The sequence below is a fragment of the Ursus arctos genome, unplaced genomic scaffold, assembly GCF_023065955.2.
Source record: "Ursus arctos isolate Adak ecotype North America unplaced genomic scaffold, UrsArc2.0 scaffold_17, whole genome shotgun sequence".
Taxonomy (NCBI): Eukaryota; Metazoa; Chordata; class Mammalia; order Carnivora; family Ursidae; genus Ursus; species Ursus arctos.
The window spans coordinates 35,873,348-35,934,295 of NW_026622841.1; the positions used below are offsets into that span (position 1 = coordinate 35,873,348).

At 41.5% G+C, this 60,948-nt stretch overlaps 4 protein-coding genes and 1 pseudogene across 21 annotated transcripts in view; 2 read left to right on the forward strand and 3 right to left on the reverse strand.

Moving 5' to 3' along the window:
• The window catches only part of ZNF24 (zinc finger protein 24), a 10,738-nt gene extending 7,207 nt beyond the window's left edge, over nt 1-3,531 (forward strand). For both annotated transcript variants that reach the window (XM_048218614.2, XM_048218613.2), the window contains exon 4: nt 1-3,531. This exon is cut by the window's left edge and continues 1,962 nt beyond it. The gene's annotated coding sequence lies outside the window, so the exon portion shown is untranslated.
• A 5,358-nt stretch (nt 3,532-8,889) lies between these two features.
• Nucleotides 8,890-11,645, reverse strand: LOC113253336 (40S ribosomal protein SA-like; annotated as a pseudogene).
• Nucleotides 11,646-15,292: 3,647 nt separating this feature from the next.
• On the reverse strand, nt 15,293-37,543 carry LOC113253334 (zinc finger protein 271). 4 transcript variants are annotated; one of them, XM_057313131.1, is made up of 3 exons: nt 37,141-37,543; nt 27,442-27,673; nt 15,293-18,278 (listed from the first exon to the last, which is right to left on the reverse strand). In XM_057313131.1, the coding sequence occupies exons 2-3, from the start codon at nt 27,539-27,541 to the stop codon at nt 16,267-16,269; spliced, it is 2,112 nt and encodes a 703-aa protein (XP_057169114.1). In that variant the 5' UTR covers nt 27,542-27,673; nt 37,141-37,543; the 3' UTR covers nt 15,293-16,266. The 4 variants fall into 4 exon arrangements, with proteins under 4 accessions (XP_057169114.1, XP_026351961.1, XP_026351964.1 ...); XM_026496176.4 differs by lacking the exon at nt 37,141-37,543 and adding an exon at nt 28,325-28,448; XM_026496179.4 differs by lacking the exon at nt 37,141-37,543 and adding an exon at nt 27,974-28,442.
• Nucleotides 28,481-49,241, forward strand: LOC113253335 (zinc finger and SCAN domain-containing protein 30). Of its 10 annotated transcripts, none has more exons than XM_057313137.1 (6): nt 28,481-28,643; nt 30,508-30,668; nt 41,922-42,083; nt 42,820-43,345; nt 43,627-43,765; nt 46,511-49,241. In XM_057313137.1, exons 4-6 carry the CDS (start codon nt 42,938-42,940, stop codon nt 47,440-47,442), a joined length of 1,479 nt encoding a protein of 492 aa, XP_057169120.1. In that variant the 5' UTR covers nt 28,481-28,643; nt 30,508-30,668; nt 41,922-42,083; nt 42,820-42,937; the 3' UTR covers nt 47,443-49,241. The 10 variants fall into 10 exon arrangements, with proteins under 10 accessions (XP_057169120.1, XP_048074568.1, XP_048074565.1 ...); XM_048218611.2 differs by having other exon boundaries at nt 42,835-43,345; XM_048218608.2 differs by having other exon boundaries at nt 41,922-43,345.
• Nucleotides 49,242-50,519: 1,278 nt separating this feature from the next.
• Nucleotides 50,520-59,642, reverse strand: LOC123000113 (zinc finger protein 397). 5 transcript variants are annotated; one of them, XM_057313134.1, is made up of 6 exons: nt 59,223-59,304; nt 58,187-58,331; nt 57,993-58,090; nt 57,266-57,758; nt 56,875-56,998; nt 50,520-54,142 (listed from the first exon to the last, which is right to left on the reverse strand). In XM_057313134.1, exons 4-6 carry the CDS (start codon nt 57,680-57,682, stop codon nt 53,094-53,096), a joined length of 1,590 nt encoding a protein of 529 aa, XP_057169117.1. In that variant the 5' UTR covers nt 57,683-57,758; nt 57,993-58,090; nt 58,187-58,331; nt 59,223-59,304; the 3' UTR covers nt 50,520-53,093. The 5 variants fall into 5 exon arrangements, with proteins under 5 accessions (XP_057169117.1, XP_057169115.1, XP_057169116.1 ...); XM_057313132.1 differs by lacking the exon at nt 57,993-58,090 and having other exon boundaries at nt 59,223-59,329; XM_057313133.1 differs by having other exon boundaries at nt 57,993-58,331.
• Between the last annotated feature and the right edge of the window lie 1,306 nt (nt 59,643-60,948).

Consider the following 60,948-nt stretch of genomic DNA (forward strand, 5'->3'; position numbering starts at 1 on the left):
GTTATTAACAACTAGTTTATTAACTGTCAGAATTGATTGAACTATTTTTTTTTTAAATTTTAAGTCTTAACACATTTTTTAAAATGTATAAAAGTAATACATTGTAGTAGTAGGATTATATACTCCTTGGCTGAGAATCCCAAGTACTGTGGTTTTACTGTTTAGTGGAAAACTCTGGAAGTTAAAATAAAGAATACGAGAAAAGGCTTTTTTATAGTGGGCATTAATTGTGTGGAAAATGACCCATGTGAATAAAAAGATTTCATAGTTCCAGAGATTTTGGTTACATCTGGTGCTTGGATCAAATTTAAAAATGGAAGGTGAGATTTGCATGAGCCTGTTAAAAAGCATAGTAATAAATGCAAGGCCAGCTGGTGGAAAAGTGAGGCAGGATGGAGCTTGTTTATAGATTTTCTGATAACAATTAATTATAAGAAATGTGCTTTATAGATTAAGATTTATTGAAGTATAAATATGTAGTAATGATATAATGTATTTTAAGTTATACAAGAAAATGTAGGGACTTTTGTTTGGGTCTTTTTCTCTTTGTGGCTGAGAGGAAACAAGTCAATGTCCAATAAAGCTGTAAACTCCTCCGCTCTAAGATAAAACGATCTTGAGTTGATTTATTTATTTATAACTGGCTTCTTTCCAAGTAGGTGTTGAGGTGGCATATTGTTAATACTTCTGCTGAGATGACAGAATTCTTGTATCAGAGTAGGTAAGAAGGGAGCAACCTCTCAGTAGCTAGAATTTCACCCTTTTTTTAGATCTTACATCTTTCCTGTATACAAAGAAGCTTCCCTGTGGTACATTTGTCATAAATGCCAAAGATGTTTGGTATAATGTCCGAGCTTAGAAAAAGCGTTAGACTTGGCAAATACGAATTTGTCTTGTCAGCTCTGATACCTGTGCGTCGTTTAGGAAGGATTCTGAGGCTAAGGCAAGGCTCTGTGGGGAAAATGGGCTGGACCCAAAAAGACTGGATTAGGGTATATGGGAAGAGAAATGGTAGTCTGTGTACTGACCATCTCCAGTTAGGCTAAGTCCCCACTAGACAAATTGATTAAGATAACTCTTCAGTGAGTTATTATTTATCCAGACATTAATTTATACCCACACAGATAATCATGGCAGTTCTGGGGGCTGCCCAACCTCCGATGAAGTGGTGATCTGTCAGTTGCCAAGCAGTGCCATCTGTTTGGTTAGTAAAAGAACAGTCATTGTTAATGGCATGCAGACCACTGATAACTGCCCAAAAGCTTCTGAGCATTTGCTCATTACTGCTAAATTTTCTGGTTTTCTTGGAGGTTAAACTCTCAAAATTTAATTTAGCAATATGTGTATCACATTTATGTAAATTGAAGGGAGGGGTGTATGTATTGAAATTATCTGCACGCCAGGCATTGGGTTAGTCACTGTTCCTATCTCACTTAGATTTGTAGACAAGGAAAGAAAGATTCAGAGATCGTGTGACTTGCATGTGGCCAATTAGAGCTAAAACTCAAATCTAGTTCTATGAACTTAACAGGGATATCTGTTTTTTCAGAGTGCAGTGAGTTATGGCTGTTAAACCTTGATTGATAGATTTTATGCTTTTTGTGGTTAACCAATTTAAAAGCTTATTAAACCCGTTCATTTGAATTTTCTACAGTACAGAAATGTTAAATGGAAAAAGGACATTCTTTTTCACACTCTTACTCAGAAGTAATAATTACTTGGTTTGCTATTCTTCCAGACTTAGGCATATACGTATTTAAGCAAAATGTGTTACTAGTTGACACTGTGGTTGCTGCACACGGGCACTGTTGGAAGCGCTTTACCACGGATTAACTCTTAATCCTCACAGCAACCATATGAGGTAGGTACATATCCCCATTTTCCATGTAGCACACTGAAACTTGCCCCCCCCTTGATTTAGACGTTCTTTATGGCTGCGTACTACTCCATTGCATGAATATACTGTAATTTATTTAACCCCTTATCGATGGAAAAGAAGTTCTTTCCAATTTTTTATTCTAGATAAAGGTATAGTTACCATTCTTACCCCTCTATTTTGCTGCCTGTGTGGATATTTCTTGTAGGATAAATAGCAAGAAATAGATTTATTGGGTCAGAGAATGTGCACATTTAACATTTTGAGAACTGTCCCCAAAAAGGTGGTATGAATTTACAACTCCATCAGTAGAGTGCCTGTTTGCCTCCACTCCCACCAGCCCTGAATCCTGACATATCTTTACCACTCTGGTAGACAAAATCTTTCTTTCTTTTTATTAATAAGGAGGAACATCTTTTTATGTTTATTGGCCATTTGCATTTCCTATTGTGAGCTGTTTGCCTGTTTTTTTTTTTAGTTGTGAAAGTATAAATGACTACCATCTCTTTATAGAAAACTTAAATAATACACCAGTATAAGAGCAAAGAGAGACCCTTTTCTCCAGTACTTCCAGTCACATTCCACTGTCCATAGTTTGACATACATCCATCTCGTTGCCTTTCCATACATTTCCATATGAATATACTTACACTTAATAAATGCTATTTTTACATAAATAAAATAGATATGTATTATTCAGCTTGCTTATTTTTTTTCCCTTTAGTCTCAAAAATCCTGAGGTCTTTAGATTTCTTTAATGGTTGATTAGGATGCAATACTATGAAAATCCCATTCAACTATTCCCTTATTTTTTCTCTTGCTATTACACTGCCAAAGTAAACATCTTTTTCATATATTTCTGTGCACATGTGTGAATTTCTTTAGGATGGAGTTGTAGGAGGTGGATGATTGGGTCCAAGGATGTGCTTTCCGATTGACCCATCGTAGCCTTTCCAAAGGTCTTCATAACTTTCTGTTTTTACCCTATGTATGGAAAGTGCTCATTGCCCCACATAGCCTTACCTGCACTTGATGATTTTTATCTAATGGGCAAAAAAGAAAAAAAAAAATCATCTTGTATTTTCCCTGATAAATGGTGAGGTTGAGGTTATTTTCATATGTTTATTGGCCACTTTTATCATGGATTGTTTGTTCATGTCCTTTACCTATAATAGCTTTTCTGTTGGGTTTCGTGTGGATCTATGTTGTTGGGTTTTTTTGTTTGTTTTTGTTCAGCATCTCTTTCCCCATCCTCTGGTAACAGAATCCTTATTTATTGTGGGGAACCCATTCCCTGTGGCTTAGATGAGTAGATGACCAGGTCTGGCCTTCCTGAGTCCTGCAGCTTCTTAGCCACAGTGATTAGAGAATGGGCATGTAACTCAAGCCAGGCTAAAGAGAGCTCTCAACAGAACTTCTGCTGCAACTATTGGAAAGAAGGCTCTACAGAGATCCCACGAACTAAGGACTGTGTAAGCCTGAATTTACACCATGTGGAGAGAGTCTGAGGAGAAACTCAGAGGCTAGCAGAAAGGAATGAGAACTCAGTTCTGATGTCATTTTTTGGAGGCCCTGGATCCAGCTGTGCCTAAAGCCTGCCCTACCTCTGAACTTTAAAGTTTTGTGAGCCAATAAAGTCCCTTTCTTGTTTAAAATAACTGAATTGGGTTTCTGTCCTGATTAACATAGGTTCTTTGTATTTTCTTATTTGTAGAAAAGCTTTGTAATTCTAAACTCTAGAATTAACACTTTATGCACTATATAGGTTAATAAAATTAGCATGGCCTTCCGTGACTTGGCCTCTGTCAACTTCTGCCATGTGTTACTCCATTCTGTCTGCACCACACACATAACATTTTAGATTCAAACAATAACTGTCATTGGTGTTGGGAACGTCTGTGGATAAGAAGCTTTTCACACAATTGAGTCTTTGGCATTTCTCTTCCATCCTTCATACAGATTCATTAACCTGGGACTCAAGACGGGCTTAAACTGCCAAGTGTATGGTGTACCCCCATCCAACCGTTGCTCTTGGAGCACTCCCCTCAAGCACCCCCTGTATGTGACCCTCGAAGCCCCTCCCCATGACCATCATCTTAACCCTTCTCCTCAAAACCAGTTTTCTGAGGGCCTAATTTTATTACAAGACCTGTGGATTTGAAGTTGCTAACGTCCCAAACTTTGTTGTTAGGGTTTACATCTATTGCTTCTGTGTGTGGAAACTACACGGCAATAGGAAAAGGAAAAGCATATTGTATGTCCTATGATGAGTGGTAAGGAGAAAATAAATGGGAAAAAAGTGAAATTTGAGGAAAGCTAGGACTAAGTATAAGAAAGCAAACCATGAGACTCTGGAGGAAAGATGTTCCATGCGCGGGAACAGCAAGTGCAAAAGAACTTGATGTGGGCGCAATGCCTGATTTGTTCAAGAAACAGCAAGGAGGCAGAGCCACTGAAGCAGAATAAACATGAGGTAAAGTAGTGGGTGAAGCCAGGGAATACATGGGGTAAGGGTGGAGGGGGGGCCAGATCATGGAAGACCTGGTTAGCCGGTGGTATGACTAGGACTTTTACTTTGAATGAGATGGGAGACCATTTTTGGGCCAAGAAGTAGCATGACTAGGTGCTGAGAATAGAACAAAGTGTCCAGCTCCCTATGTAAATTCTTAAAAATGTTTCTTTGCATATTTTCTTTGTGAAGGTAATAATAGAGTTTAGAAATAAAAATCACCCAAAAAGTGACCCATGAGTCCACAATCCTTGTAACACCCCATTAACGTTTTAATTTTCTCTATACACTTAAGTGTTCTCTCATACTTATCCCCATCTATACCTATTATACTGATATTTACAACAGGGGAAAAAAAGACAAGAGTAAAGTGTCCATATCTTGGTTTGTTAATGCCTTCTTTCCTCTTTGGATCATCTGTGCTTCTGCCTGAATCCTCCACTGGCTCTAAGCTGTCCTCTCCCACTTACTCAAAGGCATGTTCCCAACACTCTCCAGCTTGCATTATCGATTTTCATCTCCTGGATTTTTCTGATTATTATGCAAATTTGTTTTGTTTTTAAATCATGAACACTACAAAATTCTTTGGGCCAAGATGACCAGATCTGACCTGCCTAAACAAAGGGGATCCCTGAGAGATGGGAAACAAGTGAAGCAAATTTGGGTGGTCTCAGTTTACTACCTGGAGAGTTTCTAGGCCACAGCACAGGAAAGGAAGCAGAGCCTGGCAGGCTCCCTAAGTTAAGATGGAGCAGGGGGTCCTGGGAGGCCACAGTGGCTAGCTTTTGCAGGGCAATGTACCAGATAGGAGAGAACTAGACAGAGAACACTGGAGATCTGCAGAGGGCCCCCCTCCAGTGGAGTACTGAAGAGCACATGTGTATAGGGAAACTACCTGAGGTGGGGAAAGAACCATCCAAAAGGATTAGAGAGAAAAATCACTGGAGCTCACCAAGGGTACCTGAGTAGAAAACCTCATAATTCACAGGGCTTCAAGAACATTGGTTCTCAAGTGCAATTTTGCCTGCCACTACCACTGCCCCCCACGGACATTTGGCAACATCTGGAGACTTTTTTGGTTGTTAAAACCAGAGAAGATGGGTTCTACTGGCATCTAGTGGGTAGAGGCCAGAGAAGCTTCTAAATGTCCTCCAGTGCATAACAAATTATCCAGCCCTAAATATCAACGGTGCTGAGGCTGAGAAACCCTGGGTTTGAATAGTAGGAAGGGTCCTGCCTTGTTATGTCAGGAATGAGAGATAACGCCATTACCATATGCTATACAAATTCTTATCCACAAAGAGTTGTAGTAAAGTTTGCTCCCTTCCATATTGCTGATTGCAACACTCATTTATTAGACGTCTATTGCTTGAACCATCAGCAGTATTCTACATGCCTGACATATTTACATTTGGCTTCCAGAGCAACATCCTTGGTTTTTCTCTACCTCAAGGGGCATTTCTCCTCAGTCTGGACACTGCTATCTCTTCATCTCTCTGGACTTCTGTATGCTGCGGTCCCTGAGGGCTCAGAGTTCAAATCTCTTTCCTTCTCTACCTATATTCTCTTCCTGGGTGATCTCATCCGGTCTCATCTCCTTAAATACTATCATGACCGCAAAATCTGTATCTCAGCCTGGATCTCTTCTCGGAACCACAGGCTCATATATCCCAGCCATAGCCGCTCTGAGGCTTGCTTTAGTCTGAGTTCCTAAGGAAACGGAGCCTAAGATTAAAAAACAACCTTACTGCTAATACTTTCTTGGGGTGATGCAATCCCAGAAAAGGTTGAGGAAGGTAAATGGGGGGTGAAGAAGGAAGGAGAGCGCATCCAAGCGCTTCCTAGTAGCTGTCCGCTCAGTCTGACTGTGTTCAGAGCACAGGGGCTGCGGGACTACTTCAGCTCAGCCCACCCTGGCTGCGGGGGAGGGAGAGACGTTTCTGCAGACTCTCCCTCCCTCCGGTCCGTGTCTCCCACGGAGCAGGAATTCCTCCACACTTCCAGGTGGCACCATTCAGCCTCACACAGGTGGAGCGGCCGGCCAGAGGTCAAGCGGGAGTCAGTCGCTCCCTGGACTCGCGGTCTCGCGGGCCTGCGACCTCAGGGGTGGATGGATGATGCAGGCAGTCGTCCTAGGGGGTTATGGGTATGCGAGCGGAACACCCGCCCTGCAAATAGGAAGTGGCCTGTAAACTGGGTTTGGAACGACGGCTAATTAGGCATCTTAAACTTAGCGTGCCCCAACGTCAAACCTTTAATTTCTCCCCACACCTGTTCTTCTTATAGTCCCCTTTATCTTCGAAAGCGGCTGTTTTGTCCTTCTAGCTGCTCAGGCCAATAGCCTCCCTGCTTGCTGAACTTCACTCAGTTCTCGACGTAACAGCCAGATCACAGAGGTCAGACCACGGCACTTGGGCTTAAAATCCTCTTCCTTTTTGCGCCATTTAAATGTCAAAGGGGCACTGCGTCTGCACTTACTCTTAAACTATTTAGAAAAAACCCTACAGGGGCGCCTGGGTGGCACAGCGGTTAAGCGTCTGCCTTCGGCTCAGGGCTCGATCCCGGCGTTATGGGATCGAGCCCCACATCAGGCTCCTCTGCTATGAGCCTGCTTCTTCCTCTCCCACTCCCCCTGCTTGTGTTCCCTCTCTCGCTGTCTGTCTCTATCTCTGTCAAATGAATAAATAAAATCTTAAAAAAAAAAAAGAAAAAACCCTCCATATAGGTAGATAAATAGATAGATGGATACAGATCTATCTGGTTAAACAAAGCAGGTAGATAGAGAATCATAAAGAAATTGTAATAAAATGCCAACGTTTGGGGAATCTGGGTGAAGGGTGTATGGGAATTCTTTGTACTATTTTTGCAATTCTCTGTATGTTTGAAATTACGTCAAAGTCAAATTTAAAGAAAGCTTAATGGCCTAGTAAGGGTGAATTACTAAAGGAAAATCAGGGTAGGTGCTACTATTGAGAAAGCTTGGGGTGGGGGTGGGGGTGGGGTGGGGGGAATACTGAGAAAAGCAAGTATAAATTATAAATATCCACTACAGCCATAATTTAATGTGATGATGTAGAGCTGTGCTTATGACATGTAAAATGTTAATAACAATGGGGAAAATTTAGTTTACCATTATCACTATTGTCTTTGAAAAAAATAGTACATATATATGTATGTAGAATGGCACACACCAAAATTCTACGTTCACAAAATAAGCTTCTGGAGAAGGTGACTTTTATCTTCATTCTCTTACATATTACCATTTTTTTCTTTTTACGATAAGCTAGCAGCACATTCAATTTTTCTTAAAGATTTTATTCATTTGAGAGAGAGAGAGAGGGAAAGCACAGAGGGAAAGTAAGAGGGAGAAGCAGACTCCCTGCTGAGCAGAGAGCCTCACATGGGGCTCCATCCCAGGACCCTGAGATCACAACCTGAGCCGAAGGCAGATGCTTAACCAACTAGCCACCCACACACCCCTAGCAGCACATTTATAATCAGGAAAAAAAAAAAAATGTTAAAAAGAAAGAAAATTCTCATTTAGGTCAGGGGTCAGCAAATTCTTTCTGTAAAGGGCCAGATAATAAATATTTCAGCTTTGCAGGCCCTACGGTTTCTGTTGCAACTCTGCAACTCTGCCGTTGTAGCAGAAAGCAGCCATAGATAACACACGAACAAATAGGGATGGCTGGGTTCCATTTCAATGTTTACAAAAACAGGCAGCCAGGCTGGCCTTCTTGTGGTACTTTGCTGATACCTAATTTAGATGGTTACTTTCTTCCCTAAGGCAAGAAATGTTTCCTTTCCTGTAGAACTTCGTATGGGCCCCCCTGGACCAACTGATGGCCTGAGAATTCATTCCACTGGCTCTGTTCAATTAGCTATATCATTGACTAAGCAGGCTAAATGAAATTCAATGAAAATATCTAACCCAAACCATGTTTATAAACAAATGACAAACGCTTTGTCTAGAGAAGTGTAGTGTTGTAAATATGCATTGTATGATACTGTAGATGGATTTAGTCTGTCAGAGAACTGGATCCCAAATGTCCGAAAAAAGATTCCTTTTAATATGCCCTGGAGGCTCAGCTGCAGCTCACTGACAGCTGGAGTGATCAAAGGTTTGAAGGGTACCCCAGGGAGATGTGGAGAGACGGATGTGCCAAAACCCTGGAGAAAGCTGGGCTCCTCCTCTTGTTGTTCCAGGAGTTAAATCTTCCTCTGTAAGGATCATACTCTACAGCTTCCATAAAATGATTTGGGTAATGTACCATCTTTTCCTTACCTTGAAGAGATTGTGTAAGATTGGTTTATTTCTTCCTTTAACATCTGGACGTATTCCCCACCGTGATATCTGGCCTGGAATATTCCTTATAGGAAAAATTTTAAACTACAGATAACTTCCTTAATAGACCCCAAATTATTTAGATTTTATATTTCTTCTTGTGTTAATGTGGGATAAAATTTCAAAACGTTTGATAAAATTATTAATCGTATCCTTTACATTATATCTGTAATGATTGTAGATCTGCAGTAATGGCCACTTTTGCACTCCTTACACTGACAGATGGTACTTCTCTCCTTTTTTGTTCTTGATTAGTTTTGCTGGGGCATTATCAGTTTTATTCTTTTCAAAAGCTGAGCTGAAATGTTTGTTTCCTGTTTCATTAATTGATGCTCTACAATTTTTTTCCTTTCGTTCTTTTTCCTTTCATTTTTGTAAAGAAGCCGTTTATTTTCTGTTGACCATATTTCCATTTTCTGTTTAAGAGTCTGTGGCAGAACAGCTCACAAGCATTCAGTAGTCATTCCTATCCATTCAGGGGCCTGAGTTGTGGGAACTGCAGACCAGCCTTCAGGGGCGATCTGCTGTCTAGGTCCAGAGGACACACCTGCACACCTTTAGAGCAGTCTGGGACCTCAGGTTGAGTAGCGGTAAATTCAGGAGCGGGAGCAGTCCGTTCACCCTGAAATTCCTACTTTGTCACAGCCATTTCAGCAGTGGCCTGCTCTTCCCCTCCAATCTCTTCAGAATCTCTGTAGAAGCAGAGATCAGGCATGACCTCCTCTAGCCGTTCATGAGATATGGTGCCACGCATGGGCAGACCTCCTTGGGCCGGCATCCAGCACATCAGACCCAGTAAGTGAGCTCCCTTGCTGCACGGCATGGCGATGTCCACATACAGCAGATGAGTTGCTCTACCGTTGCTGTGGTAGGCAGGTCAACATGACATACCTCTGTGACAGGCTGGTAGTCAGCCCTGGGGTCAGTAACCACCAGAAGTCTTGGCTCCTGGAAGGCTGCCTGGATCTGGTTAGTGAGGGCTCCAGGAGAGCAGTGGACAGCAACAGGGGTGGCTCCAGTGACAGCAGCAAACTTCCGCACAACTCGCTGGCCAGTATTCCTGAGGGTCGTGATACTGACATCGGTTGGGTGTCAATGGCAACAATGGCATGAGCTACCAACAGAAGCTTCTCCTAGGTTCTCTCCAAATTTGTGATAAAGATGCCATCACTTTTCCTTTTGTAGGTGTACTGTTCCATTTAGAAGTCAAGTTGGTACCACCTAAGTGGGTACCTGTTGTAAGGAATTTGAGAACACCCTCTTCCTTCATTTGCAGGACATCAACTATTCTGGAGATCGTGAAAATTTCCCTTTAAGCCACAACGGGAACACGGAACAGCACTGTATGAACCTCTCTACATTCTTTCTTTAGATTTACTTACTATTCTTTTTTAACTTCTTGCAGTGGATATTTAAATCAGTGAATTGTAGCCCTTTCTTTCCTAATATATGCACTGAATGCTATAAATTTCTCTTTAATCAGGGCTTTAGTTCTTTCCCATGATTTTCACTGTTACCCAGACAAAAATACCTTTCAAATTTCCACTATGCTTGCTTCTTTTACCTATAAGTGATTTTTTTTTTTTTTAGTGTGTGTGTTACTGATTTCTAGCTAATTTTATTGTTGTCTGAAAACATATGCTAAGTCTTGCTGTCCAGTGTGGTAGCCACTAACCAGATGTGGCTCTTTAAATTAATTAGAATTAAATAAAATGTTGTTCGGCAGTCACATTAGCCACATTTTAAGGGTTCAGCAGCCACATGTGGCTAGTGACCACTGTATTAGCTATGTGATTACTGTATTGAACAATACTGACAAGAACAGACTAAGTTTTGTTGGACAGCACTATGCTGAATTATTTCATTCTGATGAAATTTGTTGAGGCTTGCTTTACAAACCAGCACACGGTCAGCTTTGGTAAATGCTCTCTGTATACCCAGAAGGAGTTTTCTGCCAGTGTTGGTTGCACTGTTATCTATATGTCAATTAGGTCATTTTATTAACATATCCTGTATGTCCACATGTACTATATTCTTAAACATTTTTTCTGCTTATTTACTGAGAGCCGTGTGGAAGTCTTCCACTAGGATTGTAGATTTATCTTTCTCATTTTAGTTTTGTCAATTTCAGCTTTATACACTTCGAAGCAAAATTATTAAATGTATACACTTCAGAATATTGTATTTTCTTGGTAAGTTGACTCTTTTATTAATAGAAATGTCCTCTTTTATCTCTAGTAAGCCTTTGGCTTTAAGGTCTACTTCTTGTTTAATATTGGTACAGCTATTAACAGCTTTCTTTTGGTTAGTGTTTTAATGGAGTATCTTTTTCCATACTTTAATTTTAAATTCCCTGGATCCTTGCCATTAGTGTGTCTTGCTTGAGTAAGTACCATATAAGCCTTAAGAAATGCAAGAATTTTTGTCTTATATTTCATTTACATATAATTACTGATGTAATATAATTACTGATCTACCATGTTCCTATTTGTTATCTATTTATCTTGCCTATTCCATGTTCTTTTTCTCTTGCCTTCTTTTAATCAGTTTTTATTACTCTATTTTACTTTCTGTGGACTTGTTAGTTGTACTCCTCTTTTACTCTAGAGATTACAGCATGCAGCCTTACTTTATTAGAATCCGTTATAAATTAGTACTTTTACCACTTCCTCGATAATGTACTTGGGTCCTGATTTTAGGCATTATTATCTTTTCTTACAATTAGTATTCGTTAAATTTGCCTTCGGATTTGTACTTTCCATGGTTCTTCATTTCTTCCTAAACTTGTTTTTCGGTCTGGAATCATTTCCCTTATGCCTGAAGAACTCCTTTTAGTATTTGCTTGAGTCAATGGGCAGTGAATTCTCTTGTTTTTATCTGGAAATGTATTTATATTGCCTTTAAAATTGATTTTATTAATTTTTTTATTTTTACTTATTTAATTTTATTTATTATTTAATTATTTAATTTTATTTATTTTTAAAGGATTTATTTATTTATTTTAGAGAAAGAGAGCAAGTGGGGGAGGGGCGGGGGGAGGGGCAGAGGGCAAGAGAGAATCCTGAAGCAGACTCCCCACGTAACGCAGAGCCCAACACGGGGCTCAAACCCAAGACCCTGAGATCACGACCTGAGCCAAAATCAAGAGTCAGATGTTTAACCAACTGAGCCACCTAGGTGCCCCTAAACTTTTTATTACTTTTATTATTGTATTTTTTGAGTATAACTGACACACAATGTTACATTAATTTTAGATGTACAACATAGTGATTCAACATCTCTACATGTTCTACTACGCTCACCATAAGTGTAGCCACCACCTGTCACCATGTATATTGCCCTTCCTTTTGGAAGTTATACTTCTGAGATATTACATCATCTTCTGACATTCTGTTGAGAAGTTAAACCTCAGTCTTATTTGTTGCTTATTTGAATATGATGTTTTTCTCTATTTTTAAGATTTTTTCTTTTTCTTTGGTTTTGTTAGGTAATGTCAAGTGTATTTTTCTTTGTATTTATTCTGCTTGGTGTTTGTGGTACTCCTTTAATTTATGACCTGATATTCATGAGTGTTGGAAAATTCTTGACCACTCTTTCTTTAAAGAGACTTTCCCCATCATCTCTTATCTCGTTTCAGACTCAAATTATTTGTATGTTAGAACTTCTTACGATATTAGATACGATTGCTACACTGTCCTCTGCATTTTCTATGCTTTTTTCCCCTCCATGCTTCAGTCTTGGTGTTTTCTTTTTTTTTTTTTTAAAGATTTTATTTATTTATGTGACAGAGAGAGACAGCCAGCGAGAGAGGGAACACAGCAGGGGAGTGGGAGAGGAAGAAGCAGGCTCTCAGCGGAGGAGCCCGATGTGGGACTCAATCCCGGAACGCTGGGATCACGCCCTGAGCCGAAGGCAGATGCTTAACGACTGCGCCACCCAGGCGCCCCAGTCTTGGTGTTTTCTTATATCTTTCAGTTCACCAAACCCCATTTCAATGTATCCAATCTGCTGGTAATCCTGTCTATTGAGTTCTTAATTACAGTTGTTATTCTTTATCACTTGTAGAACTTCCATTTAAATACTTTTCATACAAAACAGAGGATCATAGGGGAAGGGAGGAAAAAATAAAACGAGACGAAATCAGAGAGGGAGACAAACCATGAGACTCTTAATCATAGGAAACAAACTGAGGGTTGCTGGAGGGGAGAGGGTGGGGGGTGGGTAACTAGGTGATGGGCATTAAGGAGGTCACGTGATGTAATGAGCGCTGGGTTATATAAGACTGACGAATCAGGGGCGCCTGGGTGGCTCAATTGTTAAGTGTCTGCCTTCGGCCCAGGGCGTGGTCCCAGGGTCCTGGGACTGAGCCCCCAGCCCCTGCTGGGAACCTGCTTCTTCCTCTCCTGCTCCCCCTGCTTGTGTTCCCTCTCTCGCTGGCTGTGTCACTCTGTCAAAAAAATAAATAAAATCTTAAAAAAAAAAAAAAGACTGATGAATCAATGAACCCTACCTCTGAAACTAATAATACACTATATGTTAATTAACTGAATTTAAATTTAAAAACATTTTCATAGATTATAGTAAATTCTGATAACATTTATTCATACTAGTCATCTATTTTGTTAAGCATATTAATTATAGTCTGTTTAAAAATTTGTTTAAAGATGTTATTTATTTCAGAGAGAGAGAGAGAGAGCAAGCACAAACATGAGCAGGGGGAGGGTCAGAGGGAGAAGCAGACTCCCCGCTGAGCAGGGAGCCCCATGTAGGACTTGATCCCGGGACCCTAGGATCATGACCTGAGCCAAAGGCAGATGCTTAACCGACTGAGCCACCCAGATGCCCCTAATTATAGTCATTTTAAAGTCCATGTCTGATAACTCCAATATTGGTATCATTTGTGATTATATTTCTAAACATACGTTCTTTCTCTTGGTCGTGGTACCTTTTTTGCAGATTAATTTTTTATTGACATATAATCCACCTGCCATATAATTCACTATTTTAAAGGGTTGAATTCAGTGGTTTTTAGTAAATTCTAAAATATGCAGCCATCACCACTAATTCCAGAACATTTCCAGCACTCCAAAAAGATATCCTATACCCATCAGCAATCAAACAGCCAAACTTTCAAGTGGTTGCACCAATTTTACATCCCCACCAGCAATGCATGAAGGTTTCCATATCCTTCTCAACACTTGTTATTGTCAGACTTTTAGAAATTGTATTTATATTAGTGTTACTTCTGTAACTCATTTCTAAAACCTAATGAGCAAGTGGATTTAGAAAACTGGGGAAAGTGGAGAGTGCAGGACGGCTACCAGTGATTTCTGCATGGCAAGGTGTTTTGCTGTGCAATTCACTGGGATAGGGAATTCAGGAGGAAGATATCATCGTGTGTGTGTGTGTGTGTGTGTGTGTTAAGTTCATGACACTAGGTAGAAATGTGTAGTAAGCAGTTGGCTCTTAAAATTGATTCTCAGGAGAGAGGGGTAAACTTCAGATATAATTTCATCAGCCTATTTCTTCACTTTTTAAACTCCCCAAAGAACAGATGCTAACTGTACTTCCCCTACTCCCTTCTCAATTACTGTCATGTCAATGCCTTTTAGCTTTTACTTGTGACCCTCATGCTTTTATTTCCAGACTTCCAAAGTAGTTTTTCTTTCTGCTCCTTCCCCTTATAATTCTACTCTTCTGAAGGCAGTAAGATGATCATGCCATTCTTTGGTTCAAAGACCTCAATGGCTTTCCATTACCTTGAGAACAAAATGCAGAAATATGAAAATTAATCCCATCATAACTAGTACTTTTCTATCTCACATGATACTAAATGCCAGAAAGTTGAAGTGCCTGCTTGTTTAGCGTCATAGTCCTTAACAGTCTTTTCTCCTACTTCATTTTTATTTCTACCTTATTCTTACTCTTTTAAGTACATGTTTTAGTTATTATTTTCAAGAACACTTGAGTGTAAGGGCAGGTACCCTTTCTCTCCCCTGGAGCAGAACTCAGTACTGCCCGACACTGAATGTGTACTGAATGAATGAATGACCAAGCACATCCTCCACATTTCTTACACTTCCTTGCTTCTGTGCCTTTGTTGACTACTCCTTTCCTGCCCTTATGCCTCTAATCCCATCCTTCGAAACTCAAATCCTTCAACTTTTTCTTTCTAAACAGAATTGAACCCTACTTCCTCTGAGCTCTTATAAGCATCTTGTCTACCTTTATGATTGTTCTGAGCCATGTGTTTTCTGTATACATCAGGCTTTATCACATACACTTTGTATATTTTTTTTGTGTATTCTACAAAACCTAAAAAAAAAAATGCCTTGCACATAGTAAATAACAATAACTGTGTTGAAGTGATGTATTAACTGGATGATTATGAGGAATATTCAAAGTAAAAGATAGTAGTGGAATGTTAACAAATGGTTAATATTAGAAAAACAATGTGAAAATTTTATTTTAAAAAAAGTTTCTATTTTTTAGTTGAAAACTTTGCATATATGTAGCCTATTATCAATATATCAGAAATCAACAATCCAAAGTCTGATAAATGTTGCCACTTGAAAAAAATCAGTAAGTCTTTTTATTTTTTGACAGAATATGCTATACAAATTAGTCACGTGGCCATGACCTTAGCTCTCATTTTTGTTCTATCTATAGATGACACGATAAACATAGTGGTAGAGAAATCTTCACACTCTGACATATGGAATTTAAAAAAAAAAATTCTGTTTCTGTTTAAAAAAATTCATATTTAGGAACTGTGATTAATGGTAAGATTGAAGAAATGATTTCAAACCAGTCTATGGGCTGCATTACTGAAAGCAAAATAGTCCATATTCACCATGACTGTTGCAGGAACCCGAAAACTCATGCTCATTAGGAAAACCAAAACCAGGCCAAAGAAAAAGATTTTTTTTTCCTGAGAAAACGGGGCACTGGAGTTATGTAGTTAATGTTAATACCAGAATAGCATAGCATGTTCACACACAGGGAAGTTAACAACAGATTAACTAATGTGAGCATAACATAGGACCCTCCCGTTGTCAGGAGGCCAGTGGCATGCCGATTATGAGTGAATGCCAATTACGATATGGAAGGGATATACGTTTTCCCTACATTTTCTAAAGCAACTTCTCTGCTATACACTAGAAAATTAGGGCTAAAAGTTTGAGATAATAACACTAACACATTTCCTTCTGAGCTGATTGCACACCCCATCACACTGATCTTTACAATATCTCATAAGGTTCTGCATTAATATTATTAATTTCTTATAATGATAAAACTCTCCCCTGTGGTTTATATTTGAATAAAGGACCAGAGGCTTGCTTTGTTTTCCATTATAGCAGACAGAAATTTCTTTCCATTGTTGCTGACATTCAGTAATATTTTTATTTCTATTGAAGGTTTTCCCAATTACTCACAGGACTCCTCAGAATTTTTCTCAAGTTTAGTAGTGTCTGAACTCTCAGTTAAACTTTCATTGTAGAACTTAATGTTTTCTGTCCAGCATGTGGTTTTATTTTAATGTAGCACAAGAGTTGAGCACTGATTAAAACCTTTTTCATAATCATCAATAGCATTCCTAAGATTTTTTTCTGGTATAGTGTCTCTGGTACAGAACAAAGTCGGTGTATACTCTAAAGGTTCTCCCACATTCATCACACCTAGCCTGTCTTCCCCAGAATGGACAGTCTCACGATTAATAAGATCAGAGAGCTGGCTAAAACTTCTGCTGCCCTGAACACACATGTGGGGTTTCTCCGCAGTGTGGACTCCCCAGTGTTCGGTAAGTTCAGTGCATATGCTGAAGGCTTTCCCACATGCATCACATCTATGTGGCTTTTCACCAGCATGGATTCTTTGATGGTTAATGAGGTCAGAGCGCCGACTAAAGCTTTTGCCACACTGATCACACGAATATGGTTTTTCCCCAGTGTGGATCCTCTGATGTAGGATAAGAGCTGAGCACTGACTAAAGGCCTTTCCACACTCAGGACATTGATATGGTTTTTCCCCAGTGTGGATTCTCTGGTGTTTGATAAGGTCTGAGTTCTGGCTGAAACTTTTGCTGCACTGTGTGCATGGGTATGGTTTTTCTCCAGTGTGAATTCTCTGATGAAGAATAAGGTCAGAACTCTGACTAAAGGCTTTCTCACAATGATCACAATGATAGGGCTTTTCCCCAGAGTGCACTCTCTGATGTTTAGTGAGGTCTGAGCTTTGACTAAAACTTTTATTGCACTGGTTACATGTGTACGGCTTCTCCCCAGTGTGGATTCTTTGATGTTTAACAAGGTCTGAACGACGACTAAAACTTTTAGTACAATCACTACATGGATAGGGTTTCTCTCCAGTGTGGATTCTCTGATGTAGAATAAGATTTGAGCTCTGACTAAAGGTTTTCCCACACTCCTCACATTCATAGGGCTTCTCACCTGTATGAATTCTATGATGTTTAACAAGGTCTGATCTTCGACTGAACATTTTACTGCACTGGCTACATGGGTAAGGTTTCTCTCCAGTGTGAATTCTCTGATGATTCATGAGATCTGAAAGTCTACTGAAGGTTTTGCTACATTGATTACATGGATAGGGTTTCTCTCCAGTGTGAATTCTCTGATGCAGAATAAGGACTGAGCTCTGATTAAAAGCTTTACCACATTCATTACATTTATAGGGTTTCTCTCCAGTGTGGATCCTTCGATGTTTAATAAGGTCTGAGTTCTGACTGAAACTTTTGCTACACTGATTACATGGATATGGTTTCTCCCCAGTGTGAATTCTCTGATGCAGAATAAGATCTGAGCTCTGACTGAAGGCTTTTCCACACACATCACATTTATATGGTTTCTCCCCAGTGTGGATTCTTTGATGTTTTATAACATCAGAACTTTGACTAAAATGTTTGTTACACTGGTTACATGTATAAGGCTTCTCTCCAGTATGGATTCTCTGATGCTTAACCAGGTCTGAGCGCTGGCTAAAGCTTTTACTACAATGACTGCACTGATAGGGTTTTTCTCCTGTATGGATTCTCTGATGGATAATAAGATCAGAACTCTGACTGAAGGCTTTCCCACATTCATCACATTTATAAGGTTTTTCGCCAGTGTGGACTCTTTGATGTTTAATAAGGTCTGAGCTCCGACTGAAACTTTTAATGCACCAAGTACAAGGATAGGGTTTCTCCCCAGTATGAATTCTCTGATGCATAACCAGAGCTGAGCTCACACTAAAGGTCTTTCCACACTTATCACATTCATAGGGTTTCTCCCAATGGGTTCTTCGATGCCTAATAAGGCCTGTACTCCAAGCAAAGCTTTGCCCACATTCATCACAATTATGCTGTCTTCTTTTAAAGAGGTTTTGATCCTTTTCATTTAATTTATCCCCAAATTCACAGATTCCTCTGCATTCAGAATCCTGGAGAACATCATCTCTGGGGTTGCCAGACTCTTCAGGCAATGGTTCAATTTTTGTTGTAATTTCCTCCTCTGAAGTCACCTCTCCAATCTTGGTCTTAGTCTCACCATCTAGAATAATAAAAAATCCAAGTGGAATGTATTCTCCATACCGTAAGAAAGTTTGAGGTGAAACAGATCAGTATTTACCTATAAAATACTGTCGCAATAGGAGAGTGCGCCAAAACACTGAAAATTATCCTTTGAAAGAGCAATTAGGAAGAATCAATAAGTAATGGATCATAATAACCATTTATCAAAGCAGTTTACCAGATACATTCTGTCTATGTTTGTCACAGGAGATCTGGGAACACTGAAACCTAGTCACAGTAATTATGAAAGTTTGACTAAATTAAAGCTAATATACAAGCAATTTATTAACATAAGTAAGGTAAGCAATGTGAAAGAGTACTTGAGGGAGGGGGGAGAAGGAGGGAGAGGAGGAAGAGGCAGTGGCAGCCTGGTTGTCAATGGGAGGACCACCAACCAGGCTGATGAGAGGCTACTATTTGGGGAAAGAAAGAAATATCAATGTCCAGGAATGGTGAGGACAGAATCCTGAATTTTCAAAAATAGGTCTATTTAATCTCCCACCACTTTTGTCCTGATTATTACAAGAAATGGTTAAGAAAATACGATCCCATTTTAGGAAGAGCCATATTCAGTAACCAGACTTCCTTAGTAAAGTGTGTGAACCGGGAAAAGGTTATGGAGGTGGGATCAGAAATCTCTTCTGAGTTGAGTTTTGAGGAAGCCATTCCAGTGCTTAACAATACCAGATGCCTGTGATGGTAGGGAACATGGGAGCTCCGCTGAAATTCTTGACTATTAGCCCACTGTTAAATGGTGTTTACTACAAAAGGCATACTATAGTCACACTGCAAATGGTCTAGACAGCTGAATTAATTTCAAGGACAAAAGGAAAAAATCTCATGCCTCCAAGTGGAGGCTTCTTCCCTTTGCCAGAGGCAAGGGCATTGGAAAAAGTAAAGTGTATGGGTAAATCTACATGTGTACTGACTGACTTAAGCAATATGAATGTCTTATGGAGTTTACAATATAAAGAGAATAAAATACATGGCAAAGATAGCACGAGAGGAGGTAGGTAAATAGAACCAAAACATTGTAAGATCTTTGAATTGTCCTAGAAATAATGCATTAAGATAAACTGTAATGAATCAAATGTATATGTTGTAATTTCTTAGGGAGCCTTCTTCAACCAGGGCTCCATAAGGGAATAAAACAAAATCATCTGAATGACCATTTTCTTAATTCTCCCCAAAGATGGTACACAGCTAGTACCACAATAGATGTACAGGAGAAAAATTAATACATTAATTACAATGAATGCCTTAGAACACTGGAGCTTAATTTCTCACAGAATCACATCTGGAAAAGGCTGCTATAAGGTAATGATTAAATAATAAAAAGGTGTATAAAAAATAAGCTAATAGAGACAAAAATGGAAAAACAAAAGAAACTGATAATTTAAATTAGGGATTAAAGGAGAAAGAAGAAACAAAGATGGGATTAATAAAAACAAATACGAAGATAGTACATTTAAATCCAAGTATCAACCATGTTATATGTAAATTTTTTAAAAAGACTTTATTTATTTATTTGTCAGAGAGAGAGAGAGAGAGGGCACATGGGGGAGTGGCAGGCAGAGGCAGAAGTAGGCTCGCCACTGAACAAGGAGCCCAATGTGGGATTTGATCCCAGGGCCCTGGGATCATGACCTGAGCTGAAGGCAGATACTTAATTGACTGAGCCACCCAGGCGTCTCTGTTATATGTAAATTAACTATTCCTATAAAAAGCAAAAGCTAACATCATACTTAAGGGTTAAACACTGAATGCTTTTCTCCTAGGAACAAGGGAGCAAAACAAGGATGCCCTCTCTTACCACTTCTATTCAACACTATACAACCTCTATTCAGTATTACTAACCAATGCAACAAGACATGAAAAATAAGAGATACAAATAAGAAAAAAGTCAAATTGTCTTCACTTATACACTACACAATCATGTATACAGAAAATTCTAAAGTATCTCAAAGAAGTTACTAGATCTTATACATGAGTTTATTAGAACAATATACAAAACCCAACTGTATTTCAGTATATTAGCCATGAAAAATTAGAGCCTAAAATTAAAAACATTTCTTAATTACACCAAAAATGAAATATTTAAAAACAAATTCAACAAAATATGTGTAATATGTTAATAATGAAAACTACAAAACACTGCTATGAGAAGTTAAAGAAGACCTAATAAACAGAAATATATGCCATCACTTATGGAGAAGAGGATTTAATATTGTTAAGATGGAATTCTTCCCAAACTTCTCTATAGGTTCAATGCAACCCCAATCAAAACCTCAGCAGGCTTTTTCATAGAAATTGACAAACTGATACTAAACTTTATATAGAAAGGCACAGAAGAGTCTAACCAATTTTGGAAAAGAAGAACAAAATTGGAGAAGTTCACTACCAGATTTTAAGCTTTATTATAAGGCCACAGTAATCAAAGCAGTGTGGGATTGCATAAGGACAGGTGCATCTATTAATGGAATAAGACCAAGTCCATAAATAAATCCAAACCTATATGTAAAACTGATTGCTAACAAAGTTGCCAGGACAATCAATGGTGAAAGGACAGTCTTTTTTCAACAAAGTGTTAGAACTCAATATAACAATAACACAAATTAACCCTCTTTCCTTATGCTATACACAAAAATTAACTAGAAATGTAATGTAAACCTAAACATAAAAACAAAACTATAAAACTTCTAGAAGAAAGCAAAACACAGATGACAAAAGCTAATGCACAGAACTGTGAGGAAATAAATTGTTTAAGCCACCCAATCTGTGATACTTTGTTACGGCAGCCCTAGCACACAAATGGAGCATGTTTTTGAACTGTATACATTTATGGAATCATATCACATGTATTCTATGATTTGCTTTTTTTTTGCTCAACATCATGTTTGGAAAATTCATCCATATTCATGTGTATAACTGCAGTCTATTCATGTTCACCACTATAGTGTGACATATACCGCAATTTATTTACCCATTCTCCTTCAATGGACAATAACATTTTGTTATTTCAAACAATACTGATATGAACCTGTTGGTACATTTATCTTTATGCATATATCCAAGTGCTTCTTCAGGTTACATAAACTTAGGACCAGAACTGTTGGGTCTTATTGTTGAGTGTAGGAGTTCACACTGCTCTATATGCTAACCAATATTAAGTCTATTCTCTTTTTAACTCACTGCAATCAGGCTTTTATCTCCTTAACTCCATCAAAACTGCACTTATCAGAATCCTTAATAAGCTCTATCTTGACAAATCCAATGGTCAATTCTCAATCTTATTCTGTATTTATCTGATATAGTTGATTACTCTCTTCTTAAAACATTTGTTTTCTTCTGGCTAACTTATCTTTCTCCTATTCTCCGTAAAGCAAAGTGAACTTTTTAAAAAAATATTTTATGTATTCATTTGTGAGAGAGAGAGAGAAAGGAAGGCAGGCAGAGGGAGAAGCAGGCTCCCTGTTGAACAAGGAGCCTGGTGCAGGACTTGATCCCAGGACCCTGGAATCATGACCTGGGCCAAAGGCAGAAGCTTAACTGACTGAGCCACCCAGGGATCCCCAGAGTGATCTTTATATGTTATTATCATGCATAAAATGCTTCAGTGGTTTCCTATTACACTGGGAATGAATTCCATGTCCTTACTATGGCTCAGAAGGTTCCATCCAGTCCTTTCTCTTTCTGCTCTCATTTCATTCCACCACAATGGCTATTTCCTGTCTATCCCAGACTGACTCTGTTCCTGCTACATTAAAGGGCCTCTGGCATTTGCTATTCCCTCTGCCTAAAACACTCTTCTCTCAGATAGTTGTATGGCTTATTTTCTCAATTCTCTTATATCTCTAACCAACAGTTACGACCTGAGAAAAGCACAATACTTGGTAAGCCCTGCATTTTTGAGACAACAGATACCACAGTCGAATGTGCTAAAAAGACCTATATTAGTAACTTGTAAGGTTGTTATTTTTGAGTGACACTCAAAATTGAAAAAAAGGCTTTGCAGAGGTCCAGGTTGTAATGCAGGCTGTCCTGTCACATGACTTTATTAACCAGGATAACCAATGGTAAGAAGTGTCTGCAGCAGTCAGGGATGCTGTATTAAGACTCTTGCAAGCCTCCAGAAGAGAACTACAGTAGAGTAAGGCCATGCTCTCTTCTGCCAACAATTTTCTAAGTGAAAAACAGACCCTGGCTTGCTCTTGGGCACTAACAGAGACTTAATGCTTGACCACAGAGCACCAAAAGACTATTATAAGCTGACCATTGTGAGCCAGCTATTTGATCCATCAAATCATAAAACTGGACATACAAACCAGCATTCCACTATAAAAGCAAGTATGGAAAACAAATAAACTCCATGTGCTAGTGATGTGGGTTGCCACTAATACCTTTTCCTATTGCTCCACTAATCCCCTCCCCATTAGCCGACGTTCACGGCCTAATGGCAATTTCCTCTTACCAATTAACAGAGGAGAAAAAAGTACAGAATTGATTATAGGTGGGTCTGCTCAGTGTGTGGACACTAGCAGAAAACCAATCTTTTACTTATACCCTGACTCTGAGGTGACCTGAAACATACTGGTAAAGGCAAATCCTCCCAGGAAGCAGAATTTCAGGTATACACCTGGCTGTCCACTGCCATGGAAGGCAACAGAGCCTAAGATACACATCTATATTGATTCATGGATCATGATTAATGGGTTACCTGATTAGTTAGGTACCTCAAAGAACAAGCTTGGAAGACTAGAAATAAGGATTCTAGAAGAAAATGATGAGGACAGACCTCCTAGAATGGGCAAAGAATGAATATATTTATGTCCTGTGTGAATACTCACCAAAGGGAATTCACTGTAAAGAAGCCTCTCAATCAGATGGACATTGTGATACATCTTATGAATGTCAATCAGCCTTTTTACTAATGCTTGCCCAATGGATTCATGTACAAAGTGGTCATGGCAACAGGAATGGAGGAGATGCATGAGCTCAACAATATGTGTGTCTGCTTATCAAGGCTGATATGCCTATCATTACAGCTATGTACCCATATAGCCAACTGCTGGGACCAACACTGAGCCCCTAATACGGTACCATTCTTTGGAGAGGAACTATCCTGCAACTACGGGGCAGACTCATTATACTTGGCCCCTTCTATCATAAAGAGGGCAACCATTTGTTTTTAAAGGACTAAATATATAGTCCAAATACAAATGTGCATTGACCTAAGACAATGCTGTATTTATTACCATGGTAATTCTATACAATAATGCCTCCAAAGGAGTAGTTTTACAGTGAAGAAGTATAGCAATAAGCTCATACACATGTAATTCATGGGTCTTAACACATATCCCATCACCCAGAAGTAAGTGGATTTCAATAATAGTGGAATGATTTACTGAAGGTCCAGTTACAGTACCAGCCAGGAAACAATACCCTAAGTTTGGGGTGCTGTCCTACAAGATGCAACAAATGCCTTAAACCAGAGGACAATAAACAGTGCTATCTTCTCTATGGTCAGAATACATGGTTATAGAAGCCAAAAGTAGAGGAGTAGTAATAATGTCTCTTTTTACTATATAACGAATAATCCACTTATATTATGGATTGTATTATAATTATATTCTTAAAGATTTATTTGAGAGAAAGAAAGAGAGACAGTGTGTGCACACATGTGGGCAGAGGGAGAGGGAAAGAATCTCTAGCAGATTCCCCACTGAGCAGGGAGCCTGATGCAGGGCTCGACCCCACGACCCTGAGATCACAACCAGAGCTGATCAAGAGTCGGATGCTTAACTGACTGAGCCACCCAGGTGCCCCTATATTATTTTTAATTCCTATCCCCATAATTTTGGGCTTGGTGGGTTTGGGGTTCTGATTCTCAAAGAAGAAATACTTCTACGATGGAACAAAGTCACGATTTGGTTAAATCTGAAGCTGAGACTGTCTTCTGGACATTTTGGGTTCCTCACGCTGCTGAACCAGCAGGCAGAGAAAAGGTTGCTCTAGTGGCTAGGATGACCGATACCAATTGCTACTGGGGAACTGGCTGCTGCATAAGGGCAAGGAACAACGGGTGTAGAACTCAGACGATTCAATGCGGGTGCTTCCTAGTTCTCTCATGTCTAAAGGCCCAGTCAATGGTACACTGAAATAACATGGAAGAGACAAGATCATCAAGGACTCAGATTGTCCAGGAAAAATGGTTTATGTTACTAAACTAGGTAAAGAATTCTACCACTGAGATTCTGGCAGAGGGTAGAGGCAATATGGAATGGGTGATGGAAGAAGATAGTTATGATCATCAGTTTTGGCTTTTGAATAGCCAAACTGTAGGAGTGATTTTAAGTTAATTATACCTTTTCGGCCTTTATCTCACTACCTTATATGAGGAGCACCAGTAGCAGTGAGGTTTTATGTTTCAGGTGGCAGTATAATTTAATTACAAGTCAATCCGCAAAGATATGGTAGCTTAAGATATTGTTTTTCTGCTACACTGGGAACATGATAAACCAAACAAAGGACAAAAGTAAATATTATAGGTTAAAAGGGGTGGACAGTAATGGGATATTCTCCTTTTGCCCCTCTAGCTCTACTGTTCACACTGCTCTGTGCTCCAAGAGGTTGATACTAGCTTATGGACTACAGCACTTGGGATTCTGTGTCCTCTGGCTTGCAATTAGATTTGGCCCAAAGCAGGAAGAGAACTGTGGAGTGACCAACTATCCTGGTTTGTCCAAAACAGATGGGGTTCTTGGGATATAGGACTTTCAGGGCTAAATCCCAGGGAAACCGGGATGAGTTCTTCACTCTACATCCTGACTTCTTGCTGGGCCAGGAGTTGGAAGTAATTGTGTTTCTTTTAGCAAAGGCCAGGGCTCCTACTGGGCAGCTTTACCCTGCAGCTATACTCTCCAGGATCTGGTAGTCAGTCTCTCCCTTTGTAACACTAGGTCTAAAGGTAATAACTGCTTCTTATAATTTTTTTTGGTCCCAAAGCTGTACTCTAGCCCTTATTAATTTCTGTAATCCTGCCCATCTTCTTCATGAAATTCTGAATTACCCAATTTGAATGAACCATCTGCTTCCTGCTAGAATCCTGACTGATGTATCCTGGTTTATTTTCTTCATAACGATTAACACTATCTGATACTCTACCATATATTTACTTATTTCCTGTTTCCTGCACCAGAATGTAAGCTCCTTGAGGGCAAAGGCTTATCTGTTCAGTTCACTGCTAAATGCCCAACATTTAATACAGTGCCCAGCACAGAGTAACCCCTCAATAACTAACCATATTATATGGTCAGCAATAATTAATAAGCTATAATCTGATTAATAAACATTAATCAACAATAAGTATTTGTTGAATAGTTGATTATATTATTTGAAGGACACACTAATGTTAGTAGTGACTATCTCTAGATGGTGGAGTTGTAGGTTATTTAAATTCCATGTTTTGTGTCTTTCTATAATTTATAAATGTACTTCAGTATAATTAGATTACTCTATAGTAAAAAAATGTTCTTTCACACACTCTAAGAGACACAAACACATGCAATATGTATATTAATTTATATAAAGCTGCAAGAAGGAGGCCCAGTTCTGCAGTAATTCTCAAGAAAAATGAGAGCTAGATGCCTTAGAATAAATTCTTAAGGAAAGACAAGTTCTAAATACAGAAGAGAGAAACAAAATAAAATAAAGATACTTCAAAACTATAAAAAGGTAGAAGATCTAGAGTAAAAGAAAATGACAATATTTGCCTTCAGAGGCAAAATAGCAGCAATGGGAGGACCAAAATCAGAAAACAGAAAAATATGATGTGGAAATGAGACCCTGAAGAACACCTGAACAAGGGTAGGATTAAAATTATCTTACTAAGAGTAACAGTGGCTACCATTTATAAAGAATTTACTAACAGCCTGGTCTGTGTGCAGAGCTTAGGTACTGCAATATCATTAGTGCTTGTGGTGTTTGTTATAGTAGTAACGGACCCCACCGAATCCTATCTCCAAATACCTACATCCTTGTGTGACTCTGGAACTGGTCATGTGATTTATTTTGGTCAATATAACACAAACATAGGTTAGAAAAGTGCTTATGCAACCCAAGGCCTGCCCGCTCTCTGTATGGGAAACTGGCTGCCCTGGGCAAAAGTCTGGGCTAGCCTGCTGCAGGTGGGTGACCCAAGCCATAACCACACTAACAGCCAGACATATATGACTGATACTCAGACCCTGGCCCTAGTTGAGCCCCTAGATGACTGCATGAGTGATCCCAGACAAAACCAGGAGAAAAAACTGCCAGCAGAACCCAGCCCAAGTTGAGGACTTACAGAACCGTAAGAAAATAACATGGTTTAAAAATGTCTGACGTTGGGGCACCTGGGTGGCTCAGTTGGTTAAGTGTCTGCCTTTGGCTCAGGTCATGATTCCGGGGTCCTGGGATCCAGTCCCACAATGGGCTCCTTGCTTGGCAGGGAGCCTGCTTCTCCCTCTCCTCCCCGCTCATGCTCTCTCTTGCTACCTCTGTCTCTCTCTCTCTCAAATAAATAAATAAAATCTTTAAAAAAAATGTCTGATGTTTTAGGTCACTAAATTTTGAGGTCCTTTATTATGGAGTAATAGTGACAATCCTCAAAATAACCCCCAAGGTATTAGTTATTATATATTTATAAAATGAAGAAACAGAATCATTAAAAAAAAAGAAACACCAAAAAAACCCCACAAGTAATTTATTTGAAGCTAGTACATGACAAAGGTAGTATTTGAAATCAGGGTGTCAGACTCCAAAACTTTTAACTACGCCCCTACAATACTTGAAAAGAGATGACTTGAAAAGATGTTGAAGGTAAAATATCAAACACTGACCGACTGGTGATAAGGTGATGATAATGGGAAAAATGGATAACTGGGGACTTAAGGAGAGGAGGGAACTCCATGAGAATTTGATTGCCAGAATTCACAATAAAGCTATGTGACTGTGCTTGCAGCGTTCAAGCGATGGTACTGCCTAACATAGTGAGGGTAGGCAACGAAGAATACCAATAGCACTGAAGACACTAACATAGTACCAGTAACAACACTCCCCACCACCTGAACCCCCTAAGAAAGATATAATACACTGTTTCTCACCTGACAGAAGGTGGTGTTCTTGAGATTCATAACTGAAGTGGGTCTCCATGGGCTGTAACTGGACACTTGGCACCTCGGGGAGCAACTGGAGAATTACCATTTCCTTAGTAAGCTTTTCTTGTCCACATAGGAGTCAGAAACCTGGAGGCAACGAGGCACCACTGGGCTTGGAAAGGAATCATTGTGGAGACTGGAGACTGAATTTCTGAGACTAGACCACCAGAAACATCCTCTAGATATAAAAGAAGTGAAGGAGAAAACAAAATCTCATTTAATTTCCAAGTGGTTTTCTTCCAGGATTTATTAAGCTTCCTCCCTCGTGATGAGGATCACAGATAAACCCTTTTGGACATATATTCTCCATTTCAAGGCCAGAGACCTTCAAACATAATTGGGGGTGAATGCTACTGAAATAAGGACGTAACTGGAAAGATACGGCACGAGAGGGCATTATAAAATTTTGTTTCAGCGGTTAACGCTGTATTCGCTGCCTTTACTGTACCAAACCGACACTACCGGTCACCATCATTACCTTTCTTTCCCTCCTTCCCTTCTTCCAGCACTCGCACATTCAGGCTGCTCTTTCCCGGCACGCTCTGCTGATCTGCGTGGATGCATCCCCCTTCCTGATTCCACATGCCCCCAAAGTTTTTGGTGTTCATTCAGTTGAACCCAAGGCCGCGCAGGCTCTGACCGGGTACCCAAAGCACACGAGGCCAAGGACCCACCGTGCCCAGGCGCAGCGCCTGGGGGCGACCCGGGCGGCCGGGACTCTCCGTGGACTCAAGAAACCCCACGGAGTTACCTGGCGGCGCCGCAAGGCAGCTCAGGAGGCGAGATCACCCGAGTACCCGGGGCTCCCGTGACCTGACATCACCCATACCTCGACGTGTCCTCTAGGTCGCTGTCAAGCCTCACACGCTGCGAAACCGCCATCGCCGCGTCCGCTCTAGCCAGCTGGGAGGATTGCTCAGCTCTATGGCGCGGGGGGCGCCCGCACGGGCGCAGGCGCAGGCGCGAGGGGGCGGTGGCGGAGGGTTGGGGGAGGGTTGCGGAGATTCAACCCCTGAACCTCCGCGTAGCTGACGCAGCCCAGCTGGAGCGAGCGACCTGGTCAGCCAGCGACAGGTCCCTTGCTGCCCTACCTGCCGGTTCTTGACATGAATGTCGAAGCATCTTTCGGGAAAGCTCTCTGGGGCAGGGTAGGTTTTCTGACTACATAATGAGTTCTTCCTTATTATCTCTCTCTTTTTAAATCCCCCCTCCACCTCCTCCTCTTATTCGCTGGTGTGGTTCCATTCTAACTTTCTTCCTGTCCTCTCTGGTTTTTTCACCCAGAATAGTGGTGTGCCTCCAAATCACCTGGACGCCTTGTTAAAATACTTTTTACCGGGCCCCACCCCTAGAGTTTACCGCGCAGTGGGTCTGGGGCGGGAGCTCAGGTTCACAGGTACTGCTGCTGTTGGTTCTGGGACCACACTTTTGAGAACCACTGCCCTACAAATAAGTAATGCTCAGCAATTAATTCCTGAGTTGCCCGGAAGCTGGATTTTGATGTACTTTGCCATCAAGGAAGGCCAGAGGGGTCCGTTTCTAAACAGCTTGCTTAAGAGGAAATTTTAAAAAATATATGTGGAGACAAATGAAAATGAAAACACAACAGCCCAAACATCTTTGGGATGCAGCAAAAGCTGTTCTAAGAGGGAGGTTTATAGCAATACCAGGATACTTCAAGAAGCAAGAAAAATCTCAAACCAACCAAAACTTAACCTAAAGGAGCTAAAAAAGAAGAACAAACAAAACTCAAAACCAGTAGAAGGAAGGAGATTAATAAAGACAAGATCAGAAATAAAAAAAATAGAAACTAAACAATTTGCTTGCCAGTACAATCCTCATTGTAGCTAAAGGATCAGGGTGAGAAGAAGGACCTGAAATCTGGGGGAGCAGGGCGCACATTGGGGTAGGAAAAGATATTGTTGTGTCCTTGGAAATATCTTGGCAAGTATGGGGGGAGTTAGGAGAAGGATTGAGACATATGAGATGCTGGGAAGAGGTTACAGGTTTGAAAAAGTGGTGGCTGGCTGAAATGATGGTTGAGGTAGAAGCAGAGGGCTTTCTGTCCCAGCCCAAGACCCTCTATAGAATCTTAGGAATGTATGAATAAGACTCTGATATCCCTGTAAATAACTTTTTTGGGTCCAGCCTCCCCAGGATGGAGTGGAGATACTTTAGAACAAAAACAAAAACAAAACAGCTTCACTGTGATATAACAGACATACAATAATCAGCAAATATTTAGAGTATATAATTTGATAAGTTTCATCATGTGTATACAGTTGTGAAACCATCACCAGAATCAAAATAATGAACACATCCAGCCAGCTCAGAAGTTTTCTTCTACCCTTTGTATCTCCTCCCTCTCTTCCCACAGCTCCCAACCACTATTCTGCTTTGTGTTACTATAGATTAGTTTGCATGCTTTAGAGATTTATTTAAGTCGAATCATACAGAATGCATTCTTTTTTTTTGGTCAGACTTCTTTCACTGAGCATTATTATTTTGAGATTTATCTATATCACTGTTGTGTATCAGTAGTCCATTGCTTTTTCTGCCAAATAATATTCCATTAGCTATATATGTGTCACAATTTGTTTATCCACTCACAAATTGAGGGGAATTTGGGTTATTTCCAGTTTTTTACTAGTACAAATAAAGCTGCTATGAACATGACTGTCCAAGACTTTATATGGACATGTACTTTTTTCTCTTTCGTGGTAGTTGTAGGTCTAACATTTTGAGAAACTGCTGGCTGCACTGTTTGTCAGAGTGGCTGAACCATTTTGCATTCCCAGCAGCAGTATATGAGAACACCATCGTTGATGTACTACTTTAAACAGGTGTTCAGTAAAAGAGAAGAAGAAATTTAACCAAAGATCAATTCTTAAGTACAAAGGTGAGGGTTTTGTTAACTTTTTACCTGGAAGTGATGATGTGAATATAGTTTTCTGAGTGTTTAACCGAGGAAACCAAATTGTTGTTTTTTTTTTGTTTTTTTTTTTTTTTCAGATTGTGCCAGATTTGTTGCTTTGTGGAGTCTTACCAAAGATGTTACATTCTGAGGCTGAGAAGCCAGCTTGGGATCTAACGGGTTGATCAATCGCTTGAAACAACCCCAGACCCAACTGTGGCCCACACCAGCTGACACTAAAGAAGTTCCTCTCAGTAAGGTAAAAGGAGTTCAAAGGTTTCCAGAGAGATCAGGAGTGGTAATACAGGCCTGGGAAAGTATATGAGAGTCTCAAGAATGAAACTGATAGGTCACCCACCAATATTCTACCTGATTTCCATTTCCTATTCCATTTCCTCTTGGGGGAAATTAGGCCAAACTAACATATGTCTGATTTAGGCATAGATTCTAGAGCAGTGGTTCTTTCTTTTTTTTTTTTTTTTTCCCTTAAATATTTTATTTATTTACTCGAGAGAGAGAGAGCACAAGCAGGGAGAGTGGCAGGCAGAGGGAGAAGCAGGCTCCCCACTGAGCAGGGAGCCCCATGTGGGGCTTGATCCCAGGACCCCAGGATCATGACCTGAGCCGAAGGCAGACTCTTAACCAACTGAGCCACCCAGGTGCCCCTAGAGCAGTGGTTCTTTATCTTTTTTTGGATAATATAACTATTTTGAGAATATGATACAAACTACAGTCCTCTTCCTCAGAAAGTTGGATATAAAGACTTTCATGTGAACGTTTGCTTATCATATATTATATTGTATTCAAAATTAATTTCCTTTCATAGTTAGACTATATAATCAGTCTTGACAAAGAATGAATTTCAATCTAAAGATCAGTCCCCAGGTCCAGGTGAAAAAGGGAAATAAATCCAAACTGTGAAGCTAGATGTAAAATTTAACATTCCTTTGGATAAAATAAATATTAACAAGTAGGCTGCTGCTGTTTGATTTTTGAATGGTACATCTAAATTACAGACGATCCAGCATCTTTGAAATATTAATATGCATGTCCACTTGACTGTGACTTTTTAAAAACAGAATAGGTGCTGGGGCGCCTGGGTGGCTCAGTTCATTAAGCTGCTGCCTTTGGCTCAGGTCATGATCCTGGAGTCCTGGGATCTGCCCTTACCACCGCTTCTGTTTTTTTTCTCTCTCAAATAAATAAATAAAATCTTAAAAAAAAAAAAAAAGAACAAGTGCTGAAAACTGAGATTCAGAAAGCAAAATAATGGCCAATATTATCAGTTTCTAAGGTTCACTTTGACAGAGATGAAGAGGCTTGTATTCAAAGCACCCAAATTCCCGAAGACCTCTAGAGTTGAATTCAAATCAGATCATTTCTTTTATTTTCAATTAGTGAGGTCATTGGCATCAGTTTGAAAAGTCTTCAACTTCAAAACCAAGTCACAGCAGTTTAAACAACTCTTAGTCTGTACTTAACACATTGTTGTGGGTTGAATTGTGTTCCTCCCAAAAGATATGTTCAAGTCCTAACCTGTGGTACCTGTAAGTGTGACTTTATTTGGAAATAGGATCTTTGCAGATGTAATCATGTTAAGATGAGATTATACCAGATTAAGGTGGGCCCTAACCCAACAACTGGTGTCTTTATAAGAAGAGGTAAATTCAGACACAAAGGAGACTCAAAGAGAGGAGAGGACACCATGTGAATGTGGAGGTAGTCATTAAAGTGATACATTTAGAAGGCAAAGAACACCAAGGATTGCCAGCAGTTACCGGAAGTTAGGAGACAGGCATGAACCTCAGGGCCTTCAGAAAGAGCATAGTTCTGCCAGCACCTTGATTTTGGATTTGTAACCTCCAAACTGTGAGAGAATACATGTCTGTTGTATTAAGCCACTCTGTGGTACCAGAAGTAAGGTGCTGTTTTAACAAATACCTAAAATTGCTGATGTGGCTTTGGAGTTGAGTAATGAGTAGAATTTGGAAGGGTTTTGAGGTTCATGATAGAAAATACCTAGGTTGCCTTGAACAGGTTGTTGGTAGAAATATGGATGTTAAAGGTGACTCTGGCAAGGGCTTGGAAGAAAGTGAAATGGATAGTAGAGAATTTTTCTGTCATCTTAAAGAATACATATATTATCATGAACAGAATTTTGCTAGAATTTTGCATTAAATATACCGGTGTGGTATCAGACAGAAATGAAGAAAACATTATTGGAAGCTGGAGAAAAGGTGATACTTGTTGTAAAGTAGCAAAAAGTTGGCTGAATCATGTTCTGCTGTTGGGTGGAAAATAGAATTTGTAAGTGGTGAACTTGGATATTTAGCTGAGGAGCTTTCCAAGCAAAGTTTGAAAAATGTGGTCTGGTTTTTCCTTGCTGATTATAGTAGAATGTGAGAGGAAAGAGATAAATTGAGGAAGGAATGATGAAGCAAAAAGGAATCAGTACTTGATGATTTGGAAAATTTCTTAGGCTATCCTTGCACTGCAGACAAGGCCATGAATGTAGATGGACAACCTTTTGGTGAAGAGATTGGGTGTGTGATTCATTCATCCAACCAACTATCTCAACAGAAACCAGAAATAGAAATGGGGTGGTCCCCTGCATATAATTGTGTGTATCCCCTTGAGAGCCACAGACAACCAACATGGTTCTTGAGAATGTTGTATCACCAGAAACACTGCCAGCATGGACTGAATTGGACAGATACAGGACAAAATGAAGGAAGCTTGCTAGATTTCTGGGAATCTGCATGCAGGAAATGGGGTGCCCAGTAGGCAGGTCCACTTCTGAGGGCTGAGAGACCAGGGCCACCTTAGCTGAGAGGGGCTGATGGAGCTTCCGTTGGCCCAAGGGACATATTGAGCCATAGAGTAATTTGGGAATTCCACAAATATTTGGAAGTTAAACAGCCTATATCTGAATAACCTATGGTTCAAAGAAGAAATCACAAAGGAAATTAAAATATATTTTAAACTGAATGAAAATGAAATGCAACATATACAATTTTATGGGATGCAACCAAAGCAGTGCTTAGAGGAAAATTTATAGCTTTAAAAATGCCTATATTAGAAAAGAAAATCTTTTATCAATAACCTAAGTTTCCACCTTAAGAAGCCTGAAAATGGGCAGCAAACTTAAAAACAAAAAAGCAGAAGGAAAGGAGTAATAATGATTAGAGTAGTAATTAATGAAATAGAAAACAGAAAAACAAATAAATATCACTGAAATGAAAATTTTGTTCTTTGAAAATATGAACAAAAATCGACAAACCTTTAATAGACTGACCAAGAAAAAAAGAGATTAACAAAAGCAGAGATGAGGGGACATCACTACCAACTCTATAATAATTTAAAAGAATATAAAAGAATATAAGGGAATATATGAATAACTTCATGCCAACATACACAACGTAAGTGTCATGGACAAATTATTTGAAATATACAGATTACTAAAAGTGACTGTGGGATGCCTGGGTGTCTCAGTCGGTTAACCGTTTGCCTTTGGCTCAGGTCATGATCCCAGGGTCCTGGGATTGAGTCCTGCATTGGGCTCCTTCCTCAGTGGGGAGCCTGCTTCTCCCTCTGCCTGCTGCTTCCCCTGCTTGTGCTCTCTGTCCCTGACAAATAAATAAATAAATAAATAAATAAATAAATAAATAAATAAAATCTTTAAAAAAAATAAAAGTGACTGAAAAAGAAATAGAAAATGTGAATAAATGTATGAAAAGTAAAGAAGTTGAATTAGTAATGAAAAAAAAATTTTTTTTTTTTAAGATTTTATTTATTTATTTGACAGAGACAGCCAGCTAGAGAGGGAACACAAGCAGGGGGAGTGGGAGAGGAAGAAGCAGGCTCCCAGCAGAGGAGCCTGATGTGGGGCTCGATCCCATAACGCCGGGATCACGCCCTGAGCCGAAGGCAGACGCTTAACGACTGCACCACCCAGGCGCCCCAGTAATGAAAAATTTTCTAACATAGAAAAGCACAGGCCCAAATGGCTTCACTAGTAAATTCTTTTGAACAATTAAAGGATACCAGTCTTTCACAATCTTTCCCAGAAAATAGAAGGGCCAGTAATTACTTTGATACCAAAGCAGACAAAGACATCACAGGAAAAGAAAACTACAGACCAATATCTCTAACAATATAGATACAAAGTCCTCAATAAAATATTAGCAAATTAATTAATATAGGGGCGCCTGGGTGGCTCAGTCAGTTAAGCATCTGCTTTTGGCTCAGGTTAGGATCCCAGGGTCCTGGGATCACGTCCTGAGTCAGGCTCCCTACTCAGTGGGGAGCCTGCTTCTCCCTTTCACTTTGCCCCTCCCCCCTGCTTGTGCACAAGCTTGCTCTCTTTCTCTCAAATAGATAAAATCTTTAAAAAAATTAACTTCATTGATATATAGAAAAAGTATTATATACCACAACTCAATGGAATTTATCCTAGTAAGTTGGTTTAATATCCAAAAATAAATTAATGGGGTTAGAAATTTAAATATCTGTTTCAATAATGTTTATAATAACAGAATGAATGAATATTGGTATAATCGTACAATGTAACATTATTAGAAATGATCATGTACAGTGTACATTTACACAAAACAGTATGAACAGATTTCACAATGTTGAATTCAGCCTGACTTAAAAGGGTACATATTGAATTCCATTTATATACAGTACAAAAAGAGGCAAGACCAACCTATCATGTTCAAAGGTCACTGTAGTGGCTATCTTTCAGGCTAGAGGAGGGTGGTGACTTGAAGAGAGCACAAGGGGGCTTCTGAAGACAGATAATGTTCTGTTTCTTCATCTGAAGAACAGTAGTAACATGAATATGTTCAGTTTGTGAAAACTCAAAAAATAGTATGTGCATTTACTTACTTGTAAAATCAGCATTACTAACCAATACTGTTTGGCTGTTCTGCATTCACAGCATCAAAACAGACCAAAATGCACCATTTTTTATTAGAATGCTTCATTTTATTTTCTGAGACAGCTTCACCTACCTATCCTGTCTCATTTTTTCCCCATCAGCTATGTATTCCTCTTTTCGTCTATCTTAAATTTTTCTTCCTATTCACATTTTACCCTTTTTTTCCCCCTACAAATATAATTAGGTGTCTGGTATCTTTAAAAAACAAACACCTTTCAATCCTGTTGCCTAGTCCAACCAAGTGTCCGTTTTTTCCTTCTTGCACGATCACATTTCTCAGAAGGAATTATCATGTTTTCAATGTCTTATCTTACACTTCTTAACCCCTGGCAAGTACATTCCACAGGTGACATCTCTCAAGCCCTTCGTCTACCACTCCCCTAAATCCCAGATCACCTTAGCTCTCGTCTCCTTCAGTTCTCTGCCCCGTCCGTTGGTCACCTATTCTCTCTCCTGAAACACTCTCTTGGCTTTTATGATTGAACTGTCTGGGCTTTCCTCCTCCTCCAAGAAGCTTCTCTTTTCTATCTGTTCTTGCTCTTCCTGTCCCCAGACATTGGTATTTTATAATTTCCTGTTTATTTTCCGTAAGATCTCCCTTGGCAATGTCATGCCCTTCTCCATCTTCAATCATATTTTCAGATACTACCAAATCCTGCTAAGTTCACGTTTCTAAATGCCTGTCCTCTTTTTCTTATCTGTTTTGCCCTTTAATGCCCTCTACACAGTATGTCAGATACCGCCCCGAAGTACAATTCTTGCCATGTCACATGTAAGTGGCCTGCACTGATTACTAAAGGCATTTATAATTCCCGAGCCTGTCATTCGAAACTCTCCAAACCCGACCCCACCGCATCCCTGTCTAGGTTCCAGCCAGCCAAGATGCTGGGCTAATTCCCCAGCATGCCCTGAACTTCCCACTGGGGTGCTCTCCCTCAGGCCACTCCTCTAAGTCAACATTTTCGTGGTTGGGCAAGACTCAGCTTGAGTAGCGCCTTCTACGAGAGAAAATTATTGTGACTCTGCCCTGCTTGATCTCGGCCCTCCATGCTCTTGCCCACGACGGCAGGGTCGATCCTCCGCCTTGCACCCTCTCCAAGCCTCGTCTGGGCCCTTCCCTTCAACCTCCACGCACTCCTCCCCGTTAGCTTCTAGAACTGTCACTGAAAACGGCGTGTTTGTGGTGTACGAATGTGGTCTTGTCCTTCTCTTCCCCAAATTCACAGAGGGAGGGTTCTACTTTTATCTCCTTGGAGTTAGACCAGGCGCGCGCTCTCTCTCTGTATATTTCTTTTTTTCCTCCTTCTGTCGCCTGTCAACCATTTTGAATCGGGGCGGTTCCCACCAGATTCCACCCGGACACACACTCCCCCCAGCCTCGCACCCCTCCTCCCAGCCCTCCGCGCCCCGCTCCTGCCACAGAGCTGCAGTCCTCCGGGCTTCCTAGAGGGGCGCGCGCGCGCGCGCCCGCAGTTCCGGCGCGCGCGGCCCGAGGCCGTTCTGCTCGCTCCCTAGGGTCGGTGCGGCGGCCAGCCGAGCGAAGGGTGAGTGAGGTGGTCCGGCAGCGCGGCCCCGGGTGCTTCCCAAACCGCCCCCGTCCGGCCTCAGCCCTCCCCGCCGCTTTGCGTCAGCCTGCCCCTGCCACAGGCAGAGCCTGCTACCAGGTGGCCGCCCCTCCTCGACGCTTCCGCCCGCCCGCCCATGCGTCAGTCGGCCCATTTCTTCATGCGTTTGTCTGTTTGCCTGCTCATCCACCGCCCTAGCGTCCTTTTACTTCGCAAGCACTTACCCGGCGCCTGCTGTGTGCCGGGCCGCAGGCCGAGGAGTCGGAGATAAACTGAGGCAGACTTTCCTCCCACTTCTCATGTGGGCGGAGCTTGCTCCTGAGTCAGGTCTCGGCTGTCCGTCTTGACTTCCCCAGTCTAGGTTCGACCCTCATAGCTCATTCTCCTTTCCCCTTTGTAGTTCTTCTCACGACCAAGTTAGGTAATTATGTGTCCTTTCTATTTAACGACTGCCTCCCTACTAAATTTTTGGTTCTGTAATGGCAAAGACACTGCCTTTGTTTGTAATTCTTTGCTCAGTGCCTAGCGCAGTGCCTGCACAAAGTAGGCATTCCGTAAGTATTGTTAAAGAAATGTGTGGAAAAACACAGGATCTCCTTGAAAGTGCCATTGGTAGGTGGGGAAGGCAGTTCAGGAGAGTACATATCTAAGAGCATGGACTCTGGAGTCAGACCATTTGGTTTGAGAACAGTCCAGACTACATCACTTCCAAACCATGGGACCTGAGACAAATTATTAACTTCTCAGTTTCTGTTCAGGAGAACCGTAGAACCTAGATCATAAAGTGTTGTGAAGATGAAATGAACAGGTAGATGGTGCTTGATTGTACAATAAAAGCTCAATTAGAGTTTTCTGTTACAATCAAGGAAGAAAACAATGCAAATACATTGTAATAACAGCCATACTGCAGCAAGCAGTTTTGTCCAAAAGTGCCCTGGAGGTTCTTGGGTTGGTTGGACTAAGAGCTAGCTGGGACCAGGCTCTCACCTCCCAGAGGGAAGGGCCATATCTAAGCTCAGGGCTTCCAGCCCTCCACATGGGTTCCCTGGACAACTCCGAAACACTGACACTTAATAAACACAATTCTGGTTCCAAGCAGTCGACCTCTGTCCCCCACTGACAAGGCTGCTTTCTCAAATTTACACTATAAGAAGGCAGAAGGAGCTCTTCCTGAAGCAGCAGCACCTCTCTCCAGAATTCCCTTTTGTGGAATGATGGAAGAATCGAAGGCCCTGTGTTCATTTTACTGACCCCTAGCTGGTAAGTTTCCCCAATAAAGCCTATTCCATAACCCATGCCTTGTGATGTGGAATTTGCCTTTCCCTTGCGCCATATCTACTGTGCATCGAGAATCTGTTCTGGGCCAAGTGTTTTAAGATATGAGTTTTATTATTAGGTATGGTGAGGCCAACAGATCAGGAGATGATTGCCATTCAAAAGATGGTTTATTACTCTTAGTTTCCAAGAGGAGGAGGCATGCCATGCCCCACATGGTCACAGGGCAAACAGTACAGGATCAGTCAGGAGATCAGTGAGGGGAAAGTGGGCAGGAGCCTTTATTGTGGTTTCTGTGGGAAGGACTGGGTGAGGCAGGGTCAACAGGCTTAGGATTGGCTAGTTTGAATAGTTTCAGTGGGCTCTGAGGCATAGGTAAGCTCTCTGGCTTGTCCCTAATTTTCTGGCATCTGGCCCTGGGTGATGAGGGGAGGGGAATGGTGGCCCTTGATGTGAAAGCCCAGGGCAGGAGGTGGTAAGGTATGGGCTCTGGGTTAGATGGTTTGCATATGAAAAGCACACTTGTAGGTGAGTTTATTATCTCTAGGAATCTGCTAGCCCTGGGAAGGACAGTCCCTCCAGTGTAAGCAAGGTCCAGATGTCAAAACACCAGGATAAAAAGATATGCTTAATACACTAAGCACTACTCTGGATGTCTTATGTTACTTCCAATTCCTATAATAACAGTGCAATGAAAGTATTATTAACTCCATTTTTAGGAGAGAAAATGGAATCTTAGAAAGGGTTGGTTGGTCCCTGCTGTCACACAGCTATTAAGATAGTAGGCTGCACTATGATTCCAAACTGTTGGGTCATTTGACTCCAAAGCTGGTGTTCCTCCTGTGAGCTGAGTCATTTTTCTGCAGTATGAAAAGTGCCATGGAAACATCTTCCAGTCCTTTGAGGCATTTGACAATGTTGACCACTACAGTTTTTTCACTATAGTGGTATTTATTCATATATGTATGGCGCCTGCTCTGTGCTGTGCATTGGATTGGGTGATAGAGAATGGTGAGCAAAAATGTTGATGTAACTTATAGTTGATTCATGGAGAAAATAGGTATTAACCCAATAGTCCCACTAAATTATATAAACTGACAAAACAAGAACAGTGCTCTGACAGAAAGGAACATAATTCTCTTTAACTGTGTCTCTTATGACTCCTTGACTGACCCAACCCTGCCTGCACATCAGAATCACTTGCAGGATGTTTTATAAATACAAAACCAGAGGTTCTGACTCAGGCTGGGGCGCAGCTCAGGCATCTGTAAAATGAGATGAGTACAATCAAAGAGATTGGCTAAGGACTTTGATTTTGTTTTCCTGCATTTGCTTTTTAAAAGTTGGTTGGAGGAACAGGGTCAGATTTGCAATTTGAAGGGGTCTCTCTGGTTACAGTATGAGCAGACTGTGTGTTATTGTAGTGTGACAGCGTGGTTACTGGGATGAAGATAGTGGTGGCCGAGATGGGGAAGGGAGATTCTGGAGACAGGCAATAAAATCAATAGGACTTAATTTGCATTAAATACAGGAAGGAGGTGTTAGAGATGCGTCCAGGTTTCTAGAAGTGCAGCTAGGTGGATGTTCCTAATTCCCAAGAGGATACCACTGGGAGAGGAGCAGAATTGGAGTGGGAGGAATCATCAGTGGTCATGGATGTGCTGTTTGAGGTCCTTCTGAGAAATTCAAGATGCGTTACGGGAGTAAGGACCCGTGGGTAAATAGGGTTGGTGCTCAGATGAGAGGTCCAGAGTAGAGATGCCTGGGAGACAGTGAAGACAGTGCCAGACTTAAGGGCTAACCTGTGGAACTCTGTTGTAGAAGAGGGTGGGCCTGTGAAGGAGATGGAAGAAGAAAGAAAGACAATGGTTTACGATGAAAGACTTCCCTTCAGCCACATACCCATGAAAGATAAGTTGGTGAGGCATAATATTTATAATAAAAATTTAGTTATCACAAACATATTGAAATTAAAGGGCAAGATCCATGACATAAACCAGTGATCACTGAGTAAAGCACACATATCCATGTGATGCAGCCCTTGGTAAATGCTGTATACACAGTGATGCCTAGATCTGATGCTGCTTTATTATGGGATCTCTTAAATGCCAGTTGTCACATAGTAAGAACTAAAGAGCTATATTTAGTATTTTTCAAATACTAAAAAATTAAGAGGAAAAATATCCCCAAGTTTCTCTGTGTTTTGGTGCGTATGACAAAAACAGTTCAGGAAATGCTGTATTGTAGGTGTCTCAGATCTAATTTTGTCATAAATAACTCAGGAAATGATACCACCATCCTTTCAGTCACCAGCACCAGGCGAAAAGCTGTCTATGACTCCTCTTCCAAACCCTTATCGAGTGTGTCCCTAAGTCCCGTCAAATCTCCCATCTTTATCTTTGGCAGCCATAGCTCAGGCCCTCCTCGCCCAAATTGTTGCCACAGACCCCTTCCTGTCTCTTCTCCATACCCCTTCCTGAGTGGGCAGACAGACCCTCCAGCCATTGCCATGGCTGTGGGGCTCAAATGCAAACTCTGCAATATAATCTTTCAGACCCTTGGTCTACTGTCCCTCTGTAGGGGCCTCCTTTCTCACTATTCTTGAACAATTCCCCAGGCTCTGGCCTTTTTTGTTTGTTTGTTTTTGATTTTCTAAACATGGCTTCATATCAGAAGCATTTGGGGCAGTTATTGAAGTCTCCCCCCACAGAGTTCTGACTCAGGAAGTCTATTGTGGGGTCCATGCTCCATGGCTGATTCTGAGCCAGAGTTGACGACTGCTAGTCTGGCCTCCCTAAACCACCTGCAGCTCCCTCAGTGGGCCACATCTTCTACCCATTGTTGTCTTTGCTTGAATGACCTTTACATCGTCACCTGGCTCATTTCTTATCATACTCTGCTGGCATGTTTTCCCCTGGCAGGCAGCTCTCCTGGTCTTAGTTGCTTTTCTCTGTGTTACCTTGCCTGCTTCCCTCTATCCTGCATTTGCTGGTTTACCTGTTACTTTCCCATTCTAAGGAGTCTTTAAGGACAGACCTATAAATCTGAGAATCCTGTTCAGTATACTGCCTAGCACATAGCTCAAGTATTTGTTGAAATAATGGATGAAGGAATTCATTCCTCTTTTCTTGGTACTGTGACTTAAAGTCAAGAATTCTTTTTTTTTTTTTTAAAGATTTTATTTATTTATTTAACAGAGACAGAGACAGCCAGCGAGAGAGGGAACACAAGCAGGGGGAGTGGGAGAGGAAGAAGCAGGCTCATAGCAGAGGAGCCTGATGTGGGGCTCGATCCCATAACACCGGGATCACGCCCTGAGCCGAAGGCAGACGCTTAACCGCTGTGCCACCCAGGCGCCCCTAAAGTCAAGAATTCTTTGTACATTCACTCTGGCCATTCTCCATGACACTTTCCTAACATTTTCACCATCATTTAAAATATGTAGTATCAACCAAGATCGTCCTCGGTTAACCCATTCTGTAATAAAAAACAAGTGTTTGAGAATTGGTCAACTCTAGGTTCATGTCTTGGCTGCTATTTACCAGGTTGGGGCCATGGGTAAATTACTTAACTTTTTAAAAATCTCAGTTTTCTCATCAGTAAAATGGGGATGATAATACTTACCTCATCATTATTGTCAATCCCCAATAAAATAGTATTTGTAAAGTGCCCAGCCCATAGTAGGTGTTTATTTTATTTTTTTAAAAGATTTTATTTATTTATTTGACAGAGAGACAGCCAGTGAGAGAGGGAACACAAGCAGGGGAGTGGGAGAGGAAGAAGCAGGCTCCCAGCGGAGGAGCCGGATGCGGGGCTCAATCCCAGAACGCCGGGATCACGCCCTGAGCCGAAGGCAGACGCTTAACGACTGAGCCACCCAGGCGCCCCAATAGTAGGTGTTTATTAAGTGCAGATTCCCTTTGGGGGAGACCCGATGGCATAATAGAACTCAGTACTCTTGTAGCAGAGTCTGGTTCTGCTGGTTACAGGTTGTGTATCTTTGGTCAACTTAGTGCATCTCGGTAGCCTCATTTGGAAATAGGCATAATTATGATTGTTCTTTTGGAATTATTAGGGAAATTATATAAAACTTATGTTAAATATCCAGCTAGTGTTGGCATCTAGTAGGTACTCAATAAAATGGTGATTATTATTATTCTACAGTGTTTTTCCTGCTTTCCGTGATCCAGAAGCACTATGTATTATCCCTGATTTTGACCCTAACATTATTTCTGAAGTTTCAGTTGATTTTGGTGATTCTTAAATTTTCTATCTTGAAAAAATCCTGTATCATCTATTAATGTATAGTGTATATGAAAGCTCCCTTTTAGTCACTTCTCTCTCTCTCTCTTTTTTTTTTAAAGATTTTATTTATTTATTTGACAGAGACAGCAAGAGAGGGAACACAAGCAGGTGGGAGCTGGAGAGGGAGAAGCATGCTCCCTACTGAGCAGGGACATTCCCAGCAAGCTGGGATCATGACCTGAGCAGAAGGCAGATGCTTAAGGAGAGAGCCACCCAGGCATCCCATAGTCACTTTTCTTTACAGTGCTATACTCTCTGGCAGTAGATCTTTGAAAACCTGCATTTTTATTCTAAGCACATTTTTCCCCCCTGTGTAACATTAGCATTGTCCATCTCAGGAGTCCCCTGAAGAATCAGGATTCAGAAGGAATCTCTTAGACACAGACTTCCATTCCCTTCCTGACTCAACTGGGCAGCATTTTCAGACTGTCTCTGCCCAGAATGTCAGGAAAAGCTACAGGCCTGGCCTACCATGCTCCAAAAGAACAAGAAGGACTTATAATTGTGAAGGTTGAAGAAGAGAATTACGTTTGGGGGCAGGACCTTGGCCTTCAGGGAAACACCTGTAGCCTGGAGAACTTCCGCCAGCGTTTCAGGCAGTTTGGCTACTCTGATTCTGCTGGGCCCCGGGAGGCTCTGAGCCGGCTCCGGGAACTTTGCTACCAGTGGCTGAGGCCGGAGGTGAACTCCAAGGAGCAGATCCTGGAACTGCTGGTGCTGGAGCAGTTCCTGGCCATCCTGCCTGAGGAGCTGCAGGGCTGGCTGCGAGAGCACCGGCCTGAGAATGGAGAGGAAGCCGTCACTCTGCTGGAGGAGCTGGAGAAAGAGCTTGATGAGCCAAGGCAACAGGTAAGAAGTAGATGAATTGTTTGCTTGTTTTACCTATTATAAGTTAATGGGGAAGCCATTATGAGTGGCCTTGATGTCACAGCTATAAGAGAATTATAAAATTTTTGTCTTTTGGGTTATTATTTGTCCACTGGGATCAAGACAGTAGGGCTTTTAGGCCTGTTGTTCTCTATCTAATCATCTGAATGAGTTTCTGGCTCTAGCTGCCTTGCCTCGTTGTTCTAGGGTTTTTTTTCTTCTGTATCCTCAGAATCATAGTGCCGGTACTTGATTACTCCTAGGACACAGCTCATGGCCAAGGAATGATCTGGAAGGAAATGACATCCATAGGAGCACTGAAGTCTCTGAGTATACAGCTCCAGCCCTTGGAGAACCAGTGCAAGAGTGAGACTCAGGAGTCCCAGACTTCCCATGAGAAAGGTGAGCAGTTGCAGTCCATTTGGGGTTGAGGATGATGGTAGGGATATCAGCTGTGGCATAGTGCATTTTCTTAATGGCAGTCACTTGTGGCTGTTATTAAGTATGGTGGAAAGGCCCCCTCCCTGCCTTGAAATCTTCTTCCATTGGCTGTGCCTAGAATCTGAAATTCCAATATAATTTCTAACTTTGGGTTAAGAATTAAGGTCTTTAATAAAATTGTTTAATACCCCTAATATTCAAAGACAAATATGCTGTTTTTTTTTTTTTAATATTATGGTCCACTGGCAAGGCAGTACCTAAGATGGAGATGAATTATGTATCAGTAACAGAAACTACATAGTAACTTGAACAGGGATGTTCAATATTAAGAATTATGGACTGTCATGGGGTTAATTACTGAGTGGTAAAAAAAAAAAAAAAGAAACAACTCTAAAGAAGACAGGAATAACATACATAGGGAATCTTCAGGGCTGAGACAGAACCCCCAAGGAAGGCACAAATCTGTAAGAGTACCACGTCTTCCTGGACTAAGGATCTCACTGCCTCTGATTCCGTCTGCCTCCCATCTCTCTGGTCACATTAGCTCATTTCTCTGGACATGCTTCAGTTTCTTCACAGTCATTTGAAGTACAGGGATCAAAAACAAAAACAAAAACAACCCACCAAAAATCCAAACCTCTAGTGAGGGTCTGATTAATTTAAAATATACGACAGATTCATTCCCCAACTCTTACGTGTTGTACTCCATATGCTTTTGTTTCCTCCCAGTGGCACATTACTGTTGTGGACTGATAAATCTCATTGTGCTCATCTCTTTTCAGTCTTAGGGGTCTTAGTTAGCCCTGCCTCTGAAGAATTGATGTAGAGCATTTCACATCTCTCACCTAGGCTGTGAGGTTTAAATTACTGGGGGGATCCACCTTGCGAGGATTGTAAGAGTCACCATGTCATTTTTACAGCTTTATACCCTTGACTGTAATTTTCCCATAGGTTCTTCACTAGCCTAAAAGTATGTCTTGCCAGAAGAAGGGCCTGAGACATGGAGATTTGGGTGCATCTGATTTAAAGGAGGGCATGCTCTTCAGGAGAAATCTGGAAAGGAGTGAGAGAACCAGGGTTTGGAAGGGAAGAGATCAAGCCATGATGTGGTCTTGGGTAAAACCTAGCCTTGGCTTAATCTCTTAATCCCCCTCCCTGCCCCCTCCAGCATAACGGCACTGCTGAGTTGTCCCTTCTTAAGGCAGTGGGGTTGGGGGTGAGGCCGTGAGGATGTAAATGACATCCTGGGCCAGATGGTTCTCATCAGCCAGGGCAACTCTCCAGAGAAGGGGGCAGCTGTGGTTAGTAGGAGCCAACACTCAGAGCGGCTGGGGGAAGGAAGCACCATATTCATAAAGCAGGTCTGGGCAGGTAGTGTAGCATCATCCACATAACATTAAGGCTAAAAGCGTGTTTATTAATGTGTGTTTAAAGCCACATCCCCAGTTAAAAGGCTTTTAGACCACACAGGTCCCTGAACAGCTAGGGGACCTAGGGAAGAACTGCAGGCCTTGATGTTGAGCATCTTTGAATCCTGGCTTTTCCAATTTTGAATCCTATAGTCTTGCAAAGGTGACGTTGCCTCGCTGAGGCTTTGTTTCCTGATCTGCAAAACGCAATCAAGTTTAGAGGACTACTGGGAAGAGGAAAGTAAATGAACAGTTTTTCAGATTTTCCTCCTCAAAATAATTCAAGTTTCCTCAGCCATCATCTAGTAGTCTCCTTCTGAGTTACCAGAAATCTAGAAACGAGAGGGGCTTGGTTGTGCGAGCTGAAAGTTTGGCTCAGGCGGTCACATGTGCCTCTTGTTTCCATCTGCCTTTGACCATTTGCAGATAAGTCAGTGAACATATAAGACTCCCACCTGACCCCAGAATGAGTCAGGAAACCACAATATTCCTTTTCTTATGCTCTGAGCGTCTTGTCCTATTTGTTTACAATTGTTTGATCTACTTAGACCCTACCAGAACCTGCAATTGCCATAATGCCTGGTAGTTCCTGCTTATGTACCTCTGCTCAATTTTAACCCCGAAAGCATTTCCTAGTCATATATTCTGCTTGCCTGTTTTTCTAGGAGCACCACTTACTCAGGTTTCTTAGACGCTTTCTTTCTCCTGAATACTCCCTATCATCTCTTTTCCTTTCCCTTGTTACCAAAACACATATCTCCTCTAACCCAGGATTGTCTCCTAGCTTCCTGGTCTCACTGCTGCTTCTATTTATCACCATCTCCTCTAACTAATGTCTTTCCCTGCTCACCATCCCTCCTCTCCAGTGCTGACTCTCATTCTGTGTCTCTCTTACTCTCTGAGGGTGCCGCCTCTCACCACCCCAGGCTACTTCTCTAAATTCTAGATTGGGAAGCTGGTTTTTTTTTTTTTTTTTAAGGTTTTATTTATTTATTTGAGAGAGGCAGAAATAGCCACACAGAGCAAGAGTAGGGAGGAGAGGGAGAAGCAGGCTCCCCGCTGAGCAGAGAACCCCATGCGGGGTTTGATCCCAGGACCCCGGGATCATGACCTGAGCCGAAGGCAGACTCTAACTGACTGAGACACCCAGGTGCCCTGGGAAGCTAGTTCTTAAGAGTTTTCCTCCTAATAGGTGAATACCTATTTCATTTGGGTAACTTTCAATTTCTATTATAATAGATTCCTTTCTTCCAACATGGGGATCTAATGACACTAGTATTTCTATTCACATTTTTAGATGGCAAGCTGGCAGCTGACAGGGTATTAACAACAAAGCAAGGAATTATTGAATGTGTAGCATCAGCAGCCATGATATCTCCAGGAAGACTCCCTGGGGAAACTCCTTCAGGACAGATAGTTGAAGAAGCTTTGGGAGGTCTGGACAACTTTAAGAAGCCAAAAGAAACTGCTGCAAGGAGCAAAATGAGTCCATTCTCTTCCCAGGAAAGACATCTTAGTCTGGCAACCTTCAACAAGAAAATCTCCACTGAAGAGTGTGTCCTTGAATGTAACAAGAGTGAAAGGACTCTCAGTGTGAACTCAAATGTCTTGACACGACAGAGAGTTCATGCTGGAGGAAAGGTCTATGAGTGCTTGGACTGTGGGAAAGCCTTTTGCCAGAGCTCAAAGCTGATTAGACATCAGAGAATTCACACTGGAGAGAGGCCTTATGCATGTAAAGAGTGTGGCAAAGCTTTTAGTTTGAGCTCAGACCTTGTCAGACATCAGAGGATTCATAGTGGTGAAAAACCCTATGAATGTTGTGAATGTGGAAAAGCTTTCAGGGGAAGCTCAGAGCTCATTAGACATCGGAGAATTCACACCGGAGAGAAACCGTATGAATGTGGTGAATGTGGGAAAGCCTTCAGCCGGAGCTCAGCCCTCATTCAGCACAAGAAAATTCATACTGGAGACAAAGGCTATGAGTGTACTGAATGTGGTAAGGCTTTTGGTAGAAGCTCTGTCCTTATTGAACATCAAAGAATTCACACTGGAGAAAAACCTTATGAATGTAATGAATGTGGAAAATCCTTCAATCAGAGCTCAGCCCTCACGCAGCACCAGAGAATCCACACTGGGGAGAAGCCTTATGAATGTAGCGAATGTAGGAAAACATTTAGGCACAGGTCAGGCCTTATGCAGCACCAGAGAACTCACACCAGAGTTTAACTGTTGGGTAAGGATTGTACAATTGTGTAACACCAGGGATTCACTTTGGGGGTGAGATTCCTACTGAAGTGAGAAGTTTCCCAAGAGCAGCGTTTCTGTTCTTCCAGTCTAAGTCAGTACTTGCTGTACAAGGAGATCCACACAAAGATGGATGTTGATGTCTTGAATGGGCATCTTCACAGTAAAGCCAGTTTGGGGCAAAGATCCTGAAAGAGCTCCTTATAAGATGGACTGAGAGGTGGTGCCTCCAATGGCAAGGGTCTCTGTCCAGCAAGAACAGCCTGCATTTGGCAGTTGGAGGCATATGCCGAGCGTCACTCGGGTCTCTGAAGTGTTCAGTTATGAGGGTATGTTGAATTATGCCCTGGATCAGTTTATAGCTCATTCTGCCCCCTTGCCAGTTCTCTTCTCAGCCCTGAGCTTCCTGAGGTCATCGAGGTCTGTTTATTGTTCACCTGCTATGTGCCAGCCGTCGGGGCAGACATAGCCACTGCCCTCCCAGAGTTAAGGGCTAATGGGATATATATATATATAGCAGGTAATTACAGTAAAGTGTGATAAGTGCTTTGGTAGAATAATCTAGGATTCTGTCAAAATGCATGGCAGGGGCGCCAAACCTGGTCTGCAAGTCACTAAAGGCTTCCTGGATGTGATGAAATCTCTGTTGGGGAATAAAGGGTGGGTATAAGCCAGGTCAAGGCAAGAGGGAAGAGAACATTATAGACAGAGGTTATAGCACATAAAAAGGCATGGAGAGAGGATCTAGAGATGTCTCCTATGGAGGACTCCTCCAGCAGGAATTTGTTCACGTAGACCCTGGTTCAGAAGCCAGAACATGTGTTGGTTCCTCTCTTCCTGCTTATAATCAGTGAGTTGGGTAGCCTATCCCAGACCCAGAGTTACCTAAGAGACCTTGAGGTACTCAGGACGATTAGTGTGATGGTAGACTTTGGTGCATTGTATGGAAAAAGGCATGTAGGTACACCAAGGAAAGAAAACATATTGGGGGCTAAGGGACGGTGTTGGTGTCCCATAACCCTAGGGCTCAGGAAATGGGAAGCTGACAGGAGCATAGGAGTGGGAGATCTGCCTTCCCAGGATCCACTATTCCTCATTTCCTGTCCCCTCCCTTTATCATCAGGCTCGAAGCTACATGAAGGCACACTAAGGCTTACTAAGCTACTTGAAGGCAATAAATTCTACTTCTCTGCTAATTTTTATTTTGGCAGTTTTAATTAATCCACCATTAATTGCTGAAGGCAATTCATATGTAAGAGGTTTGATTTTCTTCTAAGATATCCTGATTTCTGTTCTGGATACTGTCTCTTTTGAAGACTTGGTGATCAAAGCTGTTGTGGGTAATAGGGGAGGTGAAGTTGGGCGGCGGGGGGCAGGGGGGGTCTTTGTGTCCACAGGTTGGGGGATTTTCATTGAGTGAAGTCAATCAGAAGTCTGGAGAGACCCTTCAAATGGGTGAAGTTGCCTTTTCCTTTAGGTGACAATCTGAGGATTTCATGTTTTTAATTTAATAGGTTTTTTTCCCAGGTTGTGAATTGTAAATGTTGGTAATATAGAAAATGAGAAAGTAGAAATCACCCTCAATCCTACCACCTACAAAAACATTGTTAATATTTTGCAGTTCTATTATTTTTTTCTTTACCCAACCCTAGTATTTTTTGGTAAAAATCCTGTTTGGTAAATCATTTTTAGTAACTGATTTTAACATTCATACTTTGAGTATATACTCAAACTGTTTAATATTAGAATGTAATACAAGATGTAATAAAATTTGAATCTAAGTTTTGCTTTGAAATGATTTGTTCAGGAATAGAGAGCCTAGTAACATTAAGTGGAGGTGTGCTGGGAGAAGCGGGGAGGGAATTGTGGCAGGAATTGGTGTGCTTGGCTTTTATTTCCTGGTTCAGGTGTCTGGAAATGTAGCTAGTCCCTTGCACTGCAGTTCACCAGGTGAAGTCACAAAATTTAGGGGCAGCTGGTTGAGAAACCATGGGAAGGAGAACAAGTAGCCTCTGTAAACACATAAACATTGTGTCCACCAGAATCAGGAGGCTTCCCCTGCTTCAGGAGCAAGAGCCTCAGAGACTGCCATGGACTTCCCCTCCTCTCTCAGCAGGTCCTCAATAGAAACACATGCAGAAAACCCCCAAGACGCTTTAGATTTGTGGTCATTTGCACCAGCCAAGACAGCTGCAGATGATAAAGTTACTGAGTAGCAATGTCTGGTTCTGACCCACCAGAAAGCAGGGTGCGGGTGGGTATCAATGGGGTCTGCCCATAGGGCTCACCCTTCCTCTTTGCCGAAGTGCTCTCCAGGTCAGTTTCTTCTGCATGGGAAATATTCTAATTGGCAATCCCCCTTACTTGAAGGATTCATTTAATGGGGCAAGAGAAGAAAAGGATTTCACAGGGGAGCTTGGAGATAACCGTGGTCAGATTTGCTTAAATTTCCAATCTCCAGATGGACAGTTAATTGCAGTCTATGGAAATGAGGAGGGAGAAGGCGAGAGGTAGGAAAGTGATATTAAGCACGCTGCCTAAATTGCACATCTTTTAAAATCACCTTTGACATCTATCTTATATTGGTGCCTGCTCTCTTTCATAAACACATAGAATGTTGAAGCTTTGTAAGGTCATCTACTTCAGCTCTTTTAAACTGAGGGTTGAGCTGTGAGGTGACTTGCTCATGGCTGTAGAATTCATGGAAAGCACTAACATGAACAAAGGGCTCTACTTCAAGGTTATTGCTTTCCTCAACTACAGATATTCTTCATGCAAATAACTTGTATTTGCCACTGTCACTTAACAGTGAGGAAGTCATGGGGCAGAGTTAACAAGTTAGATAACCTCCAAGGACTTGGGAGGACAAGAGATGCTACAGAAAGCATGTGTTTTTCTTACTATTTCTTGACTATCCTGGGCGCTCATTGCTTTTAACCTTTTTTCTCTAAGATTAGAAGTATTTATTGGAAGAAAGTTTGGAAGACTGTAAATCACAAGAAAAAATTAAATCACCTATAATTTTATCACCCAGAGACAGCCAGTGTAGCACTCTGAGATTACGTATTTCCAGGATTTTTAATGCATAAATATATTTTTACATGGAGTCATATTGTACATGTTCTATTTTTACTTAATATATGCTGTCATTTCTTTTGACATCAATCAACATCACTTTTTAAATAGCGTTTAAGACTTCGTATACATTCATGATGTTTTCTGAAGCATACATTTCCAGGTAGAATTTTTAAAGTCAAAAGGCAATGCTTAAGGCTTCTGGTATTGATTGCCAGAGATCCTACGTATTCACAGCTCACCAGCAGCATTGGAGTCCCAATTTCCCTGAATCTCTGTTTTATGAGGGGAAAAAAAAAAGTGCCACCTCAACTCTCACATTTTTAATTCTAGAAGGCTGACTGTCACCCATTGGCATTTATTCTTTTGTGACTTAAGTACAATTTTTTCTACTGGGACTTTTTCATGGGGAGATACTATAGAGAAGTGGCTCCACCGAAGGGTTTTGTTTTCCTATTGCCTGGGTTCAAAGTCTGACCTCATCACTTCTCAGCCATGATATTGACTAATCCATGATCCTAAGCCTTCATTTCCTCATCAACAAAATATGCGCTGTCAGAGAAACAACAAATATATACAAAACCCTCAGCAAAGTACCTATTATGTTTCTTATTGATATATGTTAATAACTTTCTATAAATAATCTCTCCCTTTTGTAATATATGTTATCAATTCCTCTTTAACAACTGTCCTTCCCTTTTCAGTTTGAGTCTTTATCTTGGGAAAGGAAACAGAAGAGGTAAATATGAATAGCTCTTATCATGTTACTTTGTTATCCTATCCCTGTCTTTTCTCACATTATCTCTCCAAGCATGGGGATTTAGCCCACCTGCCCTTCTTACTGGTTAGTATCTGCTTATCTGTGTGTGTCCTAACAAGAGCATTATCTCATAAAAACTCTTTTCCTCAGCTCAGGATTCTAGATTCCCATAGATTTCTATTTTTGGCAAGATTTTAGAACTCTGACCTGTTAGGTATTTTTGAATAACAGCTTTTTCTGTTGCTGACTAACCTATATCCCTTCCTGCATTGCACTGAGAAGCACCAGTCTAGGGATACTTTTCGGGCTGGGTCCCTCAGAAGAGGATAGTCTCTCGATGGAGCAGGACTGTTACTTTTTGTTGCCCCTTCCCTTTAGCATTGTCTTTAACTAAAATTCACAAGACTGTGAAATACTGCTGATAAAAGGCAAAACTGAACACATGTGAGGTGCCTGGAGAATAAGTCACAGACCCAGTGAATGACAAATATTTTTTAGCACCTGAGCCCAAGGGAGTGTGCTAGAACTGTGGGGGTCCAGCCCCAGAAACAAATGTGGTAGCCATAGCAGCTTCTGACCCAGAGCCTTGCGAGCGAGCAGGAAGCAGACAGCAGCTCTGATAGGCTTAAGAACCAAAGGAGTCCTGTTTAGGAAAGGGAAGATTTAGAACTCTAACAGGCGCTTAACCGCTAAGCTGGGCTCTTTCTAACCACCCCACCTCCCCCAAACACACACAAGGTCTAGCTGAGCCTATAGGCAAGGAAACTAGTTATTAACCCTTTCCCCTGGTTCACACCAGACCAAGACAAAGCTCTGCTCTACTCTGTGGTCCAAGAACTCCAGGTTTTGTCTAACAGAAGCTTCTCCGCTGACTCCTATTCAGCTACATCCATGCTTCTCTTACAGACATGACTCCACTTCAAAAGGAACTCAACAGGAACACTCCACACAAAATGGCCTTTTAATTTCTCAGATGTGCCAGACATTCTTCCTGACCTTTGTCTATTTTTCCCTCTACTGGGAATATTGTTCCCCGGCCTGCCTACTTCCCTGGCCAACTCCTGGTCACCCTTGAGTTCATTTTTCTCAGAAGCTTTCCCTGATCCAAGGTTGGGTCAGGTCCTCCTTAATGTCACAGAGCCCTGATCATACCATATGCCAGTTTGCCTTGCCCATCCAACTGTAGAGATGGTCTTATTTCTCGTTGTATTGCTAGTGCCTGGCACAACATAGGCCCTCAAAAAATAGCTGTTGGATAAATTAATTTGTATTCTTTCTTTCCACTACCTCAGTTCTGGACTGCCCTGGGCTCAACACATCATTGATGAACTGTTTCCCCATCTGTCTTGCTGCCCTGTCACTCACTGTTTGTAATTGGCTAGTAAAATTTTGTATTCCTGAGACAAAATGTCCCTCATACTGTCCACACCATATCCCAAACCTGGTATATGGACAATCAGATGCAGTGACAATCCGGGTTGCTGAATGAACCCTCTTCAGACATTCTCATGGAAAATGAGGTTTCAAAGTTATATTTCCATTTTTCTTATTTCCTGAGTATTCCTAATGGTAAGAGAAAAGCTGGAAGTAGTGATTCTTCCATCTGCTGTTCTGATTAGTCCTAGGAAAAGCTTTCAAGGGACAATCTGCAGTAGCATTGGGAATGGCTGCTTAGTTAAGTCAGAATGACTCCAGACTTGGTAGTTTACCAGCCTGGAGTCTTGTTCCAAAGTAAACCCTTTCAACTAACAAAGAAAAATCTGACCAAAGTATTTACAACATTCATTGTATTCACAAGTTATTTTACAGTGTGGACTCTCTGATGGCGCATGAGGACTGATCTGTGCCTGAAAGCCTTCCCACATTCGTTACATATGTAAGCTTCATCCCCAGAATGGATTCTCTGATGCTGAACAAGGGCTGAGCTCCTTTTGAAGGTTTTGCCACATTCATTACACTGATAAGGTTCCTCTCCACTATGAATTCTCTGATGTCTGATGAGGTTTGAGCTCAAACTGAAAGCTTTTCCACACTCATTACATTCATAGGGTTTCTCTCCACTATGTATTCTCTGATGGGTTATCAGCTCTGAACTCTGCCTGAAAGCTTTTCCACATTCATTACATTCATAAGGTCTCTCTCCTGTATGAATTCGCTGGTGTCTAATAAGCTTTGAGCTTTGGCTAAAGGTTTTCCCACACTCATTACACTCATAGGGTTTCTCGCCAGTGTGAATTCTTTGATGTATAATGAGATATGAACTTTGACTGAATGCTTTGCCACATTCATTACATTTACAAGCTTTCTCCCCAGTATGAATTTTGCGATGTCTAATGAGGGCTGAGCTCTGATTGAAGGCTTTCCCACATTCACTACATTCATATGCTTTCTCACCACTGTGAATTCTCTGATGAATGATAAGGTATGACCTCAAACTAAAAGCCTTCCCACACTGGTTACACTTATAGGGCTTTTCTCCAGTATGGATTCTCTGATGTTGTGTTAGAGAGGAATGCTGTTTGAAGCTGTGCCCACATACATCACATCTATAAGGTCTCTCTTCTGTAGGAACTTTCTGATAAGTTATAGAGTTTGTACTTAGAATTAAGCTGCTCTGAGGCTCATGACGGACTCTCTTTCCTACAGATTTGTGTGTGAAGATTACTTGATTAAAACTGACCCCTTGGGAAGGGGATCTTCTTAATTTCTCCCTTGTAGCACTTTCTTGTTGCCACTCTAAACTGCTGTCATGTTCACTAACTCCTCCAGATGAAGGTTCCTGGGGACATCCTTGTGATTTTTCTCCCAAAATGTCCTTCTTCGTCGCTGATTCGCTGTTCTCACAATCTGAAATGATAACAGCCAAAACAGACTGTTTATTTCTCTAGTCACTCTCAGTACCCACTTTCTACGTAAGAGAAAACAGAGGCTTCTACCCACAAAAGAGGGCGCGGTCCACACACATCTTTCTTTAAGTGCCCGTACTGGCGCCTCCTCCTTTCTAAATACAAAGGCCTACATCTACAGTTGGAAGTTTATTCTTTCCTGCTTCCTCTGAAACTTAGCTTGATCAATTAGCTACTATTCCTTTCCTATTATTTTCACCTTCTTTCTCTGCTGACTCCTGTTCATCAGCATTTAAATAAGCCCAAATTTCTCATCTGTTTCAAATCAAGCTCCTTGCCTACACATCTCCTTCCTGCAACCTCACTTCCATTCAGAGCAAAGCTTTTTGAAGAGTTATCTGTACTCATCTCTGTTCTGCAATCTGGTTTCTGCCTTCCCTGCACAGCTCCTCCCCGCCATGCTACTCTCATCAAGGTCACCAACTTCATAGCTGCTTAATCTAATAAATACTTTCTGGATCTTATTCGGTTCGTTTCTCTGTAGCATTGACACTAAGGACCACACCTTCCTTCTAGAGACATTTCTTTTCCAGCTGTATTAGCCTGATTTCTGGGGCTCTTCCTTCATAGATTCAAGGCCAATCACTCAAACACAAGGTCCTTCAGATTCTGTTCTGGGCTCTCTTGTATCCTCAATCTTCAAACTCTCTACCACCTAAGTTTCAGTCACTACTTATGTGATAAGCTAACGTCTCCCCAGATCCCCAATTCTATTTTATTAAGCTCTAGACTCTCATCTCCAATGCTAATTGGGATATTACTTGTGAATACCTCACAAGCACCAAAATAGCCCAGACTACACATCATCAGATATATTTTTTTCCTTGTATTTTCCCATTTACACGAATAGCACCATTATTAACCAAGTTGTTCAAAAACCTAAGTATCATCACAACAACTTTCCCACATTCTCCACTTTTAATCATGACCAGCTATGGCAATGCAATTTGAAATACTGGTGAACAGGAGGCAGCTCTGATCTTCCCATCTCTCACCAGAATACATCTTGACTTATTCACTGTGGCCATTTAGATTTTAACAGTCTCTAACAGGACTCCACTCTTGCGTTCCTCAAATCCATCCTCCACTCTGCAGCTAAGTTCTAAAACACAAGTCCAATCAACTACTCCCCTGTCCAAAACCTTTCAACCGTGTTCCCCTGTACTGTTCAAACTAATTAGGATGATCTACAAGTTTTCACAACCTGGGTCTCATTCTCCTCTGGTTGTGTTTCACCATCTCTCCCCTATGAATTCTCTATTCAAGTTAAATTACCTGCAATTCCCAGAAAGGACTGTATTCTCTCACCTTCAGGACTTTGTGGCCTTTGCTTGTGTTATTGTAATATAGGAAATATATATTTGGTCTTCATCCTCAGTTCCTGGCACAGAGCTTTTAAAGCCCTTGCAGTTTCCTAAGTGATGGAGGTGAGAGGAGTGTCTTTGGTGATTCATTAATAAGCCCCTAACAACCAGTACCTCAGTTTATGCTAATGAGGTACTTGGTGAAGGGCAGGGGCTGACTGCCAAAGGAACCAACTATGTGACTAGAAGGTTGAACTTTCAGCCCCACATTTGGACCTCCAGGGAAAGGGACTGGAGATTTAACCACCAATGGCCAATGATTTATCAACCATGTCTACGTGATGGAACGTCTATGAAAACCTTAAACACAGGGGTTCAGAGAGCTTCCGGGATAGTGAATACACCCAAGTGCTACAACAGTGGTGAACCTCTAACTTTCAGGGACAGAAGCTCCTGTGCTCAAGACCCTTCTGGATCTTGCTCTGTGTACCTCTTCATCTGGCTGTACGCTTGTGTCCTTTATAAATTGGTAAGAATAGGCAAGGTGTTTCCCTGAATTCTGTGAGCTATTACAGCAAATTTTGAAACCTGAAGAGGTGGTCACGGAATATCAAATTTGCAGCCACACTGGACAGAAGTGAAGGTGAGCTGGGGATTCATTTACATGCGACTGGCATCTGAAGTGGGGGGTGGGAAGGCAGGCAGTCTTGTGGGACCAAAACCTTAACCTGTGGGGTCTGCACTAATGCTGGGTAATCAGGCTCAGAATTAGTGTTGCTTAAGATGAGGGAAAACCTCACACATTCAGTGTCAGAAGTGCTGTGAGTAGAAAAAACAGTTTTTTCCCTTTAGGATGGGACACTTCCTTCCACCTGTTTACCTGGTTTTCTCCTTACTCATAGTTCAAATTTTAGTTTAGGTGTCTCCTCCTCCAAGAAGTACTCCTTGAACCTCTAAGGTTGGGTTAGGTGTGTTCATATGTGCCCCCATAGTACCTAGGGCCTATTTTTATTCTGTAATTTATTATGCTATATTGCCATTGTCTTTTTGCTTGTCCACCACCCCATCTAGATGTCAAAGTTCCTTGAAGGTAGAGACCCAGTGCCTCCCACAGTACCAGACACGTGTTAGCACCCTATTAAGTTCTATAATCAAGGAATAAATGAAGAAATGACAGGGAAACTGAAGCAGGAAGGGCTGACTGCACTTCATGAGGGTTGCTGAATACAAAGCTGCTGAAGTGGGTACCTGTGGTCTAGAGTAAGACAGGTGAGGCTCACATGTGGCATGTTTGTAAAATGCATTTAATTCTGTGTCCTCAAAACCAGAGGCCTGATAACAGTTCCCAGATGAGTTTCTACGTTCTTACCACTTTTGGGGGAAAGGCAAGGTTCCCAGGGTTTCAGCTGTGTCTTTAAAGGCTGGAGTTGGATGTTTGTTAATTCTTGGGATGTTCCAAGACCTGTCAAATCCTTCCAAGGCACTGCTGGTCCCTGAAATCAGTAAAATATGGTTAGCTTTGTGAGAAACTCCCTAGGGAAAATGCTTAGTAAAAATTTCAAAGAGGGCAATGAAGACATCTCAGGGATGAGCAACAGGGAAAAAAGAACTATTTAAGGATAGAGATAGGTATAGCCCTAGTAGTCACTGCAGGGTATGGTTTGGCAGAGACAATTTTCCATTCCACTGCTAGGAAGATGCCACATGCTCCAGTCCATAAATTTCTCTTCCCACAACATATCACATCTCCCTGTTCCCACCTGCTGCTGCCTTGGATCATCAAATTCCCTCTCCAAATCCTCCAACAGGGTCACAGCTTCCTCGCCGCTTTTTGGGCTATGTTGCTGAACCCAGATCTGCAGCTCCTCAGGCAGGATGCTCAGAAACTGTTCCAGCACCAGCAGTTCCAGGATCTGCTCCTTTGTGTGCAACTCTGGCATTAGCCACTGATAGCAAAGCTCCTGGAGTCGGCCCAGAGCTTCCCGGGGTCCAGGTGTCTCCTGGTAGCAAAACTTTCTGAATTGCTGGCGGAACAATTCTTGGCACGATCTGGTACTCCCACTCTGCTTACATTTCTGACCCCAGGAAAGGCTTTCTTCTACTTTCACTAGTATTAGCTCTTGATCCTGAGGATTCTGAGGTCCCAAAGTTGAAACCGCTCTGGATTCCACAGCCATTCGGGCCTAGATAGCTGAGCAAAAAGCTCACTACAACTGGGTGCTGTATTTCAGAGTCTGAGTAATCTCTTCTTACCTGAAAAATATAAAAGCACTGTTAACTTATAGCAGTGGGGGAAAAAAATCTTGTAAGAACTTACAATAAAGGTTAGTCATCCCAGTAATATATTGAAAGGGAACATGTTTGAGACTATAACTAAAATAATCAAGTGACAAGCTAAAGATCACTCACCCCATTTATTACCCATTTAGAACTTCTGCCACTAATGCTATAAGACATTATTTTAGGAGCAAAAGAATGCAATATTACCATGAATCACATAATGAGACATTTCCTGTTCAATTCTTTCAGTCCCGATGGTATCAAGGAGAAAAACCTGTCCTTGTCTGTAAAACTTGCAGAACTCCCTTTTAAATAAAGTACAAGCCTCAGACTTTTAAGGGTAACAGGATGTAGCTAGAATTTAATAATGCTGACTTTTAAATTTTTATTTTTAGGGGCACCTGGGTGGCTCAGCAGCTTTAGCGTCTGCCTTCGGCTCAGGTCATGATCTCAGGGTCCCGGAATGGAGCCCCGCATCGGGCTCCTTGCTCAGTGGAGAGCCTGCTTCTCCCTCTCCCTCTGCTGCTCCCCCTGCTTGTGCTCTCTCTGCCAAATAAATAAATAAAATCTTAAAAAATGAAAAATAAAAATTTATTTTTAGTTACCTGCTATGTATGGCAAATAATGTTGACTTTCATTTGCAGGAGTAACATTTTAAAAACTTCACGTTAAATATGAGTTGATTTAAATAAAAACACTTTTCTTATAATGACCATTTGATCAAATTTAGTTTTCAATGCATTTCTTCAACAAACACTGAGGCACTTACCATGGGCTCTGTCGTGAGCCAGGCATAAGAATACAAAGGTTTTTGCTTGTGAGAAACGAATCGACAGAGGAATTAACCAAGAAGTGTTTGTTAAATGCTTATCGTGTGCTCAAAAACATGTCCATTATCATAGAGACACAAAAGCACCAAAAAGGTCAAGCTCAGTTCTCAAGCTTAGAATATAGAGTAAAACATTTTTTAGAGGGGAAATACGGCAACAAATCATTATGTTTTAAATTTTGTGATACAGAACCCACACGACCTGATTCTAAGATGGGTGAATATCGACAGGAGGGCATGCCCTTGAAACTACAGGACAGATCAATACAATCTGATCCTAACAGTACAGATAACTTCGAGATTAGAGAACGTAGGCTAATATTTAGGTTTATTAAGGCAGCCTGGCCGCGTCAGCCTATTTTTATAGCTCAGTTAAACTACAGCATTTGCAAAGTCACGGTGTGGGGGAGTAACTGCCCTTTCCGCTGGAAAGCAAGGGCTTGAGCTGCCCTCCCCGGCTCCCCAGGACGCTCGGAAACGCCACCCGGACAAAGGGCTGTGGCCCCGGGATGGGCAGGCCCAGGGAGCAGGGCTCCTTCACCTAGCGCCCGCCGCCCGGGCCGCGCACCCTCCCCGCCCTCCCTCCGCTCGGGGCCCGCGTCCCTCACCACGAAGCCCAGCAGCGGCCAGAGAGCAAGCCGCCGACTCGGAGCGGCGAGCCACAAAGGCCGGAAGTGCGCTCCCGCGGCCTTCCGCTCGCGCGTCCTCTGGAGCTTCTGTGCGCCCGCCCCGTGCTCACAGGCAGCCAATCGGCGCCGCGGATCCTTCGTTCCCACCGCCTTTCCTCTCCGGCGTTCAGCCCCGCGGAGCGTCGAGGCCCGGGCGAGGGCGAGCTGGGAGGCGGGTGTCCTTGTGAGAGGTCGTTCCACCCGGGAGGGCACTGGTCCCCGCCTCTGCTGCCTCCTACCCTGGCCTTCTCCTGCGCCACCCACCTCCCGCACACCGCTCCCCATCATCCGCAGTTTTCCAGAAAAGTATTAAGATTTTCTTGTAATTCTACTGCGTTTCCAGTACCTCCGGCCAAAAGTAAACGCGTGAACAGGCTGAACTAAAAATAACCACTTCTGTTGCTCTTCCGTATGCATACTATTTCAGACTTATAAGAGCTCTGTGCGGTAGCTGTGTTATGCCCACTGCCCAGCCGTCGACACTGCCCAAAGTCCCCGTCGTTCAAGGGGACTCTGGTGTCCCACGCTGCGACTCTAACGAGGGGTATTCCCCATTTTCCACTGGAACCCAGTCGGCTTTAAGACTTAGTGATTTAATTTTTCTTTGACCATTCAGTAGGTGAAAAATGATGCTTCATGTCGTTTTAGCTTGCATTTCATTTAGATTAGGGACCTTGAGGTTAAGGTATTTTCTTTCATGTTTATTGACCATTTATGGTTTTTTAAAGAAATGGCTTTTCCCATTTTTTAAAATTGAGATGTTACTATTTTCCTTTTATATTTGCGATAGTTTTTTTACTTGCAAGTTTATCAACTCATGTTCCAAATACTTTCCTTTTATTTAGTTATTTTAAAAATGTTAGTACAAGGTGATGTGTATACGTGGAAACATCTTTTGTAAGCTAAGACCATTAAGACACGTATTTGAGAAAAAAATAATTAGCTTTCAGAGTGATTAACTAAATCTCAATCATTGTGAACCAGCTATGGTAATTTTACAAATGAAGAGAACAAATAATATTACTGTATGTTTCAGTTATCCGTTGCTGCATAAATAAAACTGCAAGTATTTTATTGTTCACAGTTCTGTGGTCAGGAATTCAGGTAGGGCTTAGCCGAGATGGCTAGCTCATGCTCTCTCAGGTGTCAGCTAGCATGGCTTACCTAGGCCTAGAAGATCCAAGAAGGCTTCACTCACATTGCATGGTATTGGTGCTGCCTGTTTCCTGGAGTTACTTGATTCTCCTCTATAAAGCTTCTCTCCATGTAGTCTCTTCATCATTCAGGAGGTTAGCCTAAGCTTTCTTATAGGGTGCAGGGCTTCCAGTAGAGTGAAGGAGAAAGGGAATAGGCTAGCTCTCTTAAGGCCTAGGTCTGGAACTGGCATTACATTACTTCTGTATTCTATTCACATAAGGACAAGATTCATGGAAAGGGGAAATAGACTCCATCTTTTAATAGGAAGAACAGTTTGAACATAGAGGAAATTTAGGCAGTTATCCTCGCATCCAGTTTACCTCAACTTCTTATATAGAGAAGCCTACTACTTAGGAGTGGAACTGTTGAAAGAGAGAAGGAATGCTTTTGATTGCAGTAATAGAAAACTTTACTAAATATCCGTATTGTTTAAGCCTTCTTATTGTCCCACATAGCTACATGTGTGGAG

Coding starts and splice junctions, on each gene's coding strand:
- LOC123000113 (XM_044382941.3), bottom strand. CDS start 57,682: ATGGCTGTGGAATCCAGAGCGGTTTCAACTTTGGGACCTCAGAATCCT. Junction 56,999..57,265: donor ATGATCCAAGGCAGCAGCAG/GTGGGAACAGGG, acceptor TACTGATTTCAG/GGACCAGCAGTGCCTTGGAA. Junction 54,143..56,874: donor TTGCCTTTCCCCCAAAAGTG/GTAAGAACGTAG, acceptor TTATCATTTCAG/ATTGTGAGAACAGCGAATCA.
- LOC113253334 (XM_057313131.1), bottom strand. CDS start 27,541: ATGGTAATTCTCCAGTTGCTCCCCGAGGTGCCAAGTGTCCAGTTACAG. Junction 18,279..27,441: donor AGAACACCACCTTCTGTCAG/GTGAGAAACAGT, acceptor TTATTATTCTAG/ATGGTGAGACTAAGACCAAG.
- LOC113253335 (XM_048218608.2), top strand. CDS start 42,938: ATGTCAGGAAAAGCTACAGGCCTGGCCTACCATGCTCCAAAAGAACAA. Junction 43,346..43,626: donor TTGATGAGCCAAGGCAACAG/GTAAGAAGTAGA, acceptor GATTACTCCTAG/GACACAGCTCATGGCCAAGG. Junction 43,766..46,510: donor CCAGACTTCCCATGAGAAAG/GTGAGCAGTTGC, acceptor TCACATTTTTAG/ATGGCAAGCTGGCAGCTGAC.